Source organism: Odocoileus virginianus, chromosome 5 (genome assembly GCF_023699985.2).
Source record: "Odocoileus virginianus isolate 20LAN1187 ecotype Illinois chromosome 5, Ovbor_1.2, whole genome shotgun sequence".
Classification (NCBI taxonomy): domain Eukaryota; kingdom Metazoa; phylum Chordata; class Mammalia; order Artiodactyla; family Cervidae; genus Odocoileus; species Odocoileus virginianus.
Genome location: NC_069678.1, coordinates 42,510,981 through 42,571,928, shown reverse-complemented (window position 1 = coordinate 42,571,928; position 60,948 = coordinate 42,510,981). Strand labels below are relative to the sequence as shown.

The 60,948-nt window shown below is 40.7% G+C and overlaps 1 protein-coding gene across 4 annotated transcripts; it reads left to right on the top strand.

Annotated features, from left to right (window-relative positions):
• The first annotated feature begins 505 nt into the window (after positions 1 to 505).
• On the top strand, positions 506 to 51,302 carry SAMD13 (sterile alpha motif domain containing 13). Of its 4 annotated transcripts, none has more exons than XM_020891281.2 (4): positions 506 to 586; positions 5,261 to 5,345; positions 32,849 to 32,960; positions 50,146 to 51,302. In XM_020891281.2, exons 1-4 carry the CDS (start codon positions 577 to 579, stop codon positions 50,287 to 50,289), a joined length of 351 nt encoding a protein of 116 aa, XP_020746940.1. In that variant the 5' UTR covers positions 506 to 576; the 3' UTR covers positions 50,290 to 51,302. The 4 variants fall into 4 exon arrangements, with proteins under 4 accessions (XP_020746940.1, XP_020746941.1, XP_020746942.1 ...); XM_020891282.2 differs by lacking the exon at positions 50,146 to 51,302 and adding an exon at positions 36,379 to 38,778; XM_020891283.2 differs by lacking the exon at positions 506 to 586 and adding an exon at positions 3,655 to 3,859.
• Positions 51,303 to 60,948: the final 9,646 nt, after the last annotated feature.

Genomic DNA, 60,948 nt, shown 5'->3' with positions numbered 1-60,948 from the left:
TCTAATAAAATGAACTAAGTCAGTAAAAAGTGCTTTGTAAACTGTAAAGTGCTGTTCAAACGGAATGGGCAATTATTCACTCTCCCTTTGCATGCCCAGGGCTTCAACTGAGTGAGCCACACAATAGGTGTTCCAAGCAGTGGATGCCACTGTGTGTTCGGGTGAAAGGAGTAACGCTTTAATACGGACTTGGCCCGAGGAAATCTCTGCTTGTCATAACTGCCAAAACCCAGCTCAAAACTTCATCAGAGTTGCCACGTGCGAATAAGACAGGAAGAAAAAGCTATTAGCCTGAAAACTCCCTGTTTAAAAGCCTCTCTCGGAGTGTTTCACACCTCCAGCTCCCAGGAAGTTTTAAGTTCTTGCAAACGACCTCCCTTTACCTTCCTAGCGTCCCGGCCCCAACCCTTCCCTCCCGGGCCTCTCGGCTTCCTCGCCGACCCAGCCCTCGGACCCTCGCCCCGAGGGCGGAGACTACAAGTCCCGGCGTGCCCCGCGCGCCCGGCCGGGTGCACTGGGGCTGGGCGCGTGGCGGCCGGCGAGCTCTGCACCGGGGAAAGCCTCCCGGCGCTGGCCATGCGGGGAGGTAAGTGATCGCTCGTGCTCCGAGGGCACTGGGAACGCGCTCGTCCTACCCACCCCCTGTCCAGGATGGAAGGAAACGAAGAAAGCCACGAGAAAAACTGCCCTGCCCTCCCTCGTCTCTGCTGTGCGTCCGGTGCTCCTGAGATTGTTGTGCCCCCGAGTGTGTTATCTGTCACCCCGGAGTGGAAGTGGGGGCAGAAGCGTGCCCGGCCCCGTGGAGCGCTGCGGCTCCCCGGGGGTTACAGGGCGGAGCTAGCAGGAGGGGACCAGGAGATGGCAAGGCTCGGCTGGGCGCTTACCGAGCGCCACACCTCCCTACTCCCCTTCCAAAGATGAGTTCCCCGGGGGAGCCCCCAGTTCCTAAGACAAACGATTTCTTCTTGAAAATCTTAGCCAGAAACTTTCCCCTCTATCACCAGTGCCACAAGCGAGTCGTTTGGCTATCGGACTTGACCGCTGATTAAAGAGTCTCTCTGGCATCCCCTCTCCTGCCCTACGTTCTGCCCCCAGCGCCCCCTCTCCAGGCCCTCCTCAGTTTTCCCTAGAGACCCTCTAGGGCCCTGCTGAGCTCGGCCCTGCCCTTCGGCGACTTCTTGAGATGACTTCTGCAGCGCTGTGTACCCAGGTCTGCGCTTGGAGATTCTGTCTGGAGCCGCCTGCGGGCGGATACCTGGAGGCAAGGCAGGGCGGACGGTTCCCCGGGAGGGTGCTTGCTCACTGGGGGATGAGAGATCAATAAAAGAAGCCTATTGAGGCACCAGTTTCCCATCCTTCCTGACCCATCTCCTTTCCTATCTGAGCCCATTTCCAAGTGTCCCCTAAAGTACTGCTCCAGAATCTCAGCTCGAGGACCTCTGAAGTTACTTTAGCACATCCCATGATAGCCTGGATCAGAGGGTCTTGTTGGTTTGTATCTCTCTCTCACTTCTCTTACAGACACAAACACAATGCATACTGCACATTGTGCAAACACACGAATACCACGACACTACGCACAAACACACACATATACCACAGGTACAACACCCACACATATTACACAGCATACACTCATCACACATACTACGTTTATGCTATGCCCTACACACATACCAGGAACCACACTACACACAAATACACTTAATGTTTATTAGCAGAGAAGAGGGTTAATATCATTTTGTTGGAGGGAGTGAGGAGGAAGTGGTTGAGTACTAGTATAGATGCTTATACCCACAAATGTCAGTTTACTCCAAAATTAGAAATTAGCTGATGAATGAAACCTCCTGTAGTCAGGATATGTGGCTCATTTTTTATAAAATGGGATTGATTTTTCACAACACCTTCTGAAACCCACACCCTTGTCTAACAGCAAATTTTGATCACAACAGGCAAGACAGTAAGGGATGCCCTCTTCTATACATAGGAAGAAATTCTTGGAGAAACAGAATCCTTTCTCCTGTGAGGGTGTCTGAGAGTCAGTGTAACTACACTTTGCCTCCCTTCTTTCAAGAGTGGTGGGCTGAACCTAATATTGATCTAAGCAGTGCCATGACAGTGCTGTCAGGGTAGTCTCTTCTCTATCCCTTGCCCCCAGGACTCACAGCCCAGACCCCTTCCATTTGAATTTAGTTGGAAAACAGTTTAGACACCTCAGATCAAGTTCAAAAGCATTATGGAATCTGTTGGTGAAAGAGTCCTCTGTCTACAGAAGAGTTCATCATTTTGATCATTGGTGATAAAACAAACCAAGAAGAAAACCACTTGTTTGAGCTGTACTCAAAAAATAGTACTCAAAAATAAAAGAATATTTAGAAGTCTTCCCTAAGTTATTATCATTTGCTCTTTCAAGGGGGCAATGGCAAAGATGGGCAGAGAGAACATTTGAAATTTTTCTCAGTGATAATCTTTCAAGAAGTTGAAAATTTCTAATACCATTCCTGCAATAAGTAAAGGGAAGAAAATTGACTTTGAAATTCAGATTGCAAATTTAGATCATAGTTGCTGATTTTCTAGTACCCTTAAAAATTGCTAAAGAAAAGAGAGACCAGTAGCTTTCTCCTCAATTCTGCCCAGTCTATACAGTATTACAGCAGGAGATGACTTTTTCTAGGATCCTTCTGCCCTACCTTGAGAGGTTTTGTTGACATCTTGACCTAAAAGTGTGCAAGTATTGATTGTTTAATCAATGACAATCATTTATGTTGCTAGTTATATACAGTATGTTTGTGGAATGGGAATGTTTCCCTTGAGCAGTAGTTCCTAGTCAAGCAAGAGAGCTGTGAGATTGATCAGGGTAACTTAATCAAAAGATCATGCCTGGCCTTTATTCTACCTTCCCCTTTCCCGAACTGGGACTTAGGAAGGTGGAAGATACTATGAATTTGAGGGTTGGCACAAATCTTCTTTTTCATATGTAATTAATATAGTAGCAGGTGCTCATAGAAAAGAAATGTTGAATTTGTTGAATTACACTTTTTACGCAACTGGGGAGATCTGGTAAAATGAAACCTCCCAGACTAATTGTTTTTGTTTCATAGAATAAAGTTTGTTTTATTTTGAGTTTTTGGCTGACTTCATCTGGTAGGATGAATGCCAAAATTAAAGAATGTGGGCGTTCTCAGGCGATCTGGTCATCTCCTTTGCATCCTCTCTGAAATATGTTACTTCCTGCATAATGAAGTAAAAGGATTTTCTGCTGGGCAGTGCTTTCCTTATTTTCACAAAGAGCTTGAAAGCCAGCCCTGGGAACTTTGTCAGCCAAAGAGTAACACAGGACTGCAGCTTCTGGGTGTTCACTGAATATAGCCCCTGAGCACTGGACTTTCTCTTATTTTTTTCTCCCATAGGGAAGAAAAAACAAATAGTTTGATACATGGCATTCCTGCTCAGAACAGTAAAGACATAGGATGCAGAAACAAGGAAGGGGAGGGAGAAAATAATAGCCTCTTGATACCGTTTGTTTTCCTTTGATCAAGACAGGTGCAGGGAGAATTCTGCTGCTTGGGGACGCGTGGTTCATTCACTTCCACTAATTGTGCTGAAGGTAGTTAGCAAAAGTGAAGAGGCACACTGTAGCTTTAAAAAGTCAGCCATGAACCAGAAGGCAGTTGGTGCAGCTTGTGTGTGATTCCTAACGTCATGTTGGCTGAGAGCCAGCCTGGTTTTATTTCACTGTGTCAAATTGTACCTCCTTATTGAATGCCTTTGCCAGCCTACTTTGTGAAAGAAAACATTGGGGTTTCTTTGGCTGTTCTTGATAAGCCTATAAAAAATGATATGTTTTAGTTGCTTCTAGGTAGGTTTTCTTTTTACTCTTCCACAAGAAAAGAAAATAATAATAATAAGACAATGTAGTGTGGTGTTGCAGAGTATCATTGTGAGTGTTGTGTTTTGTTTTGTTTCTGAGATGCTTAGAAAATGGTGAATGTGTAACAGTTTCCAACTGAAGTGAAATCATTCTTTTGGCATGGAGCAAGCAGCACTATCTTCTGTCTACTCTGTAACGGTGTGTGGATGTATGTTAATATCTAGATGTATATTAAATGTTGGATTTCTCTATGAATGATCTAAGTGGTGTAGTGACTGGAAGTTTGTGTGTGTGCGTATGTGTGTGTGTGTATCAGCAGTGAAGATTATCCCACACTTACAGTATTATTTGTTAATCATCTACTTCTGTAACAGTGATAAAATCTTGTGAATATACTAAATGATGCACTTGTCATGTCAGAATAATCCCTAGGGAAGAAGTGCCGAAGTATAAAGTGATTTGAGAGGAAATGTATTTAATTTATGGCTTCAGCTGTAGAAGAACAAGCACGTTTCAGAACTAGTTTTTTTTTTTTTTCCAGCAGTTTTGTTCGTAGCTTTTTTCATCTTGCTAATTGCATATTAATTGTAGAGGGATTTTATTTTTTCTGTGTTCTTCCTACTAAACAAAAAGACAAAGTGATAGATGCTACTATATCTCCTTGAATGTTTTGATGATTTTTACATAAATCTAATGAGCTGCCTACCCTCTCTTACACACACACGCACACACACACACACACGCACCCCAGCAGCACCTTTCTGTGTGAAGGACTATCTGACATTTTCATGAGCTTCCAGCTTTACCAGACCATGGCCATCTCACAGACAGGTTTTTAAGATTTTCATTGAGAATATATGAGGTAGGGGAATACTTGCTGACAAAAGCTTTAAGTGATCTTTTACATCGCAGTGAAAAAATAGAGGAGAAGTGGGAGTGGACAGAAAAAAAAACCAACAACAACACACAAATATAGTAAGAAAAAAAGAAATCACAGCCCCCGAGGTGGAAAGGGGAGGAAAAGGGGGATTGTTTTTGTCGACTTTGACTCATTTATGAGTTTCAGTGTCTTAAGTGAGAGCTTGGCACTGGGAGAAGCTGTGCCAGTTCACACAGCACTTGTTTTGAACAAGGATTCAATTTCATTTGCAAATGCTTATTGTCGAAGCAGGGAGTGCCAGCACAGATGAAAGCACCCCAGTCTGTCTCCTCCAATTCTTTAGGTTTAATCACATCTCTCCAATCGCTGAGGGAACTGGAGATTTAAGCAAACATATACGTGAATTGGTGTGAGGCTGTAAAAGGGACCATTATGTTTCCGATTCAGAATATATATTCTTCTCTCACTTTCAAAGAATTAAACACGAGCTTTTCTCCCTTATTGATTAGTTGCTGAAGTAAAGGAACCCTGCAGCCTCCCCATGCTATCTGTTGACATGGAAAACAAGGAAAATGGCTCTGTCGGTGTAAAAAAGTAAGTGAAACTGGCTTGTGAGTTCTGCTTCTGCAAACAACAGAGGGACTTGGGTTCTATTTTTGTACTTCTTGCTTATCTACTACAATACACTGTTGGGGGTTGTCTTGGGTGATTGGTCTACACTGGTGATCAGCTTCCCCTCTACCCCCAGCCCCAATTGCCTTTTTCTGTATTCCATTTCTAAGAGATGACTCAGACATCAAAGTGCATAAAGGGTTAGTGTATCAGGCTTTAAAACAGGGAAGGTTGCAGATTCCAGCCCTGAATTCTGTATATTGAACAAAAACACAGAACAAACAGAGACTCTGCCTCCCAAGTCCATAGTGAGGAGGGTGTGGGGAGGGGTGCAGGGTGTGTGTGTGAGGGGGAAAAGAAAAGAGAGATTGAATCTTTTTTCAATAAAACCACCCATCTCAAAAATGAAAGCTATAGGAAGGGAAGGAAAAAACTGTCAGTAAGAATACTAAGTTTAACAGTTTCTCTGTCCTCACTTTATGAACTGTTCCTTGAATGTGAAACATTTCTGCATATACCAAAGTCTCTTTTTCCCTCTGTTCTTACAGTTGAAACTTCTGATTATATTTATTATGAGTTATATGCTTGATACTTTTAAATAGGAAAATTTAGTTGCATTATGTAGTGTATTCTGAAACATGCTATGTATTTCAGGAATAAAATATCTGTAAGTATATGAAAAAAATGTTTATTCTAGGAGTTATATTTTGGCTCTAAACACATTGCTTACAAGGAAGAAGTATGCTCCAAGACAGTGTTGTCTGTTTCATTTTTCCCCTGTCATTTTAGCTTAAAATCTCCTTCAACTTGAGCTTTGCAAGAAGCTAATGTAATCTGTAGAAGCTGTGATAACTAAATGAAAAAATAGTATGCTATATATGTTTATGAATAGAAGGTGCTTTTTATATTAAAGTTACATTAAACTTAATAAAAATCTGCTTTAAAAAATTCTCCTATAATTTATATATCAATGCCATGCTTCCATGCTTGTTCCCATGTTTGAAGCTTGGGGAAGTTAGATGGAGAAGGAATGAAAGAAATAGATGCTTTTTTTAATGTGTCAGTTAGACCAACTGCTTCCAATAGTACCCTGAGCAGTGATGAAAATGTCCTACACAGGTACTATCCACCATGGTAGCCACGAGCTGCATGTGGCAATTAAAAACTTGAAATGTGACTAATGTAACTGATGAACTGAACTTTTAATTTTATTCAATTTAAATCAATTTTAAAAGTTAACAGCTTCATTGAAATATGATTGCCATATAATAAACTGCATGTGTTTAAGTATAAAATCTGATAAGCTCTGACATTTGTATACACCCATGAAACCATTACCAAAATTAAGATAACAAACATATCCATCATCCCCACAGGTTCCTCATAAACCTTTATAATCTCTCCTTCCTGCCCTTCTCTGCCCTCATATTCCCCAGGCAACACTGATAGGTTCTCACCGAAGATTAGTTTATTTTTCCTAGATTTTTATATAAATGGAATTATTCAAAATGTACTTTTTTAGGGGGAGGGAAGGGGTCTGGTTTCTTTCTCCCAGAATAATTAATTTAGGATTCATTTGTGTTATAATATATATCAATAGTTCATTGATTTTTATTACTAAGCAATGTTTTACTGTATGGATATACAATACTTTGTTCATTGTTTGTCCACCCAGTTGTTCATAGGCATTTAGGTTGTTCCCATTTATTAGGGATTACAACTAAACTGCCTTGGTCACTTGTGTACAGGTGTGTGTGTGTGTGAACATGTACATTTTTCTTGGATAAGTATCTAGGAGTGAAGTGACTGGGCCATGTGGTAGGTGTATGCTAAGCTCTGTAAGAAATTGCCAAACTATTTTCCGAACTAGTTGTGCCATTTTACATTCCCACCAGCGGTGCGTGAGCACTCCAATTGTTCTGTGTCCTCAGGAATTTGGTGTGATCAGTCTTCTTCATTCCATTAGGTGTGTTTTGCTTTGCTTTTTAATCTGAAGATTGCTTTGTATAGTACGACCATTTTAACAACATTAATTCTTCTAATCCAAGAGCATGGTATATCTTTCCATTACTTTGAATCGTTTTCAATTTCCTTTATCAATGTTTTACAGCTCTCTTCTTGGTTATTAGGTATGGTTTTAATTTTCATTTCTGTAATGACCAAGGATGTTGAGTTTTTTTTTTTTGTGCTTGTTTTATCTATAGATCTTCTTAAGTATTGTTCAGATCTTTTGCCCATCTTTTTATTGGGCTCGTTTTTTAATATGTTATTGTGTAGAACTTTTACATATTCAGGATACAAGTCCTTTGTTATATACATGATTTGAAAATATTTTCTTGTTGTATGTAATTTGTTTTTTCATTCTCTCTACAGTGCTTTTCAAAGTGCAGAAGTTTTAAATTTTGATGAAGTCCAGTTTATAAATTTTTTATTTTATGGATAGTGCTTTTAGTGTCACTTATCTAAGGAATATTTGCCTTGCTCAAGGTCACAAAGATTTTCTCTTATGTTTTCTTAGATTTGGGACTATAATTTTTGAGTTAATTTTTGTATATGGTGTGGAATAAGGATTAAAATCTTACTGTTGATAGTGGTTTCAGTGGTTGGTTTTTTTGCCTTTGGATATCCAATTGTTCCAGCACCATTTATTGAACTATCTCTGCAACTTTGTTGAAAAAATAACTGATCCTATATCAATAGATCTAGTTCTGGACTCTATTGTATTCTGTTGATATTTTGTATATATTTATGCCAATACAGCACTGTTTGGATACCTTTATGATAAATCTTGAAGTCAGGTAGTATTATCCATTCAACTTTGATCTTTTTGGAACTTGTTTTGGCACTCTTAGGTCCTTTGCTTTTCCATATAAATCAGCTTGTAAATTTATACCCAAAAAATGCCTGCTGGTCATTTGACTGGCATTGCATAGAATTATAGATCAATTTAAGGAGAATCGACATCTTAACAGTATTGTGTCTTCCAACTCATTAACACAGCATTTCGATCCATTACTTCAGTTCAGTTCAGTTCAGTTGCTCAGTCGTGTCCGACTCTTTGCGACCCCATGAATCGCAGCACGCCAGGCCTCCCTGTCCATCACCAACTCCCAGAGTTTACTCAAACTCATGCCCATCGAGTCGGTGATGCCATCCAGCCATCTCATCCTCTGTCGTCCCCTTCTCCTCCTGCCCCCAATCCCTCCCAGCATCAGGGTCTTTTCCAATGAGTCAACTCTTCGCATGAGGTGGCCAAAGTATTGGAGTTTCAGCTTCAGCGTCAATCCTTCCAGTGAACACCCAGGACTGATCTCCTTCAGGATGGACTGGTTGGATCTCCTTGCAGTCCAAGAGACTCTCAAGAGTCTTCTCCAACACCACAGTTCAAAAGCATCAATTTTTCGGAACTCAGCTTTCTTCACAGTCCAACTCTCACATCCATACATAACCACTGGAAAAACCATACCCTTGACCAGATGGACCTTTGTTGGCAAAGTAATGTCTCTGCTCTTTAATATGCTATCTAGGTCGGTCATAACTTTCCTTCCAAGAAGTAAGCGTCTTTTAATTTCATGGCTGCAGTCACCATCTGCAATGATTTTGGAGCCCAAGAAAATAAAGTCTGACACTGTTTCCACTGTCTCCCCATCTATTTCCCATGAGGTGATCGGAGCAGATGCCATGATCTTAGTTTTCGGAATGTTGAGCTTTAAGCCAACTTTTTCACTCTCCTCTTTCACTTTCATCAAGAGGCTCTTTAGTAGTTCGTCTTCACTTTCTGCCATAAGGGTGGTGTCATCTGCATATCTGAGGTTATTGATATTTCTCCCTGAAATCTTGATTCCAGCTTATGCTTCTTCCAGCCCAGCGTTTCTCATGATGTACTCTGCATATAAGTTAAATAAGCAGGGTGACAATATACAGGCTTGATGTACTCCTTTTCCTATTTGAAAACAGTCTGTTGTTCCATGTCCAGTTCTAACTGTTGCTTCCTGACCTGCATAAAAGTTTCTCAAGAGGCAGTTCAGGCGGTCTGGTATTCCCATCTCTTTCAGAATTTTCCACAGTTTATTGTGATCCACACAGTCGAAGGCTTTGGCATAGTCAATAAAGCAGAAATAGATGTTTTTCTGGAACTCTCTTGCTTTCTCGATGATCCAGCAGATGTTGACAATTTGATCTCTGGTTCCTCTGCCTTTTCTAAAACCAGCTTGAACATCTAGAAGTTCACGGTTCACGTATTGCTGAAGCCTGGCTCGGAGAATTTTGAGCAATGCTTCACTAGCATGGGAGATGAGTGCAATTGTGCGGTAGTTTGAGCATTCTTTGGGATTGCCTTTCTTAGGGATTGGAGTGAAAACTGACCCTTTCCAGGCCTGTGGCCACTGCTGAGTTTTCCAAATTTGCTGGCATATTGAGTGCAGCACTTTCACAGCATCATCTTTTAGGATTTGAAATAGCTCAACTGGAATTCCATCACATCCACTAGCTTTGTTCGTATTGATGCTTTCTAAGGCCCACTTGACTTCACATTCCAGGATGTCTGGCTCTAGGTGAGTGATCACACCATTGTGATTATCTGAGTCATGAAGATCTTTTTTGTACAGTTCTTCTGTGTATTCTTGCCACCTCTTCTTAGTATCTTCTGCTTCTGTTAGGTCCGTAACATTTCTGTCCTTTATCAAACCCATCTTAGCATGAAATGTTCCCTTGGTATCTCTAATTTTCTTGAAGAGATCTCTAGTCTTTCCCATTCTGTTGTTTTCCTCTATTTCTTTGCATTGATCGCTGAGGAGTGCTTTCTTATCTCTCCTTGCTATTCTTTGGGACTCTGCATTCAAATGGGAATATCTTTCCTTTTCTTCCTTGCTTTTCACTTCCCTTCTTTTCACAGCTATTTGTAAGGCCTCCTCAGACAACCATTTTGCCTTTTTGCATTTCTTTTCCAGCGGAATCAAACCAGCGATCTAAGGATGATGGAAGCTTAATCACCGCTGCAGTCCTCTGCTCTGCCAGCTGAGCTGATCCATTACTTAGGTCCTCTTTAATTTCTCTCAGCAATATTTCATAGTTTTCTGTGTGCAGGTCTTGCACATATTTTATCAGATATAACCCTCCGTATTTCATATTTTTATACTGTTATTAATGGTTGTTTTTGTTTAGTTGCTAGGTCATATCTGACTCTTCTGTGATCCCATGGACTGTGGCCCACCAGGCTCCTCTGTCCATGGGATTTCCCAGGCAAGAATACTGGAGGAGGTTGCCGTCCTTCTCTATGAGATCTCTCCAACCCAGGGATTGAACTTGCATCTCCTGCATTCACAGCAGATTCTTTAACACTGAGTCACCAGAGAAGCCCCATTGTTGATAATGCTTTTTAAATTTAAATTTCTAATTGTTTATTGTTAGTATAAAGAAATATGGTAGGTTTTTTCGTATCAATCTTGTATCCTACAACCTTGCTAAACTTACTTATTACTTCTAATGGCTTTTTCATAGATTCTATCAGATATTTAACATAGACAGCTATGTCTTGTGAATAAAAACAGTTTTACTTTTTCTTTCCCACTGTGGATACCTTTCATTTCTTTTTCTTTATTGTGCTGAATAAGACCTCCAGTAAAAAGTTGAATAACAGTGGTGAGATTAGACATCCTAATTTTGTTTCCAATCTTAAGACAAGAAAAACATTTTTACTTTTTTTCTTGTCTTTCTTTTCAGCCTGCTTTAAAAATTTTCTGTGTCATTGATTTTTGAGCAATTTGATTATGAGACTCAGTGTAGTTTTATTCATCTTTCTTGTGTTTACAGTTTGTTTTAGGGAGGGGGAATCTATGGGCTTAGTTTTCATCAAGTTTGGAAATTTCTTTTTTTTCTTAATTTTTTTCTTTTTATTTTAATTGGAGGCTAATTACTTTACGATATTGTGGTGGTTTTGCCATACATTGGCATGAATCAGCCATGGGTGTACATGTGTTCCCCATCCTGAACCCCCATCCTACCTCCCTCCCCATCCCATCCCTCTGGGTCATCCCAGTGCACCAGCCTTGAACACCATGCCTCATGCATCGAACCTGGACTGGTGATCTATTTCACATATGATAATATACATGTTTCAATGCTATTCTCTCAAATCATCCCACCCTCGGCTTCTCCCACAGAGTTCAACAGTCTGTTCTTTATATCTGTGTCTCTTTTGCTATCTCGCATATAGGGTCATCATTACCATCCTCCTAAATTCCATATATATGTGTTAATATACAATATTGGTGTTTTGCTTTCTGACTTCCTTCGCTCTGTATAATAGGCTCCAGTTTCATACACCTCATTAGAACTGATTCAAATGCATTCTTTTTAATAGCTGAGTAGTATTCCATGGTGTATATGTACCATAGCTTCCTTATCCATTCATCTGCTGATGGGCATCTAGGTTGCTTCCATGTCCTGGCTATTGTAAACAGTGTTGTGATGAACATTGGGGTACACATGTCTCTTTCAATTCTGATTTCCTCGGTGTGTATGCCCAGCAGTGGGATTGCTGGGGAAATTTTTCAACTGTTATTTTTTAAACTTTCTTTGGTCCCCTCCACTTCTCCTTTGGGGACTCCAGTTATAGGTTTATTTGATCACTTGATACTGCCCCACAATTCACTGATACCCTGTTGATTTTTTTCCAGTCTTTTTTCTGTGTTTCATTTTTGGATAGTTTCTATTGCTTTTCCTTCAAGTTCACTAATATTTTCTTCTGAAATGTATAATCTCTTGTTAATCCTACCCAGTGCATTTTTCATTTCAAACAAGTTTTCATCTCTAGAAGTTCAGCTTGGTCTTTTTAAATCTTTCATGTCTTCACTTTACATATCCTTCCCTCTAGCTTCTGAACATATGAAATATAGTCATACAATTGTTTCAATGTCCTTGTCTACTAATTCTATCACTTCTCAGTCAGTTTCAGTTGATTGGTTTTTCTTTTCACTATGGGTTATATTTTTCTGCTTCTTTGCATTCTTGGTAATTCTTTATTGAAAGTTAGGTGTTTTGAATTTTGCCTTGGTGAATGTTGGATAATTTTGTATTCCCGTAGATTTTCCAGATCTTTGTCCTGGGATGTGCTTAAATTAGTTGGAAACAAGCAACTGATCCTTTTAAGCGTTATTTTATTAATAACTATTGTTAGTCTGGACTAGAGCTGTCTTTAATCTAAGGGTATTTTCCCCCTCTTATTGAAATAAGAGCCACATTTCTACTCTAACCAATACTCCTGAATGATGAGGTATTCCTCTCTGGAAGATAGAAACAGGCACTCTTCCCAACTCTGTGTGATCTCTAGAGATTTTTGTCTCTAATTCTTTTTCATGATTTTTTCCCCAGCCCATTTCCTCATGTGTATGTGATAATCAGTACTCCGCTGAGCACTTGAAGGGAACCTTCTACACATCTCCAGAGTTCTCTCTCTCTAGCTCTCTCCTCTCTGGAACTCTGCACCCGGGCACAGCCTAAAATCTCTCTTCAGGCAGTAAGTGGCTACGGCTACCATGCTTGTTTCCCATTCTTCAGGGATCATTATTCTTTATTGCCCGTGTCCAGTGCCTTGAGTGCCAGTTTCATAAATCTTGTCTATTTTTTAGCTGTTTTAGGCAGAAGGGTAGTTCTGGGCTACATTACTCAACCTTGATCAGAAACAGCAGTCTCAGTTTATACAGCAAGTGGCTATTGGCTAACCTGTTGGCCAAGATAGAGTTAGATTATAATACTGAATCCCTAAAACATAGAGTCTTAAGGCTCTCTCTGAGATCTGCTCAAATTGGGGTCACAGTTGCTTCCATTTTGTTTTCCAGGCATGGAAAATATAGTTGCTTTATTAGACAATGTACTTCACAAAGGATCATTTCCAAAGAAGCCTAGGATAATGACCTTATTCACTGGCCATGTGCTACTGCTCAGAGCTTTAGTTTTACAAGGCTTTTATTTATGGAGTCCTTTCTCTGTGTCTAGCACTTTGTGTGAGCCTTGTTAATCCTCACAACCATACTTTGAGGTATGTGCTATAATTCCCGTTTTATAGTGGAGAAAACCAAAGCTCCAGGAGGTAAAAGACCTTCTAAGAGTTCACTGCTTCTAAGTCCTGATGTTGGCATTCAGGTTTAAAGTCTGGCTTTGAAGCCTGAGCCCTTCCTTCTGCACTGGCGTGACTAGGTTGTCAAAGGTAGCTTTCAGTCTCTTTTACCAGAGGCACAGCTCTCACTCCCAGGGGGCTATAGAAGCCTAAGTACCCAAGATTTGTAAATGATGGAAACATTCAATACTATGACCATAACTTAACAAAGACAGGACTTCCCTTTTCAAAATGGCACATTTCTTCGAAGTATAAAATATATTATAAGTCTCTTCTAAGTTCTGCTATGCAGTGTTTCTCAAGGTGAATTTGTATTACTTGGAGGGCATGTTAAAACACAGGCAGCTGGGCCACACCTCTAGAGTTTCTGTTCAGTACATCCCAGGGGCCTGGGGACTTGTGTTTTAACATGTTCTCTGGTGAGGTTGATGCTGATGTCCAGTGGCTTTGGAAAACAATTTGGCATTATTTTCCAGTGTTGAACCATAAAATATTTTATAACTCAACAATTCCATTTCTGGATATATGCTAGTGCCAGATATATACTAGAAATGACAAATGAGCCATAGATGTAATTTAAAATTTTCTGGTGGTCATATTTAAACAGATGAAATTAATTTTAATATAGTCTATATTTGAGTGAAAATACCCAGGATGTTGTCATTTTTAAATGTAATCAATATAGCACATTATTAATGAGATAGTTTATATTTTTGTGCTAAATTTTATCAGTCCACTATGTATTTTACACTTAGAGTATATCTCAATTTGGATGCAAAAATTTTATTATAAATATTTGATCTCTATTAGATTTCATAAAATTTGTGATTAAAAAAGTAGAATCACATACCCAAATAATTCTTTAAAGTCTCAATAAATGAATCAAGTACCAAAAATTATTTTCCTTTAATACATTTGCATACATTGACACAACTGGTTCTTCTTCTTTTTTATATATTTATTTTTTGTTCATTTATTTGGCTGCACCAGGTCTTAGTTGTGGCATGTGGGATCTAGTTCCCTGACCAGGGATTGAACCTGGGACCCCTGCAATCAGAGCGGGGAGTCTTAGCCACTGGACCACCAGGGAAGTTCCTGGTTCTTCTCTTTTAGATCTGATATGACTTGGAAGCAATAGCATATCAGTTTCAAAACTGTCTAAGTTAAATAAATTTGCTGATACTCAAAAAAATCATATTGTTAACATTAAATTCAAAAGTGTATTACATAAATTTATAAGAAATAGAAATTTATCCAATAAATCATTTTTCAAATTTCTCTTAAAATTGATTTGTGTTAGAAAGATGTGTAAAATTATTTTTATTGTACTTTGAAAAGTTTCAATTTCAACACAAAATTTTGTGCCTCTTTACCTACGTTACAAATCAGCATTTCCTTTTTTTTTTTCAGGAGCTTCAAATTAATCTCATTTACATGTAGTCTGGTATGTTAATGAGAAAACAAATTTCTCTGCCATTTTTTGTCTTTAATTATTGAATATTTGGAAAGCATTTTTTGTTTTAATGAAATCTTGAATTGGACTTAACAATACAATAAGTCTTTGTATTTTTCTTCTATGACTTAACAAGTATTGGCAAAGAACACAGATCTTTAAATGTGCTCTATTTCTTTTAAGAGTTCCATTATTTGACATTGATCTGTGGCATTTACAAATATTTATGGAATGATTTAACAATGGCATTGTTGACACTTTTCAGGAGTCTGCTTCAGAAAACTGAACGTGTGTATCATATAGTAGAATGAAGCAATGAAATATGTCTCCTGTTTTAAAAGTATATTAAAACCAAATTTTTAAAAAATCTTTGTGTGGCTGAAGTACCATCTACCAGGATAGGATTTAATTTTTTCAACTCTAGCTAAAGTTATTCTTCAACAAATATAAACCATTTTAAGATATTTAAATAGGAATTCAGTTTTTCAGGCTATAAATTGATAACATTTCTTCTTAAATTTGGAAGTCTTCTGAGACAAAGCAGACTCCAAGTATGAACTTGGCAGTGTCTTTGATGTTGTGGGCTTCCCTTGTGACTCAGATGGTAGAGTCTGCCTGCAATGCAGGAAACCTGAATTTGATCCCTGGGTCAGGAAGATCCCCTGGAGAAGTGAAAGGCTACCACTCCAGTATTCTTGCCTGGAGAAGTCTATGGACAGAGGAGCCTGGCATGTTACAGTCTGTGGGGTCACAAATAGTCAGACCTGACTGACTAACACTTTTCACTTCCGATGTTACACTACTCATCTAAAGCTAAAGAAAAGTAGTTGTGTTTTTCCAGATTTGAACCAATTGATCTTAGATGCTGTTAAAAAGATCTTAACATTCTTTGGGCAATAGTTTAATGGCTTGATTGAAAAATGTCTCACTTTTGATGAACTGCCTTTTCAGTATTTTTTCATAATATTTTAAAAACTGAATATAACAACATAGCTATTAAAAAAACTGTTCTCTTTTTTTGTGCTAGAATCCAAGTTGTTTATAGCTGGACAAATTTATGAGCTCAGATTCTGTTTAAAATCACTTCAAAATGTTTTGTTGGATGTTGAATTTTGATTACAGGTTACTTATGTTATTAGTTCTTTTTGACTGTTGAGGTTACCAAAATTTTCTATGTCTTTGCTAAAAATGTCTCTTAATATTATCCATTTTTCAAACAGCTTTTTTCCTTTTGCTCTAATCCAACAAATTGCAATTGCTGTTCCTCATGAAATTTCCAACATACTTTGAGTCAGGCTCCTTTTTTCTTCACTGTTCTGACTCTGATGCCAGTTTCTGCATCTCCTTTTGATTCTGCATCAGTGGTATGCCTCCTTTTTACATTTTAAAATGTATCCATACTTATTTTTAACTAAAAAATATTTTATTACAATTAAACTAGTAAGATTATTAATTACCAATTACAACATACAAAGAGAATCTTATAACCTGTGCTGTCTGCATCAAACACATTACAATATCACATGGGTGCATAGAAAAGATCATTTATCCTGAATCAATGTATAGATGCCAACTAGATTGCCATGTGTTTATGTGTAAAACTAGAGAAAGAGAGCTGCATCTGATGAACTGCAAAGTAGTATCTAGGCAATGCAGTGGTTAAAGGGAAATGTTATCACACCAAAACAATGAAGTTGTGTTGATCAGAAACATAATTTACATTAATTAGAGTTTTTAAATTTAAACTAGTTAAAATGAAAAACCCTATTTCTTAGTTGGATTTTCAATGCTCAACAGCCTCCTGTGTTCAGAGGCTACAGTATTGCACAGGTTATAGCCAAAACAAGCTCTTGCTCACATGCATGGGGAGAAAGGTTAAATGAATATGAGGTTGGGGAGGATGATTCTGTCAGGTCAGAGATGCAGGGGCGGGATGGATATGAGCATTGTCAAGATTACAGTTTTTTTTAAGACAGATTATAGCTTTTATTTTGCATGGTGGATTCATGGTGGTTATTAAGTTTTAAAGCAAATAACTAAGAGGGAGCATCTTCATAGTTTAGAGTATGTTCTTCTAGACAGTTCCTGTAGAGAGCTCTCTGTACCCATACATATGAGTGCTGTGCTGTCAGATCCGACGCTTTGCGACCCCGTGGACTGCGGCCCGCCAGGCTCCTCTGTCCATGAGGATTCTCCAGGACACCACTCCAAGAATACTGGAGTGGGCAGCCTTCGCTTCTCCAGGGGATCCTCCTGATCCAGGCAGGGATCGAACTCAGGTCTCTTGCATTGCAGGCACATTCTTTACTGTCTGAGCCAGCAGGGAAGGCCAATGTATATGAAGGAGACGTAAACTTTTATTGAACAAATGGGATCATAATGTTCTCTTTTTTATGGATTTCAGAATCACAGATTTTGAATTAATCAAAACTTTGGTACATGACACTCTTACTATTGATCTATGTTTAATCATGTAGAATTTTCAATAAATTATAAAAAAGTCTAGGTGTTTCACATATATGTGCATATCTATACAACTTACAAGTATACAATGTGATTTCTTTTCCCCATTCATTTAGTCTTATTACTCCATTTTTCATCAGTTGGTCTTTTTTCCCTTTTCTCCTAGGAGGGAGGAGGAATTAATATTCCCACACACAATAGATGCTTTTAGTAAGTTAGCAGCTTTTCAAGTGTTTTATCTCCCCACCACCACCAAGCCCCTCACCCCACAGTGGAGAAGCTCTACTGCAATAGAATGCTCACAGCAACAAAGTTTAGCAACCTTCGAAAGAAGCTGTTTCTTATTAAAATCATGCCTTTTCTTGCTCATATATCTCACCATCTTTTTCTGCCTTTGTGTTCAGTTGGTTCTTTTATTATGAAGCAAAGACTAAATTTTGGAACTAACATTTCTTTTGTAATTAGTAAAGTGATACTTTTCTTAGTAATGAATGTTGGAAAGTTTTAAACTCACTTTAATATTGAAATACTAACTTTTAAACATTGAGATATCATTTTCATATAACATATTAGTTTCAGATATACCACATAATAATTCATTATTTCTATACACCATGAAATGTTCATCACAATAACTGTACTTAACATGAATCACATACAGTGTTAAATTTTTTTCTTCTGATAAGAATTTTTAAGATCTACTATCTTTAACAACTTTCAAATATACAGTACAGTATTATTAGTTATAGTCACCATGCTGAATGTTACATCCCCATGAATTGCTTATTTTATAACTGGAAGTTTGTACATTTTGACCACTTTCACCCACTTTGGGCTCTGCAACCCCACCCCCACCACCCCACCTCTGGCAACCACCAATCTGTTCTCTGTATCTATGGTTTTGGACTTACATTTTTTAATATTTTATTTTTAGATTCCACATATAAGTGAGATTATGTATTTGTTTTTGTCTGACTAATTTTACTTGCAGAGGGCATTTAAAATGCTCTCACGTTCAATTTGTGTTGTCAAAAATGACAAGACTTCCTTTTAATGGCTGAATACTATTCCATTATATATATACACCACATTTTCTTTATTTTCCCACACTTAGATTGCTTTCAGGTCTTGGCTATTGTAAATAGTGATGTAATGAATGTGGGGGAGCTGTATCTTTTTGATTCAGTGTTTTTCTTTCTTTTAGTTATATACCCAGAAGCAAAATTGCTGAATTGTATGGTAGTTCTGTTGTTAATTTTTTTCAGGAACCTGCGTACTATTTCCCATACTACATTTCTACCAACGGTGCACAGGGTTCCCTTTTCCACATCTTTGCCAACATTTGTTATCTCTTGTTTTTTTTTTTCAATAATAGCCATTCTAAAGGGCATGAGATATTTCCTTATTGTTTTGGTTTGCATTTCCCTGACGATTAATGGTGTAGAACATCTTTTCATATACCTGTTGGCCATCTGTGTATCTTCTTTGGAAAAAAAAAAGTCTATTCAAATCCTCTGCCCATTTTTAAATTTGATTGTTTATTAATATTTGTTTTTGCTGTGGAGTTATATGTATTCTTTATGTATTTTGGATTTGCAAATATTTCCTCCTGTTCAGTAGGTTGCCTTTTCACTTTGTTGGTTCTGTTTGCTCTGCAGATTTTTAATCTAATATAGTCCCACTTGTTTATTTTTGCTTTTGTTGCCTCTGTTTTTGGAGTCAGATCCAAAAAAAAAAAAAAAAATCATCGCCAAGACTGATGTCAAAGAGCTTACCACTTATGTTTTCTTCTACAGGCTTTATGGTTTCAGGCCTTACGTTCAAATCTTTGATCCACTTTAAATGAATTTTTCTATGTGGTATAAGGTAGTGTTCCAGTTTCATTCTTTTGCACATTGTTCTCTTGTTTTTCCAGCACCATTTATTGAAGAGACTATCTTTTCTCCTTTGTATATTCTTGGCTCATTTGTCATTAATTAATTGGCCATATGTGTATTAATACTAACTTTTGAAATAGCCCTCTCTGAGGACTGTTAACTATTAAATATTAAGCTAATTATTAAATTTTAAAAAGTTGTCATTCTTAATGTGAATTAGAAGGTTAGGAACTGAATGATAGAAGTAAGATATTAGGATAAAGTTAGAAATTATTATTGGTATTGCTAGAATTTTTAAGTAGGGCTTCCCTGGTAGCTCAGGTGGTAAAGAATCTGTCTGCAATGCAGGAGACCTGGGTTCAATACCTGGGTTGGGAAGATCCCCTGGAGAAGGGCATGGCAACCCACTCCAGCATTCTTGCCTGAGGAATTCCACGGACAGAGGAATTCAGGTGGGCTACAGTTCATGTGGTTGCAAAGAGTTGGACACAACTGAGTGACTAACATGCCAAATTTCAAAACTCTGACTTCATTGTAGAATTATTCAAGAGACCTTTCATATAACAAAAATAACAATAGCTACCATTACTTAACCTCATAAAAAAAAAAATCCAGCAATGTTTATGTGTATAGCAACCCACACATCAGTCAGGCATCTAATTCTAAGGGAATCAGTCACATCTAGGGCTAAATAAATAACTTCACAGGATGTTTATTTATTTGCTTGGAAGTCCTGCCAGGTTCCTTAGGGAAGGAGGAAGAGGAAGCTGTTAGAAGTAATTGTGCATCTGATCACTGGCTTCAGCTTTTGTTCATTTACTTGGATTCCTGTCCTTTTGTGTTGTCAAGTAAATAATCAGCAGTCCTTAGATGTATGTTCTTTGAAAGCAAGGAGGAGATTGCAACCAGCTTGCTAGGTAGTTCTGGATGTTCTGTTTCATCCACCTTTCCCAGACCCCACAGCCATACTGCTTGAGTCTACCTGAAAACACTGAGTGAGGGTTCCTGGCATGCTGTTCTTTCCAGCGAACAGCAGTCTGGACCAGGGAGTGATCATAATGTAAGATTCCACTCTACTAAACACATGGGAGAATAAAATAAAGCTCCCAAGACATTTAAGTGGCTAAATACTAAATACTTCTTAACAGATAGTTTGTTAGAAAGAAAGGAAGAAAGGGAGGGAGGGAGAGAGGGCAGGAGGAAGAAAAAAGGAAAGAAGGAAGAAGAAAAGAGAAAGAGAAATGAGAGGGGGGCAGTGCAGAGGAGGGGGGAACTGAGCCACTAATTCAGGCATGCGAAATGACCTTTCTAATCAGAATCTGATGGTGTAACCCTTCTGTGGATATATTTGGTAGGCTAAGTCAGAGTGCTATATGTATGGATTCTTGAATCAGCGAATATATGGTAGTTGATAGTGATACTTGTAACTGGTAGTATTAATTGTAATTCCTTAGTATTTTATGGCTGTCTGCTCATTCTGATGTATGATTATCCATCCACTCAGTACCCTAACAAAATACCATAGACTGGGTAATTTAAACATCAGAAACGTACTTCTCACAGTTCTGGAGGCTTTGAAGCCCAAGTTCAGGATGCTGGCTGATTCAGTCCTGGAGAGAGTCCTCTTCCTGGCTTGTAGGTGGTGCCCTTCACAGTATGTCCTCAGGTGGACTTTCCTCACAGCATGCGTGCAGATCTTACAAGGCCACCAATCCTATTGGATTAGGCCCCCACCCTCATGACCATATTTAACCTTAATTGCCCTGTCTCCTAAAAGCCCTAGCCCACACTGAGGGTTAGGACTTCAGCATAGGAATTTTTGGGGTCAGGGGGACACAATTCAGTCTTAACATATTGTCTTATAATAAAAGTTTGGTTATGTTTGGTTATTCCCTTAAATTAAATGACAACTTGGGTTAAGGATTGAGTCTGTTCAGTTATACCATTTGTCCACTGTAAATAGCTACCTTAAGGAAGTATCCATTTCAAAAGAGTAAGATGAGCAAAACTACGGAGTCAGCTAATCATCATATTTTAAGTGTGATAACAACAAGGAATTGCTATCAAAGTTGGAGAATTCACAAACATGCATTATATATCTTCTATACATCAGCAGCTCGAAGGGATGCTGTTTTCTACATAGATTCTGGTGTGCTACTGATATTCCTATGAAGGAAGACCGAGTTTGTTAAAGCCTTAAAGCCACATTCAGTCCTTTGGAATAGTGACCACTGTACCTGGCTCAGAGCAGGGAGGGGGAGTTCTGCAGGCAGTCTGTATGCAGTTGTCTTTAATATTATTTACCAGGGTATAAAACATTCCTATGTTAATGTGTAGTGTGAATGTGGGTGTGAATTGCATCTGATAGTAAATAAAATACAAAAATGCATAGTGTCCTCTTGAGAGGAATGTCTTTATTTCCACCAGGTCAGAGGTCTTTATTTGTACTAGGAAGTTGAGAACAGGTGGGGGAAAAGGCAGATTTGTTTTCAGAAAAATGGAGTGGGGTGTTTGGGAGACATTCCTAGCAGAGGAATGCCAAGGACAGGGTGCCATGTGATTTCAGAGGAAATGCATCAGCCTGAGGGAGGATGCCTAGTAGGAAAGAAATGATGCAGGAAGACTGACCTCTTTGTTCCTGGGACCTGATCCTGGTGTTGCCCTGGATTCAGGGCCCCACACACCTAACACAGCCTGACTGACACTGCGCTCCTCCCTCCATGGAGCCACTCCTCTCCTTCCTCAACTGCTCTTTGTAATAAGGCAGGGAACATGTTAAAACCATTCTTCATCCTGCAGCTGACTTGAGATTTTCCTTTTCACTAGACTGCAAGTTCCCAAGCCTTATTAAGTGCCAGACTCGTCATGAGCAGGTGAAAATTAATTAATGATGGGAATGAAAGATTGATTGGGTTTATTAGGAAGGAGACATTTAACCAGTATCTATTTTAAATAAGTCGAGTTCTAACCCTTAAAAGCTGAACAAACAGGGCTTTGAGTAGCATAACCAAAGCTGTGGATATGGGGAGGTCCAGGATGTTGACTGGTTGGATTTCAGTACAAACTTGGAATGGGAAAGAAGCCTGGAAAGTTGTGTTTGAATTAAATCCCTGAGTGCCAAGCTAAAGAATTTGAAATATACAGAAGAGCTATTTGCTCTTTCAGTACTTTTGTTGCTTGGGTATGTGGCAGTTAAATGCAGTCAACTCTTATGTAGCTGGATATTAAAAAATGAAAACTGTCCTGTCAGAAAACTTTGAATCATCCTTTCTCTTTTTCTGGCTGTCTTTAAGCCAGATCCCTACTTGTTAGGATGAAGGGAGAGGGAGGAAAAAAAAAATGGAGATAAAATGAAAGCTCATTTGGTTGCTTAATCCTTAGCTATGTCCATAGGCCAAGAGATCAATGTTGACTTATTATGATCAAAATTATATTACTTTTAGCCAAAGGCTGTTTTAAGATATGAGCAAAGAATGGGTTAATTTAATTTGGAAAGTAAGTTATAAAGATCAAAATAGTACAAAGTTCAAGTGTATTTCTGAGTGGAAACACAAGTAACATTGAGAATTAGTTTTATAAAAGGAGTAGTATGAGAAATAAATGTCACCGTAATATATTAACTAGTAGAAAGTAACTTTTGCTCTGAACTTTAAAGTTGAAATGCAATTAGTAAGTATAATGGGGTTTTGAAATCCCATATGGGCTGTATTTATCCAGAGTTTCCTTCTGGTCTTATCAACCTTCAGAATCTATAAAAGCATAACTACCGTAAAATATACACACACTAAATTCCAAGAAAGAGTTTCAAATATTTTTCACCTGTTTCCGCTAATAAAATTAAAGGGAAATGGACACTTTTGCTGCTAGCACTTCAAATTATCATGTGCCAACATGAAAACATTCACCATAAGGTCATAATCTGCATGTATCTGCCAAATTTGTTATTTATTGCATTTCTGTCCTCATGGTTGTGTCTCTTTAGCTCTAAGAGTGAGGTGATTGTTTAATTAAGGGATAATCAGCTCCCAGTGTGAAGTATTCATACGTGATATAATTTTTATCCATACATGATATTCCCAGTCATATGCAGGGACTGAAAGGTAACAGTGTTAAATGGGAACTTTGATTTGAATAAGTGATGGGACTGGAGACAAATTCTGCTGTTCATTTCTTGCCAGTCTTTTTTATAATAAGGCAAAAATGCATATATGATTTTTCAGTCTCCATGCCTGGAAAAATATTCATGAATTTATCATCTTTATATTTACATTATATTCTAGGAAATATTTTGCTGTGACAATAATAATAAATACCAAATGATAGAGGAACTTTTATATCTGCCATCTCATTTCATTAGTGCAAAATTAGCAGCCACAAAGGGAACCACCATCTGGGAGGTGTTTTAAACAGCACCATTTAAATTCCTCCTGGAGTTTGACATGGACATGTTATAAGAAAAGATTTGAAGAGAATGGCCCATTTAAAAGGGAACAAAGCATCTCAGTTTGGCCACAAATAACAGTCCTTGAGGAAACATATGGCTTTCCCAGTGGGGAAAGGTGATGCTTAAATCCATCCTCTGAAATGTTCTCATCGTTTTATCTGGCCTTGGCACCCTGGCCTCCTGAGCCCCCACCATCATGTGGCCTTGGACCACCTCCAGGTTTCTTCTTAATACCGTTGCTGAAACCACTGGACAGGTCCAGCAAAACCATTTATCATTATTTAACGTAAACAACCTAGAAGTGACAATGCGTGCCTGCATATTTCTGCTTCTGCAGACAATTTTCCTCTCAGAGAGGAGCTGAGTGTGTGTTTGAAGCAAGTGATGCCTTTCAGAATTGCATTAAAAATTTTCAAGTGTCCTAGTCAAGCAGCGTTATCCAGGCCCTCCGGTGCATGCAGCCTCAGAAGCACCAGTTCCTTCCAGCTCTAACACTTAGAGTACGCTGTTTACATTCCTGCTTCCCCTCCCCGGAGTGCCAGCTCCTTGGAGGATATGCACGCCCAGCTTGTAACCTGTCTCTAAGCACAGCACCAAGAGGACAGTCGGCTTTTAGTAACATTTATTGTATCAGTAAGTATGGGGTGGAAAAAGAATAGATGTGGAGACAAACGTGTATGGAATTCAATCCTGGTTTTATATACCATGTGATTTGGGGTGAGTTCTTAACCTTTCTGAGCCTTAGTTTCCTAAAAATCAGGTCGCGGTAGCCAATTTACAAGGAGCTAGAAGATTGACAATAGGTAATAAGTGAAAAGCATATCGTAGACTGTAAGTACCCTCTGGTTGTTAGTCTGTTAATGTAACAGATCTTTGCTGTGTATCAACTGTACAGTCCAGTCCAACCAGTTCTGGGTGCTGGAGAGATGCAGAGATGGAGACAGTTTCTCCTTTCAGGATGTGTGTGATCTAACATTGTGATTTTTACGTTACTTTGTCTTTTGAGCTAATCAGCTGTAACTTGGGTGGCTCAGACGTTAAATACATCGATTGATTTCTCTCCCCCAGATTCTCTGTGTGGATCCCCTCGCCCTAAGTAGGAGACGTTCCTCATTACTCTTGCTCTTCATGGTACACTGCCAGCACTTCTGCAAAGTCTTTGTTCTCTGCTGTGATGCTAGTACTTAAGAATATTTCAGAACTGAGGAAGTGATGATGTCATATCCCAGCAGAATAAGAATCAGGAAAGATTCTCATCCTAAAATTGCAATGTAGCATACTTTGCATGTATATATAGATGTAGAAGCTCTATACAGTCAGCAAAAACAAAACCAGGAGCTGACCGTAGCTCTGATCATGAACTCCTTATTGCCAAATTCAGAATTAAATTGAAGAAAGTAGGGAAAACCACTAGACCATTCAGATATGACCTAAATCAAATCCCTTACGATGATACAGTGGAAGTGACAGATAGATTCTAGGCATTAGATCTGATAGACAGAATGCCTTAAGAACTATGGATGGAGGTTCATGACATTGTATAGGAGACAGTGATCAATACCATCCCCAAGAAAGAGAACTGCAAAAAGACAAAATGGTTGTCTGAGGAGGCCTTACAAATAGCTGAGAAAAGAAGAGAAGGTAAAGGCAAAGGAGAAAAGGCAAGATATACCCATTTGAATGCAGAGTTCCAAAGACTAGCAAGGAGAGATAACAAAGCTTCCTCAGTGATCATTGAAAAGAAATAGAGGAAAACAATAGAATGGGAAAGACTAGAGATCTCTTCAAGAAAATTAGAGATACCAAGGGAACATTTCATGCAAAGATGAGCACACTAAAGGACAAAAATGGCATGGACCTAAAAGAAGCAGATGATATTAAGAATAAGTGGCAAGAATACACAGAAGACCTATGCAAGAAAAGTCTTCATGACCCAGATAACTACAATGGTGTGATCACTCACCTAGAGCCAACATCCTGGAATGCGAAATCAAATGGGCCTTAGGATGCATCACTACACACAAAACTAGGAAAAGTGATGGAATTCCAGTTGAGCTATTTCAAATCCTAAAAGATGATGCTGTGAAAGTGCTGCACTCAATATGCCAGCAAATCTGGAAAACTCATCAGTGGCCACAGAACTGGAAAAGATCAGTTTTCATTCCAGTCCCAAAGAAAGGCAATGCCAAAGAATGTTCAAACTACCACACAATTGAACTCATCTCACACACTAGGAGAGTAATGCTCAAATTTCTCCAAGCCAGGCTTCAACAGTCGGTGAACCGTGAACTTGCAGATATTCAAACTAGACTTAGAAAAGGCAGAGGAACCAGAGATCAAATTGGCAACATCCTTTGGATCATTGCAAAAGCAGAGTTCCAGAAAAACATCTACTTCTGCTTTTATTAACTATGCCAAAGCCTTTGATTGTGTGGATCACAAAAAACTGTGGAAAATTCTTTAAGAAATGGGAATATCAGACCACCTAACCTGCCTCCTGAGAAATCTGTATGCAGGTCAAGAAGCAACAGTTAGAACTGGACATGGAACAACAGACTGGTTCCAAATCGGGAAAGGAGTACATCAAGGCTGTATATTGTCACCCTGCTTATTTAACTTATATGCAGAGTACATCATGTGAAATGCCGGGCTGGATGAAGCACAAGCTGGCATCAAGATTTCCAGGAGAAATATCAATAACCTCGATATGTAGATGACACCACCCTTACGGCAGAAAGTGAGGAAGAATTAAAGGGCCTCTTGATGAAAGTGAAAGAAGAGAGTGAAAAAGTTGGCTTAAAACTCAACATTCAGAAAACTAAGATCATGACATCCAGTCCCAACACTTCATGACAAATAGATGGGGAAACAATGGAAACAGTGACAGACTATTTTCTTGGGCTCCAAAATCACTGCAGATGGTGACTACAGCCATGAAATTAAAAGACACTTACTCCTTGAAAGAAAAACTATGACCTACCTAGACAGCATATTAAAAAGCAGAGACATTACTTCACCAACAAAGGTCCATCTAGTCAAAGCTGTGGTTTTTCCAGTAGTCATGTATGGATGTGAGAGTTGGACTGTAAAGAAAGCTGAGCACTGAAGGATTGATGCTTTTGAATTGTGGTGTTGGAGAAGACTCTTGAGAATCCCTTGGACTGCAAGGAGATCCACCAGTCAGTTAAAGGAAATCAACCCTGAATATTCTTTGGAAGGACTGATGCTGAAGCTGAAACTCCAGTATTTTGGCTACCTGATGCATAGAACCGACTCATTGAAAAAGACCCTGAGGCTGGGAAAGATTGAAGGCAGGAGGAGAAAGGGATGACAGAGGATGAGATGGTTGCATAGCATCACCAAAGCAATGGACATAAGTTTGAGTAGGCTCCGGGAGTTGGTGATGGACAGGGAAGCCTGTCGTGTTGTAATCCATGGGGTCGCAAAGAATGGGACACAACTCAGTGGCTGAACTGAACTGATATTTTGTTGTCACAATTTGGTAGCTCTTCTTTATGAAGAAAGGCAGCTAATTGAAGTCAGCCACAGGGAGAGTAGTTCAGATGTCTTCTGGGGCACTTAAAAGTGTATCAGATGGGTCACTGTGCTCGCTGCTAGAAGTGAGCTGATTAGAAAACCTAAACAATGTGTTAGAACAATGAACTCCTTTCCAAACATTTTTCAAGCCTGACTTAAGCAAGAGAGGGAAGGTAAATGGTACCTAGAAAAGAGTTCTCAATGTCACCTCATGACTGCTTATGCTGATAGGATGATGGAAAATCCTATCATGATATTTTTTTAAAAGCCCATTTAGCCTTGATTGGAAAATACATGTTAACACCCTAACATGTTAAAAATGTTAGGATGAAAAATAGGTTTTCCCCATGTGTTTTGCCTAAATGATAGGAAAGCATTGTAGGGGTGGGGGCGGGAAATCAGGGTGAAGTGGGGGACATGTGGCATCTGTGAGTGAGCAAGTACACAAGTGTGTGTACACAAGGGCAGTATTGACAGATTTACAATCTCTATGCCCAAAAGGGAATGTACCTCTAATTAATAAGCATTGACTCTGTTTTTAAATTAAGTGTTTTGTTAATAAGTAATTGATCATATGTGCCATTGATTAGTGACTCCTTTTTCTTCAAGAGAGAAATTTGTTGTTGTTTTTTTAATTACTTTTTACTGGAGTATACTTGCTTTACAATGTGTTAATTTCTACTGTACAGCAAAGTGAATCAGCCGTACATATACATGTATCCCCGTTTTTGGATTCCCTTCCCATTTAGATCACCACAGAGCAATAAGTAGCATTTGATGAGCTATACAGTAGGTTCTCATTAGTTATCTACTTTTTACATAGTATCAATAGTGTATACATGTCAGTCTTGATCTCCCAAATCATCCCACCCCCCACTCACAGCCTTGGTGTCCATATGTTTGTTTTATATGTGTGTCTCTACTTCTGCTTTGCAAATAAGATCATTGACACCATGTATCTAGATTTTTTTTTAATCAAATATTTTCACTTCCTACTATGAGCAAGACATTATTCTGAGGGTGAGGCAGAGGTACAGCTCAACCCTTGACTTCTAGATATTCGAGACTTTCAGAAATGCACCAACTCTGGGCAATTTCATTTCCATTGAAAGTAACATGAATCTTTTCAACTTGCACTGAATGTTGAGCGTTCCCAAGCTTAGTTCGTGGACCCAGTTCTCTCTTTGTCCCCTCCCAAGGTTTCAAATGCCGTCTGAACACTTCTGGCTCCTCACTGTGTACTTCTAGCACACTTGTCTGCTTTGAGCTCCAGACCCATATTCCGCATTAAATCTCAACTTGGATGTAGATGGCACGCCGCACAGTGTGTCCAGCTAAACCTGGGGGTGTGGTCCAAGTGAAGTTACCACCATCCATCCAGTTCCAGGACACTTTCATCTCCTTAGTTCTCCTGTCTAGTCCACCACGGGGCTTCTCAGGTGGTGCTCGTAGTAAAGAACCCGCCTGCCAGTGCAGGTAGACGTAACAGACATGGGTACATTCCCTATGTTGGGAAGATCCCCTGGAGGAGGGCACGGCAACTCACTCCAGTATTCTTGCCTGGAGAATCCCATGGACACAGGAGCCTGGCGGTTGCAAAGAGTCGGATGCAACTGAAGCAACTCAACATGCACGACTTTGTTGTTCACTTGCTCAGTCGTGTCTGACTCTTGGCGACCTCATGGTCTGCAGCATGCCAGGCTTCCCTGTCCTTCACCATCTCCTGGAGTCTGCTCAACTCATGTCCATTGAGTCGATGATGCATCCAACCATCTTGTCCTCTATTGTCCCCTTCTCCTCCTGCCTTCTCTCTTTCCCTGCAGTGGGATCTTTTCCAGTGAGTCAGCTTTTCAAATCAGGTGGCCAAAGGATTGGAGCTTCAGCTTCAGCATCAGTCCTTCCAGTGAATATTCAGGGTTGATTTCCTTCAGGATTGACTGGTTTGATCTTGCTGTCCAAGGGACTCTCAAAAGGTTTCTCCAACACCATAGTTTGAAGGCATCAATTTTTCAGCTCTCAGCTTTCTTTATGGTCCAACACTCACATCCATATTTGACTAATGGAAAAACCAGAGCTTTGACTAGACAGAACTTTGTAGGCAAAGTAATATGTCTGCTTTTTAACATGTCTAGGCTTGTCAACTTCCCTGGTGGTTCAGACGGTAAAGTGTCTGCCTACAATGCGGGAGACCCGGGTTTGATCCGAGGGTCGGGAAGATCCTCTGGAGAAGGAAATGGCAACCCACTCCAGTATTCTTGCCTGGAGAATCCAATGGATGGAGGAGCCTGGCGGGCTACAGTCCACAGGGTCACAAAGAGTCGGACACGACTGAGCGATTTACTTCACTTCACTTCACGTCTAGGTTTGTCATAGTTTTTCTTACAAGGAGCAAGTGTCTTTTAATTTCATGGCTTCAGTCACCATCTGCAGTGATTTTGGAGCCCAAGAAAATAAAGTTTGTCACTGTTTCCATTGTTTGCCCACCTTTTTGCCATGAAGTAACAGGACCAGATACTATGAACTTAAGTTTTTTGAATGTTGAATTTTAAGCCAGCTTTTTCACTCTCCTCTTTTACCTTCATCTAGAGGTTCTTTAGTTCCTGTTTGCTTTCTGTCATAAGGGTTATATCATCTACATATCTAAGGTTATTGATATTTCTCCCAGCAATCTTGATTCCAGCTTGTGCTTTATCCAGCCCAGCGTTTCTCATGATGTACTCTGCATATAAGTTAAATAAGCAGGGTGACAATATGCAGACTTGACGTACTCCTTTCCCAGTTTAGAACCAGTTGGTTGTTCCATATTCAGTTATAGCTATTGCTTCTTGACCTGCATACAGGTTTCACAGGAGATAGGTAAGGTAGTCTGGTATTCCCATCTCTTTAAGGATTTTCCAGTTTGTTGTGATCCACACAGTCAAAGGCTTTAACATAGTCAGTGAAGGAAAAGTAGATGCTTTCTAGAACTCTCTTGCTTTTTCTATAACGCAGCATATGTTGGCAATTTGATCTCTGATTCCTCCGCCTTTTCTAAATCCACCTTGAACAACTGGATGTTCTCAGTTCGGGTACTGTTAAAGCCTAGCTTGGAGGATTTTGAGCATGACCTTGCTAGCATGTGAAATGCATGCAATTGTGTGGTAGTTTGAACATTCTTTGCCTTGCCTTTCTTTGGTATTGGAATGTAAACTAACTTTTTCCAGTCCTGTGGCCACTGCTGAGTTTTCCAAATTTGCTGGCATTTTGAGTGTAGTACCTTAACAGCATCATCTTTTAGGATTTGAAATAGCACAGCTGGAAATCCATCACCTCCACTAGCTTTGTTCATAGTGATGCTTCCTAAGGCCAACTTGACCTTGCCCTACAGGATGTCTGACTCTAAGTGAGTAATCACACCATTGTGGTTATCTGGGTCATTAAGTTCTTTTTTGTATAGTTCTGTGTATTCTTGCCACCTCTTCTTAATATCATCTGCTTCTGTTAGGTCCATACTGTTCCTGTCCTTTATTGTGCCCATCTTTGCATGAAATATTCCCTTGCTATTTCTAATTTTCTTGAAGAAATCTCTAGTCTTTCCCATTCAATTGTTTTCCTCTATTTCTTTGCATTGTTAATTGAAGAAGGCCTTCTTATCTCTCCTGCCTTTCTCTGGAACTCTGCATTTGTTGTGTATATCTTTCACTTTCTCCCTTGCTTTTTGCTTCTCTTCTTTTCTCAGCTCTTTGTAAGGCCTCCTCAGACATCCATTTTGCCTTTTTGCATTTCTTTTTCTTGGGGATGGTTTTGATCACTGCATCCTGTACAGTGTTATGAACCTCTGTCCATAGTTCTTGAGGCACTCTGTCTATCATATCTAATCCCTTGAATCTATGCATGTACTAGTCCACCACTAAGTCTTGCTGATTCTGTTGGTTAAATACTTTTTAAATCACATGTTTCTCTCCTTTTCTACCATAGTCTCAGTTACCACGAGCTCTTGCTTGGTCTGTCTTCTCCTCTGGCTCCTCTCCAATACTCTTTTTTCCAGAAATATGAGTCAGATCAGGTCACGCCCACTACTTCAGACCATTTAACAAATCCCATTGCTCCTAGACAAAAATTCAGAATCCTCAATGTGGCATCCAAGACCAGCATGGCTCTCTGTATGTATTCCTGTCAGAGAGCCTGAAATAATCTTTACCTGACTTCTTTATATGGTTAACTTTCTGGCTGCTCTCTAGACCTTACCTGAAAAGAAACTTCCACAGGAAAGCTTCTCATAGGCCCTCCCACTGCCATAGTACAGAGTACCCATCCTTAGCTACATTACATGGCTATGCATTTAGTTGTATGATTGTGAGTCAGTGTCTACTCCCCCTGTGCTGTGTGCAACCAAAGTAAGGACGATTCTGCTTTACTCACCAAATGTATTCCCAGCTGGAGGACTGGGGGCGGGGCGGGGGGGGGGGGGGCTGGCTTGGTCATGAAGGACCTCCTGAGCCAGGTGAAGCTATTTGGGATTTATCCAAAGAGCAGTGGGAAGCCTTTGAAAGTTTGGAAGCAGGGAACAATGTGATGGGATGTATACTCTAGAAGAATCACCGTGGACAAGACATAGAGAAATCCAAACAGGTACGCTTGAAACGCGGAAATAAGCAGAGACACAGTAACTGCAGGTCCACTCTTTCTCTATTCCACCTTTCCTCCTCTCCTCTCTAAATCCAGTGAGGTTACTCAGAAACCCTCTCAAACAAATGCTTGATCCACATCTAGTTGCCTGAACATTGATTGAATTCCTAACAACTTTGTTGATGCAAGGAATAATAAAGTGAGAACTGGTCCAGACCCAAATGTACATCTTCAGCCCACATCTCCCACTTTAGTAGAAAGTCTAGAGACTATCTAATAAGCAGAGTATAATAAATGTACATCTTCAGCCCACATCTCCCACTTTAGTAGAAAGTCTAGAGACTATCTAATAAACAGAGTATAATACAATGTGGAAAGTGCTCTGATAAGAGTTAGAATGGAGGTCTGGAACTCAGAGGCGGTTATAACTAATACACTTTCACGTGGAGCAGAAAATGCCTCACAGGGACCATGGCATTTGATCCAGCAGGAAGGATAGGAATTTTTCAGAGACAGCTGAGGGTGGCCTTCAGTGGCTAGAAGAGCATGTGAAGGGCCTGGCTGTTGGGGCATGGCTTTGGCCCTGGATGTGTGGGGATGGGGGTGGGGAAAGTGGTGATGTGTTGGGGCCTTATTGTAAAAGGTCTGGTATTCTTAGTTCAGGAGTGTGAATATCATATTGTGGTCTGCCAGAAGTCACTGGACCACTGCAAATATCTCTAAATTAAGAAACAATACATGAGAGAATACTTTATATTAAAGGTTTATTGAGAAAGCAGTGACTGGGCCAGTGAAAGCAATGATCTTCTGAACCTAAGAAACACAAGAATGATTCTGGTCCTGAAGCATGTACAGTGGGGTCTGGGCCCCCGGTTGCAATGAGCTGACCCAGGCCTGCCCCCGGGAGACAGAGTGGGGACCTGGCCACACACGATTGTGAGCACGCTCTGCCCTGATAGCCGTCCTGATTGATATTTTATTTTGCAGTTCCATGGAGAATGGGAGGCCACCCGATCCTGCAGACTGGGCCGTGATGGATGTCGTCAATTACTTCCGAATGGCAGGATTTGAGGAGCAAGCTAGTGCATTTCAGGAACAGGTAACTCAGTCTAGAGAAATACACAATGAACATGATTGCCTCCCTTCCCCACAATGAGCAGCAGGGACTGAGAAAGAAAGGCATAGAGAGCGGTGAGGGATCAGTGAGGCTCCAGGTCACCCCAGCCCCTGGGAAAGTAAGAGGGTGGGGAAGGGGAGTACGGAAGTGACAAGCTAACGATTCCCTCCTGCAAGAGGAAAACCCAAGCGCTAAGACAGAAACATGGGCGCAGCTGCAGGGAGGAGGGCCAAGTCTCATCTACATTTGCATCTTCTGAAAGACGGCCCAGCCCTGCCTTCAACACAAGCACACGAGGAAGCAGAACACAGAAAAAGAGGAAAAGCAGGGGCGAATCTGGCAGAGAGACACGCTCCTGTCTGCTGCTGGCCTCTGCGCCACCTGAGCTGTTAATTAAGCCTCCTCCAATGTGCTTGCTGGGTGCTGAGCAAAGTCAAATGGAAAGAGCACAGCGTTTGGACTTCAATCCTGGTTCTTGTGATTCTGTGTGATCCCAGGCAAATGCTATGACTCTCTGAGTCACTTTTTCTCATCTGTAATACCAGGCTCTCAGTGCCTAACTTTGTAGGGTGGTATGAGAATTAAAGGGCAGTGATGAAGGCACGTTGCCTCGGGTAGGTGCTGGCCCAACCTTGATGCCCCCCAAATGCGAATTCCCTCACTCAGGTCCAGTGGTGGTACTGGAGAGATGGAGGGAAGAGCAGGGGATCCCTCCCAATTGTCTGGGCGATTCCTGATTCCATTTTCCAGGCTGGGTCAGCACTGTAGGGATAGTTTTCAAAGGGTTTTGACCATGAGGAAGCAAATCAGGATACATGCGATCCACACCAGACCAGTTCTGTAGGGAAGCACAGAGTTCCCATTTCCCTACCAATGAAATCTGCAGTATTCTAAGCATTAAGTTCACTTTTCTAATTTTATAATGTAATTGAGAGAATTATAAACTGAGCAATGCATTTCGCTGCTTCTTGCACATCCCCTTAGCCATTTCTTACTCTCTCAAGCTGGGTTTGGATAAGTGCAATTTTCTAATATCATGTTTTCTGATGAAATATATATCTTGTATTCTAATAAATATCTAATACCGTATATAGAAAAGTGCACTTCTCTAATATCATAAATAAATCTAATCTCTAGATTTCCTTCAGCCAGTATTTTCTTCAACTTTATCCCTGCATATGTGTTTTTTGTTAACTTGGAAAATTTGCCAGAATAACAGCTTAAATCACTTCACACCCACCAGGACAGCTAAAATTAGAAAGACTGATAGCAAATGTTCGTGAGGATATAGAGCAACCACACTCGTCTACATTGTTAGTGGGAGTGTAAAAAAAAAACACTCAAGTATCTACCCCATGATCTAGCAGCTTCATTCCAGAGTGTTTGCCCAAGGGAAATGAAAGCATATGTCCACCAAAGATTTGCTCAACACTGTTCAAGTAGCTTTATTCCTAATAGTCCAAAACTGGGAGCTCAAGTGTCCATCAATAGGAGAGTGAATAGACAAACTGTGGTCTAGTCTTACAGTGGAATAAAGAAAAATGAACTACTGATACACACAACAGTTTGGATGAGTCTTAAAACATTATGCTAAATGAGAGAAGCTTTACATAAAAGAGATTTTTCTGAATGGTTTTTGTCTTATTCCATGTGGGTTGCTATAACAAAAATACCATGAACTGTGTGACTTATAAGCAACACTTATTTCTCATATTTTGCAGGTAGGAAGTCTAAGATGAAGGCATTAGTAGACTGGGTGTCTGGTGAGGGCCCAATTCCTAGGCAGCCATCATTTTGCTGTGTCCTCACAGAGGAAGGGATGAGCAAGCTCTCTGGGCCCACTTTTATAAAGGCACAGATACACATGGGGGCTCTGTTCTCATCATCTATTAATAATTGCCTCCCAAAGGGCCCAGCTCTTAATATCATTACTAATACTCTCAAGATCCATTGGGGGGTTGGTTTCAACATACAAATCTGAGGGAGAACACATTCAGACCATAGCAGTTCTGTTTAGATACAGGATGAAAACAGGAAAATACACTGATGATAGAAAAAAAAAATCAGACAGTGCTTGCCTCTGGGTAGGTAGGAGAGGGGGATGACTGGGAAGGAGCATGAGGGAACTTTCTGAGGGATGGTAGAATTTTGCATCTTGATAAAGCTTTGGGTTATGAATATATGCATTGGTCACTGCTTATGCACAAAATATGCAAATGATCCAGAATTGTGTATTACACAGCCAGTAAATTTTTTCCTCAGAAGTAAAAGACCTATGAAAGTGACGTTGCTCAGTTGTGTCCAACTCTTTGGGACCCCATGGACTCTAGCCTACTGGGCTCCTCCGTCCATGGGATTTTCCAGGCAAGAGTACTGGAGTGAGCTGCTATTGCCTTCTCCAGGGAATCTTCCCGACCCAAGAATCGAACCCGGGTCTCCTGCATTGCAGACAGATGCTTTACCGTCTGAGCCACTAGGGAATCCCACCAGGGAATAGGAAAAGACATATAAAAAATAATTAATGGTGCACAAACTGAAGTATTTAGGGGAGAAGTATGCTGATTATGCAACTTATTTTGAAATGCATCAGAATACAGATTCACAGTTGCATAGAAGGATGAGTAGATGGAGAGACATATGATACAGTAAGCATGAAATATATTCATTGTAGAATCTAGGTGGTGGGAATACAGGTACTCCCTAAAATATTCTTACAACTTTATGTTTGAAATTTTTTATAATAAAATCGTGGGGGGAAATAACTGCGGTTGGAGAGTGGAAGGCTGATCAGCTGAAACATATTTTATTTTGGTCTAATGTTATAATGTCCATTTGTGTCATTGCAGTTGAATAACTCACTTCTAAAATTAAATTTAAATAATATTATGAAAGGTTAACAAAAAAAAAGAACTTAGCTAAAAGGTCTCTTGGCCAGATTCCCGGCTGCCCAAAAGCAATTTTCAGAAGGAGCTTTTGCTCAGACTCCTCTGATGCAGATGGCCCAGACTAGGGGTGGAGGGTATTCTTTGGGCCTTTCAGACTCTGAAATGGAACTGGCCAGCTCTGAGCTCGGCCCAGGAGCAGGCCCTTTCTCCCAGGGATGACATCAGTCTAGCACCAGTGACGTGGGAGTCAAAAGGGGACAGAGTTCCCCAAAGCATCTCATTCAGAAGTCCTTCAAGGGAGGAAAGGAACACCATCTTGTTTATTCAACTCTGGAGCCTGAGAAATGAATTCCTGAGGGAGAGAAATTTTGCAAGCATGGTCTAGATGCTCAAGTTACTTCATTCTTATGGAAAGATAATTGGAAAGGGAAATAATCTGCCTTGAATTATTCTCTGGAAGTGATTTGAATCTTCCTCCTACTTTGAATCTCATGTCTTTCCTCTTCTCATTAAAGGAGGTAAACTTTGCAAGGAAGCAACCACTGGCCAGACTCAGGCTGACAAGACAAGCAGCTGCTGTGCTTTTCAGGAGGACTGAGGATCAGGATCCTCTGCTATGTTAACCTGCCTCTTCCATCATCATGCTTCAGAGGCCTTCAGTGTTTCACCTCCCGTGATCTTCCTGGAAATGAACCCCAAGCAGTCAGCAGTCACTCACCACATTCATCCCCAATGGCAAGACTACAGGCTACCCCCAGCCCAAACACAGGATGCTTTTAGGCACTTCTAGGTCACAGCAGCTGAGAGAGAAGAAGAATGGCCACATCCCTAAATCTCCATAGGGTAGGCTCTGCCCTTCCATGTGATAGAAGCAGGCTAGAAAAGTGAGCATCCCCTAAACCACCTTAGAAAACGGCAGGTTCAGAAAGGGTAGTACAGTTGCCAAATGCAGCACGTCTTACTTGATGTGAGAGCTTAGTTTCTTGGCTGTTATGGATGGAATGTTTGTCCCCCTCAAATTCATTTTAAAACCCTAACTCCCAGGGTGATGGTGTTTGGAAGTAGGGCCTTCAGGAGATAGATTTAGATGAGGTTTTGTGGCTGGAGCCCTCGTGATGGGGTAAAGGCCCTGGAAAGGGAGCTTGCTCTTTCTCTCTGTGTTATATGTGAGGATGTAGCATGAAGGCAGCCATCTGCAAGGGGTGAAGAAGGCCCTCACCAAGAGCCACATGTTGGCTCTGTGATCTTGGACTTCCCGCCTCCAGACTGAGTAATAAAGCTCTGTTGTTTAGGCCACCTGATCTTTGGTGTCTTGTTACAGCAGCCTAAGCTGACTAAGACACGGACACTGATGCCAGACATGTCCACCGTGACATGTGCTGACTTTCAGGGGAATGTCCATCTTCTTGGTATGGTCTCACAATACATTACTGGATATCCTGTTGTTGTAACAACTAGACTCAGAGGTCGATTTCTAGCAGCGTGTTCCTTTGGAAGAGGTCAGGCCATTGATTTGTCCAAAGTGCAGGAATGTCCCATGTTCCTGTGGTATGGAGGGGCAGCTGGATTAGCCGAGGGATCTTTGTGTAACCTTTTCTCTATGCAAGCACACTGACACCTAATAATTATCTCCCTTGAATAAAAAGAAATAAAAATAATAAGAATTATCTCCCTTAAGTTTCCCACTGGTGCAGTTATCACCATCAGGTTTTCCTCTGACCAACTTCTTTTGAGCTTCTGTGTGAGCCACAGTACAGACCAAAAGAATTATCAAGAGGGAAGGCCTAGGCACCTCCCAGCCCCCTCCACACCCCTGCACCAAGGATCCACTGTCAACAGTGTGTGTGTTTGGGGTCGTTTCCTGCTCTGGCCATCCTGTCATGACCAGTGACATGGCTCTCTGTCGGCCCACTGGCCTCATTAACATTGCCCCCCAGAGGACGAGACACCGGGATCCCTTCCTAGAAGAGGCAGTGATTACAGCTATTGTAACACTGTCTCTCATTCCCACCAACATGGTGGTATGGTCGCTCTTTTCCTAAGTATCTTCCAGCATTCAAACCTCTTCGGCTGTGATGTGAAGGGTATGAGTGAGGGTCATGACTCCTGGTTTCTTTCCTTCTGATCAACTCATGGTCATTAGAAGACCCTGCAAGGTTGGCCTTTCTGGGGCTCAGATTTCTATGATGAATGTTGAGTTAAACAAGCCAAATATTGCTCAAGTTCCTGCTTTAAGAGTCAAGTGTTACCTTTCAACTGGCCTTCATGAAGTAAGCTTTCAATGCACAACACAAGGCGCAACTAGATGATAAAAAGCTCGCGCTTGCCCAGGGATGTGAGGCACCTGCTTTTCAAGAGTCAAAGGTAACTTAGGAATTTTACTTTCCTAAGAGTTTAGTTTTTAAGAAAGAACTTCTTGACTAATTCATTCAGAGGCACCTCCACCTTCCTTACATAGAACATTTAGGATAAAGTTTATTTTGTTAAACTCTGAAGGCTAACTGAGAAGCTACTGACGGTGCTTTCAGTTGCAAATTAAGTCCTTCACAGCAAGTTCATCACTCCAACTGGACCCTACCTGCCTGTTGTAGGACAGTCACTTCGTATCTTCTTTATCTGACTCACACACTCAGCATGTATGTGGAGAAAATGGAAACGGAGTGCTGCCATTCAGTCACTGTCACATAACTCACATCATTCAGATCCTCAAACTCATGAGCGACATCAGTGAATCTGTTTCTGGAATAATATGTATCACTAAGATCATTTTTTTCTCAGAGTATCATGACAAAATAACATGCAACTCATGGTGACTAATTTTACTCCATTATCTTCTCACATCCTCCAAACCATGTAACTGAAACAATATTTTACTGTAAAATGTCCAACTGATTGTTAAAGCTGTTCATCTGAAATGCCAAGACTGATAATTCTTTTCAGATGGCTTATTACTAACTTTTGATGATGTTTCTGAGGCCACTGACTTACTAACTATAAATAAAATAATTTATAGCTACAAATTGCCAAGTAACACTAACTTCCTCAGATGGAGCAGTAAAAATGGACAGGCCAATCAGAGCAACTCTGAGCCCTACTCTGTGTCCTAAGTTGTGGTCAGATGGACTTCAACTGTAGTGATTGTAGACAGACACTTCTAATCAGATCCAAGACAAATCCAGGTTTGTGGAGGCGGGGGGAGAAAGTGATTAAGACTATACAATTATAAAAGCCTTCTTTTGTAATAAAAGTACAAAACTATGATACAAATTTGCTAAGACAAAATTTAAGCTTCATTAGCTTCACGGTAAATCCAGCTCTGAATTAGGCCAGTTAAAATCCCACAAATTGGAAATAACTTTTATTACCTTGTCAGCATATTATAATACCAAGTACTAGAAATATTCAAGGTGCTTTGACACATGATATTTCTCAACAGTTGAAGGCTTTTGAAATGCTTAGACTATTTTGTAGCATAATGAACAGGGGAAATGGCAGCTCAAACTCTGCTTATATGTCCTTTAAGCCCACAAAAATTTTGAAAAGAAAGAGTTAAAAAAACAAATGGGTAATGTTAGCAATAAGAAAACATCCAAGAGAATGGAAAGCGAAACTGATAAGAAACTTCTGAATTTTTTGATTGAATGAAATAGAATAGATTTCTATAAATCAAAACCCCAAATGATTTTTAAATCATTTGTTTGAAATGAGAAGTTATAAGATAGCCAGGTACATGGTGCTTCTTTGGCTCATTCACTTGTTCAGTTGTTTCTATAGTAGTTATAGCTTTTTCTAAAATTTATGAAAGTAAATATAAAACTATTAAAGTAAAATAATGGTCATTATTACAAGTATTATTTTACTTTAATTAAGCCACCCGAAAGCCTTGTAGGTATAAGAATCATTTGAAGGAGCACAGAAGATTCTGGGCAGAAGGGGGACTGGATACAAAGGTATGGGGACATGAAAAAATATAATTTATCTTGAAAACTCCTAGTATCTTAAAGTAAGACATGTGGAGCAGGGAATCCCTGAGGATAAAACTGAAAGATAAATAGGGGTCCAGATAACAGACAATCTGTTTGCCTGAGAGGGACTAGGAACCACTGGAGGATATTGAGTGGGGAGTACCATGATTAAGTTTGTGTTTTTCAAAGACCAGTCTATTGTCAACATTGGAAAAAAGGAGACAAAACACTGGAAAGCTGTAATTGTTCCACTGGGGATGGAAAGGAAGAAACAGATTAGAAAGTCTAGGGAAGATGGTCAAAAGAATTTAGTGTATCATTGGCAATGAAGGGTGAAGATTTGTCCTGTCTCAGTTCTGTGGCTTAGCACCAGGATTGAGCTCACTACTCAAGATGGGACAGGGAAGAGGCTTGGGTGATGACTGCTGGATTTCTAGATTGGTTAGTTGCAAAATCGTCCCATTAACCAGGACATCTATGAGAGGTCAGTTATTTTTTTTTAACTTTTTATTTTGTATTGGGGTAGAGCCGATTAACAATGAATGTTGTGATAGTTTCAGGTGAATAGCAAAGGGGCTCAGCCATACATATGCATGTATTCATTCTCCCCAAACTCCCCTCCCATCCAAGCTGCCTCATTACATTAAGCAGAGTTCTATATGCTACACAGTAGGTCCTTGTTGGTATAGCAGTGTATACATCCATCCCAAACACCCTAACTATCCCTTCTTCCTAGCCTTCCCTCTGGGCAATCATAAGTTCATCTCTAAGTCTGTGAGTTTCTTTCTGTCTTGTATGGGTCATATATATTATTTCTTTTTATATTCCACATATAAAGGATATCATATGATATTTCTCCTTCTCTGCCTGACTTCTTCTCTCAGTAGGACAATCTCAAGGTCCATCCGTGGTGCTGCCAATGGCATTATTTCATTCCTTTTTATGGCTGAGTAATATTCCATTGTGTATATGTACCACATCTTCCTTACCCATTCAAGAGGTCAGTTTTAAGAGTTTTAAGAGGAATAAATGGATGGATCTAGAGACTGACCCAGCAGGTCAGCTGATGACAGTAGGGTTTCACTGGAGCTGAGGGGAGGCCTGGGAGATGGAGGACACTTTGCTCCAAGTAGAGGAGTGAATGGGAGGCAAGTGGAGGGAGAACCAGCAGTGGGAGGGTTGTATAGACATGAGGGCTCTTTTCTAAGAGAGAATACTTATTTAGATGCAGTGAAGTAGCCAAGAAAAATGGATAGTTAAAAATAGATTGAAATTTAGAACAGTTCAAGGAAGCAAAATCCCTGAGGATAAGGAAAGGGGTGAGATCAAAGAGGATGGAGGGACAAGGATATGGAGAAATTTGAACCCTCATGCATCACTGGTTGGAATATAAAATAGTGCGGCTGCTACAGAAAACAGTTCTGGCAGTTCTTCAAAAGGTTAGGCATATAATCACCATGTACCTAGTCCTGTCCAACTCTTTGTGACCTTGTAAACTGTAGCCCGCCTGGCTCCTCTGTCCATGGGATTATTTCCAGGCAAGAATACTGCAGTGGATTGCCATTTCCTCTTCCATGGGATCTTCCTGACCCAGGGATTGAACCCATGTCTCCTGCATTGTAGGTGGATTCTTTACCACTGAGCTATCAAGAAAGCCTTGAAGAAAAAGAAATCACCATATGACCCAGCAATTCCACACAAAAGAACTGAAAAGAGGGACTCAGATAGATAATTGTACAAAAATGTTCATTGCAGCATTACTCACAATAACCAAAAGGTAGAAATAACCCAAGAGTCCATGCCCAGATGAATGGATAAATAAAATGTGGTCTAGAACATACAAGACTTCCCTGGTGGTTTTAGCAGTAAAGCAGTGCAGGAGACATGGGTTGGATCCCTGGGTTGGGAAGTTCCTCTGAAACAGGAAATGGCAACCCCCACTCCCCCCAGTATTCTTGCCTAGGAAATCCCATGAACAGAGGAACCTGACAGGCTACAGTCCATGGGGGAGCAAAAGAGTCAGACATGACTCAGCAACTAAACTACCACCATCATGGAACATACAAAGGAATGTTATTCATTCATAAGAAAGAATGAAGTTCTGATACAAGTTGCAAGGTTAATGAACTTTGAAAATATTATGCTCAGTGAAATAGGCCAGTCAAATAATGTATGATTCCATTTATGTGAGATATCTTAAATAGGCAAATTCATAGACACACAGGCAGGTTAGGGATTATCAAGGGCTAGTAGGGAAGGAAGGGGTTACTGATTCATAGGTTTCTCTTTGGTGATGGAGGAGCTTAAAAATTAGTGGCAATAACTGCATAACATTGTGAATATAACTAATGCCACCACTAAATTGTACACCTAAAAATAGTTAAAATTGTCTCTTTTGTGTTATATATATTTTACTGGGCTTCCCCGGTGGCTCAGACAGGTAATCTGCCTGCAATGCAGGAAACTCGGGTTTGATCCCTGGGTTGGGAAGATCCCCTGAAGAAGGGAATAGTGACCCACTCCAGTATTCTTGCCTGGAGAATTCCATGGGCAAAGGAGCCTGGTGGGCTACAGTCTATGGGGTCACAAAGAGTCGGACACAACTGAGTGACTAACTTTCACTTCCTTTCATATTTTACTACAGTAGAATGTAATGTCAAGTAATATACATGAAGATTCAACTTGGTTGATAAAATATTCAACTATTATATTTTTAAAAAGAACATGAAGGGATTAATTCTGATCAAGCCTGGTACATCTTCCTCTGTCCTTCCTGTGCTCTGGGAGCAAGGAAAGCATGTGTAGAGAAACAGCTGAGATGTTCCTTTCCCTCGGGGACATTCAGGGAGTTCCTGACAGTTTCTGTTTTTTTTGCTAACCAAGAGGCAAGCTTCTTTGCTTAGAGTGGATAGGATGGGTAGAGGTTTAAAAAGGAGCTAGAGGAGAGAATAGTGAAGTTAAGAATGGCCACCCAGAGGAAAAGGAGAGGGAGCTGAGCAAGGATAAATAAAAGAACTGTTGAGATATTCTCCTGACCCAGTCAAAACTGGTATACTGCACATGTTTAGTGTTCATCTTCATGGTTTCTTGATTCCCACCCCTACCTCCATCCCCCTGCACCAGGTATAGGAATCAGAGAACCTGGATTGATTGCTAAACTGTTCCTGATGGAGTGTTCATTCATGGGCGCAGTGGAGGACTCAACCAAAGAGGGTGATTCGAGAGAGCATGTAAAAAGAATGGTTCCCAGGGCCACCCAATGGGTGCAGACTTGATACAAAAGAGGAGTCAGCAGGTGACACATTACCCTGGAGAAAGAGAAACTGAGATGAAAAAGTGGGTTTAATGGGAGAGAGGAGTGAGAGATAGATTAAGATATTGAACTTTCAGTGTTACAGAGGTGGGGCTCTTCTGGCTGATGACATAGGAGTAGGTAAAGTGATCGAAATGGTTGGTGTACTAAGAGCAGATGTCGTGAAAATGGGTATAATAGCTTAACTACGGTAGAGGGTTTTTACTTTATAAATAGTCTAAGGAGATTGGTTGGGGGTGTTCTGCTTCACTGTAATTCAAGGTCCTAGGCTGATGGGAGCTCTGTCATCTTCAGCTGGACGCCTTCAAGATCACCTGGGAACTGACATCCAGTTGGTGTAAGGATAAAGAGCAAGAAGGAGCACACGTGGGTTGTTCTATGGGTCATGCTGAAGAGAGGTCATCCTTTCACTTGTCATTGGCCAGAATGTGGTCACATGGCCACACCCAACTACAAGAAAGTCTGGGAAATATGTAGTTGTGTGCCCTGGGGAAACGAGCAGTCTTTCTACACTTGAGCTTTAAAGCCATTCTTTAAAGCATTGGGGGTTGCAACACTGATACTCAGTTCTATCTTTTAAGTCCAGAGAGGCTAACTTTAAGAGAACAGCTGAAGTGAAGAAGCCATATCTGACTGCACGTGGAAGGCTTCACTTCTAATGCTGTTCCTTTAATCTGTTCTTTCTTACCTGGGCAGAAATCTCTGTAACCTAGTTTCCTCATTTGATGACATGAGTTTCATTCCTTTCCTTCATCAGAAACGTGTACATGATTTTTTTGTGTAATAGAGCCCCTTTATCACCCACTTTATACCAGAAGCAGATATCCACAAGGAGATATCCATTACATTACTGAAGGCATTAGCCTGCAGAATGAGCCAGCATGGATTTTGTGTTTGATATAAATGATAGAGGGCTTCCCTGGTAGCTCAGCTGGTAAAGAATCTGCCTTCAATTCAGGAGACCCCGGTTCGGTTCCTGGGTCAGGAAGATCACCTAGAGAAGGGACAGGCTACCCACTCCAGTATTCTTGGGCTTCCCTGGTGGCTCAGGTGATAAAGAATCTGCCTGTGATGCGGGAGACCTGGGTTCAATCCCTGGGTTGGGAAGATTAGGGCATGGCAAACCACTCCAATATTCTTGCCTGGAGAATCCCCTTGGACAGAGAAGTCTGGCAGGCTACAGTCCACGTGGTCACAAACAGTCAGACATGACTGAGTGACTAAGCACAGCACAGCACACAAATAATATAAATGCAAGACCTCATTTGTTAAAGTAACAGCTTCCGACTGTTACTTTAATGAATGAGATAGATTTCTTTTTGAGCTACACATTTTCTGTTAACAAGCTGCTCAGTGTTTTTTAACTAGATGAAGTCCCTCCAATATGTATACTGTCCACCCCAAATTTTCCAGCAGTAGGATTGCAAGACAAGCACAGCATCAGCTGACAGTCACTGGCTGATAGTGTTGAGCTCATAACCAACGCCACCCACGCTGAGGCAGACAGCAGGGCGGCGGCAGGGGCAGTGTAGAGGATATCAGCCCCAAAGAGGAATTCCTCCCCAAGAAGGTTCTTCTCCCAAGAACCATGTAATAAGACTCAAAAGGCCTTAGTGTAGACTTCCATAGCTCACCATCTTCCTTTCTGAAGTTATATGGAAATTCTTCAGATAATAAACTCTGTCTTGGTGGGGAAGAGTCCTTTAAAGAAACATGGTGAATTACTACAAAGTCCTCGGGGTGCCTCACAATGCCTCCTCCTCTGATATTAAGAAGGCCTATCACCAGTTAGCTCTTCGGGTCCACCCAGACAAGAACTCAGAAAACCGGGAGGCAGCTGAGGAGAAGTTCAAACAAATAGCAGAGGCCTATGCAGTCTTGTCAGATGCCGAGAAAAGGGACAGCTATGACAACACCAGACGGCACTGCATCAAAAGGGAAAAGAGAAGAGATGGCAGGGACAAGGATTATTTGAAGGAGGAACTGCGCTTTGCAAGGCCACGCTGTGACTTTCAAGGCATCTTTGAAGATCAAGACTTCTTCTCAGGAGACTGTTTTCCCACTGACAGTGTGGGAGGGGCCAGGAGATTCCACTCCTCCTTCTTTGATGTGACCCCCATCCTGGACACAGGATTTTCTACTTTTGGATCCCTGGGCTCTGGGCCGAATTCCCCTTCCTCCAAGACATTTGTTCCCTTCATAAGCGGTGGAATGGGAAACTTCAAACTGGTCACCACTTACAGCCAGGTAGTGAATGGCAAGAAAGTAGTTATAAAGAAAGTTCTAGAAAATGTGAGCCAGAAGACCGAAATGGGAAAAGAACACCTATTTCATTAGATTCCTCCACGCCATGGGTAAGGAGTTGTTGCCGTGTTCTTTCATAGGAAGACTTTGCTGTGAGGCTGGTGTGTCTGGTGCTGATCCCAGACAGAACTGGAATCTGAGAATGTGTTGAAATGGAATGGACAGGGTCTGAGTGAGTGAGTAAAAGTCACTCAGTTGTGTCTGACTTTTTGAGACCCCATAGACTATACTCCATGGAATTCTCCAGGCCAGAATACTGGAGTGAGTAGCCTTTCCCTTCTCCAGCAGATCTTCCTGACCTAGGAATCGAACTAGGGTCTCCTGCATTGCAGGGCAGGGTCTGCTTGGTCCAGATTTCTCATTTCACAGAAGAAAGGACTGATGGGCCAAATGCTCCACAAGGAGGAACTAGGAAGCCACAGTTTGACTTCCAGCCCAAGTCTTCTGCTTCTAAACTGAACCTCTTTCCCCCTGTACTCCATCTGGGACAGTAGAGACCACCACAAATATGGCCTTCTGAGAGGTGTACAGAATCCTACCATCACAAATCACCCTAACTTCTCTTCCTGAATTCTTTTTTTCTATCCTACCTTCCTGTTAGCCGTTGCCTCTGTCTTGATGGCCCTCTTCTCTTCTGAGCTCATCTCCTTTCTCTCCATACATTTCCAATGGACTGTATCACAATTAGGCTTAGTTGAAAGAGTCACCTATATATAGATTTAATGTTGCTAGAGTGAAAAGTAAATGGGTAAAGACTGCTTAAATATATTTTTTAAAATAGCCAGCATTTTATCAAATGCTCAGTAGAAGTCAGGAATTCCACTTCACATGTGTTATCTCAATAATCTTTTCAGCAGTGAAGTACTGCTTTCCCCCATCATACAAATAAGGAAATGAGGCTTAGAGAGATTAAGTAACTTGCCCCAGGCCCCACCTAATAAGCAATAAGATAGTGTCTTACTCTAAAATACAGGCTTATCTACTGAGTTGTAACATATATGGATTCTACTCATTTATTTTTAGATCTAGGTTCTTGCCCTCATTGGAAATTACACCTGTCATCTCTAAATCTTACTTCCATGCATGGGTATTTCAGGAATTTAAGTAGACAAGCATTTTGAGTCTTATTGCCCAGCAGGCACTTGGTTATTCTAACAAGAAAACAGAAGCAATGTAAAAAGTTTCACTGAAACTAACAAAGGATTACCACTTAACACAGAAACAAAAACAAAAATCCCAAGGTGTGAATTATATTTTTGTTTTGGATTAAGACAAAATCATGGGATGTTTTTGTTTGTCTAACTGGATCTGGTCACACTCCAACTCCTTCATTTATATACAACTACACTCCAGAGGAGCGTTTCCTTGTGGAAAGTTACTGATGGAGTCTGCATTAGAAACTTCTGTCTTCTGATTTCCAGTCTCATGCCATCCTAGTATACTGTGCTGACTGGCAAAATTTGGGCTTCATTTGCCTTGCAAGCTTTTATAGAAGTTATATAACAAATGATTAGCTTTCTTAATCTAATCTAAAATAGGGAACTTTCCTATGTTTGTGATTTTTATAAGACACATTTTTATATAGTGTTTGAACTTTTTTAATCTCTGGATTTTCTGAACTTGAACAAGAATATGCCTGCATCCCATTGGCAAAGGGTAGCTTTCAGGCAGGGAGAACACTTCCAGAAAGGAAGCAGAAGATGGGTTTGGAATGGGAACACATCCCATTTCTTTCAAAGCTTATACTTTTCCACTTAGTAATCATTGAGAACATCCTGTATGTCAGACACTGTGCTAGGTGCCTTATATGAATCATTTTTTAACCTCCCAAATCCTTCAGGAGTTTATTTCCATTTTACAAGCTTGGAAACTGAGGCTCAGGGAAGTTAAGTCCCTTACCCAGAGCCACACAATAAGCTGTGGAGACAGAGTTCAGACTGCAGTTTGTTTGACCTGAAAGATCCCACTTCCATTATGCCATCTCCACTCCCTTTCAGTTGAGCTGCAATAGTTATGGTTTAAGTTTTGTTATACACATGAATTCTATTCATTTCAAAAATTTTTAAATGAGAAATTCCAGATGGAGTTTTCTTTTACAAACCCTCATCCGAGGTGAACTGCAGTGTGGCTACCAAACAAAGGAAAATCAAATTGGAGCGTGAAACATAATTTTCCATTTTGTCTTAAATAAAATCCAAATTTCAGCATTTTTCACAGACGTACTTGGCTTTTGACAGAAATGCTGAGTTGTAGAAGGACTTTTTGCCAACAAAGATATAAAAAATTTCTTTTTCAGTTAGTCAAGGAAGTTTTCTTGTATAGAAATGAAAGCAGTGTCATCTCTTCCTGGTGCCTGTTTAAAATATGTGGTAAGTTGCTGCTGCTGCTGCTAAGTAGCTTCAGTCGTGTCCGACTCTGTGCGACTCCATAGACGGCAGCCCACCAGGCTCCCCCTTCCCTGGGATTCTCCAGGAAAGAACACTGGAGTGGGTTGCCATTCCCTTCTCCAATGCATGAAAGTGAAAAGTGAAAGTGAAGTCGATCAGTCGTGTCCGACTCTTAGCGACCCCATGGACTGCAGCCCACCAGGCTCCTCCGTCCATGGGATTTTCCAGGCGAGAGTACTGGAGTGGGGTGCCATTGCCTGGTGGTGAGTTAAGTACAGGCAAACAGCAGTAAAGGAAAAATGGAGAGCAGAGAAGCCATCCCCAGCGAATCCCTACTCATCTCAGGGCATGAGGGAGAGCATGAGCTTTGCTGTAACCTGTGGTTCAGATTCCTGTGACCTCACAATGCCCAGAGCTGCTGCTGCAGTTTCCAGGGGCCAGGGGTCATTTACCAACTCTCAGGCTTGTAGGTTTTGCTGATGGACAGTCTTTGGGATTGCTAGCTGCCTAAACAGAAAATAATTAAGATTGGAAAGTCAGTTCCTATGTCCTTAAATAATCGTAAAATGAGGGCCCTGATCTGTCCAGGAATACTGACAAGTGATGATGTAACTCATAGCTCAGGGAGCATTTGCAAGAATGGTATCTCATGAAATCCTCCTCTCAAAACTCAGTATTCCATATTATCAGCTGAGGAGATAGCAGAGGAAAAGACTTGCCTAAGGTCACAAAGTGGGTGTTTCTTCAATGCTGTTTCTCCCGCACAGTCACACATTCAGAGCACATCTTCCTCACAGCCTGGCGATATGCATGAGAGGCTTTGGAGGAATGGTCCTCTTGGGGACAGTGTGGGAGGGAGTCGCAGTTTTACGGAGCTGCAGGTGCGCACGGTGTCTCCTTGTCTGCCCGTTGGTGGTGGGGAGGGGGGCGGGTAAAATCACGTACAGCTGGGCGGAGTTTACTGAGCATGCGCAGCTGGTCCAGCCATGAACCCAGGTTTCCTTAGAACTAGCTTAGCGTCGGAGAAGCCAACGGCACCCCACTCCAGTACTCTCGCCTGGAAAATCCCATGGACGGAGGAGCCTGGTGGGCTGCAGTCCATGGGGTCGCGAAGAGTCGGACACGACTGAGCGACTTCACTTTCACTTTTCACTTTCATACATTGGAGAAGGAAATGGCAACCCACTCCAGAGTTCTTGCCTGGAGAATCCCAGGGACAGAGGAGCCTGGTGGGCTGCCGTCTATGGGGTCGCACAGAGTCAGACACGACTGAAGCGACTTAGCAGCAGCAGCTTAGCGTCGCCTCACAGTGACAAAGATAAGGTTGTATTCAGCACTCTTCTCAGTGCTTTTTTTTCCAAAGGTTTCAAACTACTTTCTATATTTGGGGTCCTCATCTCTTTCACAAGAAGCTTGTTTTTATGTCATTTCAGTTTTGTAGTCTCCATAGTAGAAGTCTGCGGGGTTGGGTACCTGAGAGGAGGGGGGCCGTGGACTGTAAGGAGAATCCGGAAGGGAATTTCCGGTGGGCACAGCCCTGCCCCTCGCTGCCTTATCTGGATTCTTGAGGCACCACTAAGACGAAGTAGGTAGCATGAGAATTGATATTCGGATTGAAGCAGGATGGTTCTCCTTTTAAAGGGCAGGAAAGTTCTCGGAAAGTCGTTTTTCCAATGCCCACTGTTCTGATTGAAAAGGTTTCAGAAAACCTGCCTCTGGTCCCCATTGGTCCATCTAGACAACACATATTTACTTCTGAGTGTCAAGAGAAACAAGTGAGTTATGAGAAGAACATGGGCTTTGGCTGTAGGCAGATGGGAATTCAAATTCTGTGCCATTCTTTCGTAGCTTCTGGGCAAGCTAACTTTTTGCCTTTATCCTTGGTTTGCCTATAAAATTAAGTTGATAATTCCTGCCTGTCCTAATTTATGGAGTGATTTTTGGAATTAAATAGGCAAAAATTCTTCTTAAACTTCAATAATATTTTATAAATGCAAAGTGTCATTCTTCCTTTCAGAAGCTTCGTCTCTGATCCTTCAGGGTACATACTCCAGGCTTGCTGTCAGTTTTTTAAGATGTGACATTTGTGATGTGATCTTGAAAACAAGATCAGCTATAGATTATATTTAACTCCAAAATAAATGGTGAATGGAAGATAAAAATAGAAGATTACATTTGGGGCACTAGTTTAAAAAGAAATAGTAATATTTTTAGTGTGGAGACAAAAACGTCTTCCTTTGACCTTCCGTTTTTCTTCATTATCCTTGAACTTTTGGACTTACATGTTGGCTTTACCTTCTGCTTCCATTATAGGAAATTGACGGAAAATCCCTGCTACTGATGACAAGAAATGATGTGTTGACAGGACTTCAGTTAAAACTGGGGCCTGCTCTGAAAATCTACGAGTATCATGTAAAACCTCTGCAGACAAAGCATTTAAAGCACAACTCTTCCTAGTAGTCAAATTGGGGTCTTGGACCTCAAAAAATACATAATGACAGAATTTGGTTTCATGTGATGAAACTTTGTAAACAGAATACATACATGTGTATATGTAAAGAATTTCAATCAAATGAAACGTTATCCTATGGGATAGACTAGGCAATCCATCAGCTAACCTGAACTCAGCCAGGAGTGAGGACATGTGAACAGGATGGCTTACCTTGTTGACCTAGTCAAATAGAGTGGTCTTTGATGAGATTAGATACACTTCCCCACAAGGAGGGTTTTCTTCATAGATTACTTTCCCAAATTCCTTGAAAAAAGAACTGAATGGAATGAGCATCTTCCAGTTACAGGTGTAACTGACTGTAACAGGGAAGATCAAAAGCAAGAAAACTTGGGGAGGGGGATAAAAGAGAAAGGGATTGCATCTCCCTTGAAGTCCTCTGCTCCTTAGAGCTTGTGTTATTTGGATGGAATTGCCAACACCCTTTTTTATAGAGGGTCCTCCACTTGACCTTATTAAGGTTTCACTGGGATATGCTGCCATGTTGGAAATGGACGTACATCATGGCCCCTTTAGGAGCAGAACTGTAGCTCTGGAAAGAGAAACCCTGTTGTGTTTTGGGGATATCCATCTATCTTCAGTTAGCTTTCATTGGGGTTAATGGTATTTTCTGCATAGATCTGCTTTTAAATTGGTTCTCTGTTTCTGAAGAAGACTTTTTTTTCATATTATGGTTTGTATTTATAATTGTTTCTGAAGAAATTTGCCAAGAGTTATAGATCAAAAAGCCTTGTTACCAGTACAGAATATTTTTCTATATATATATTCCTTCATGATGGTGTAATATTTTTTTAATTGCTCCAATGCTTTGTTTGATTTCTGATTTGAGTACTTGTTTTTAAGAACTTGAAAAAGTGGGCTTGCTCCATCTCTGTTCAAAGAGACATTTGTTCAGTCTCTGTGTGTCAACGCCATATTGAACTGGTGCTTTGTGGTCACAATAAAGCATTGCTTAAGTTTATTCTCAGTGTATTTATTTTTTGTCTTTTCAGTTTGGTGCCTCTTTGGTTGGGCTTCAAGTTCACTCCTTGAAACCATGGAGAGAAAGTTAAGCCTGCTTTAAAAAATTAGTTATATATATAGAAAATGTATAGATCTATATGTAGATTTATCTTCTTTATAAACTGAATTGTCTAAGTCAGCCTTATTCCTTACCTGTATCCTACAACTAATTTTATTATCATTTAGGGTATCATTTTAGCCAATGCTTGTCTGCCTTTTTCTTTTTTTGCTATAAGCCAGTGGGGGAAGGGGTGTCATGAATTTTTTGAAATTTCGATGAAAACTTTGGACCTTCCCTCCAGATGAAAGCTCATATTCCCATATACAAAGCATTGCAGAGTTGATGGATTCCCCAAAATTCCCTCTTCCCCTTCCTCAAGTTAAAGAGTCCTTATTTCAGAAAGTGTTATAATTCAATCTCCTATGGAGATGTTTTCTCTAAAGAAGAGAATGTCTAAATGAGTGGGGTTCAAAATTGTTTTCCAAATTAGTTCAATTATAGAGCTTATGGCGTGTTGTTTTTGTTTTTTTTCATGGCTGCACCATGTGGCTTGGCTTGTAAAATCTTTGTTCCCCAACCAGGACTTAAACCTGGGCCCTTGGAAATGAAAGCTCAGAGTCCTAACCACTGGACATCTAATGAATTCCATGAAATGTGATGCTTTGTTTTGCATAAGTGGGAAAAGTGTTTAGGAAAGAGACATTCTCCATCCTGAAGTTTTCACAGTCTACAGTCTGTGAAAAGTCTACCACAGTCTACCAAAAGGCAAAATATAGTTAGGTACTGTGAAGTGTGATGATGTTCAAAAATGAGGACTACACCTGCTGGAAACCTGCGTTGGAAAGAAGTTACAGGAAATCAAATAGAAGTAAGATGGAAGGAAGAACTTAACCTCTCTGAAGGAGTTTTCCACAAGTGAAATAGTGATTGTGCTTAAACTCTTTCTACTTCAAAAGGATAGCATGAGGATATGAAGCCCTCTTCTGTGCATCTATCTAATTCCTTCTGTATTAGTTTGGAAAGGATTTTACTGTGAATGATAAAAAATATTGCCTCCCTCAATCCCACCCTTCTTCTAATTCATGTAAACAAACAGAAGCTTGCTTCTCTTTATGTGAATGTCCAGGTAGAGGGACTAAGGGTGGTAAGGTCCTCCATGATTGTTAGGGACATAAGTCTCTCTTTTTGCTCTATCACACACCTATTCATTCCCAGAATCATTTTACAGCCCAAGATGGCTGCTTCAGTTGTCACCATCACCACTTGAATTCCAACTAGTGGGGAGAAGAAAAAAGGAACATACATCCTCTTTTAAGAACACTTCTAAGAAATTTAGTAGTATTACTTCCTCATATTTTTCTGTCCAAAATTCAGTCATACCTAAGCTACAACCAAGGCTTGAAATATCTCTTTTTCTTAGAGCCAATGGGCCCAATTAAAAGTTCCATTATTCTGTAGACAAGGGGAAAGGGATATTAGGGGACAACTTCCTGTTACCACACTGTCAGCAAGCCATTGAACACTAGGAACAAATGACACTGAAAGTGTGTGTTTTTCTCTATGTATTTTCTCTATATTGTATTTTTCTCTAGATTTGAACTTGGACTCACACTTCCTTCAGTCTCTGGGTATTTTTATCACAGCCCCCTTTCACAACTATTGGAAACCTTGTTCATTACCCCCAAATCTAACTCAACTAAGCTTTAGACCTGACTACGCTATAAACGCTTGTCAGGGAAAAAAATAAGAAGAAGAAGAAAAATATCTTAATTGAAAAGCAAACTTAAAAAAATAAAATTATTTCTCTGTCTCTGTTGATAGCTTTCAGGCAAAATTAGCAAATTAAAGATAGTCTCCCTTTCTTATACCCAGAATAAAGGCCTATGACAGGCTGGCCTGAGAGCCTTAGCACTGTTAGGTGCTTTCATCCCTCCTCCTTCCCCCACCCCATCTAGGGAAAAAACAGTGTGACCAAAATAAGTCATAGACACAATCTGGAAGTACTTGAAATTCAGCAGGTAGACAGCCTTTGTCTCCAGACAGCTGTAAAACCAGAGATGTCTGATTCCTTTTCGGATCACACTGGATTTCTATTAATGTGATCTGGGTCTGCAACTAACAGCAAATACACATGCTATGTAAGGAAGCACTTCACGAGTATAAGTGGGGATGAGTTTGCCTTGATGTCAATACATTTTGTGTGAGAACTGTTTAATGTTGAATTCTCAGTCAGAGGGACAGACAAGATATAAGAATCATGGGAGATTTTAAAAAGTAATTGCCACTCCACCTCCCCTCCCCACATTTGAACCTTGGATTCAGACTCTATGAAGGAAATTTAATGAATTGATTTAAAGACAAGGTCACAAACTGGTTGCTTTTCAGTAGAGTCTAAGCCGACATGTTTTCCTTCGATTATTGCAGTATGTGTATATTTTTACAACCACATTTATGTTCTTATGTGAAGTGAAGTTGCTCAGTCGTGTCCAACTCTTTGCGACCCCATGGACAGTAGCCTACCAGCTCCTCCATCCATGGGATTTTCCAGGCAAGATCCCGCATTGCAGGTAGACACTTTACCATCTGAGCCACCAGGGAAGTTCCCCTATGTTCTTATAGGTGAGGCTGAAAACTCCAATTTATTACAAGCCCTTTGATTCCCTGATATCTCGCAACCAACAGCTGCACACCTTTACATTAACTGTTTAGAACTTGATCTAAAGCAAAGAACACATAGAGAGAGCCTGCTTAGAGTAAGTTACCTCAGGAACTAGAAACTGCATGTAGATTTAGTTTAAAAGAAAACAAGCCAGCATATTACAATGTGAAGCAGGTTTAAGCATCATTCTTTGATGCTTAGTGGACAGGATGACAATGAAAAAGAAACCAATTGGCAGCTGTCTGTTCATTTTGTCCTTGACAAATATCCCACGTGAGCACGAATTTTGTCCCTCTGAGCCTGGCGTACACTGTCAGGGGCATACTGCTCTTCCACTGCATTAGTGAAATATGTCTTCGAAGGAATTTAATTTGGAAAAGTCTAATGACCCCGAGGTGCCCAACCACTCTCATATTTAGAAGCTGAATGAAAAAAGTACTTGCTTATGGTGATCCATCTGTCTTTGACGGTCATTACAAATGGGATCTGCAGGGGTCAGGTCTGGGCGCAGAGCCATTAAGTGTTTTCTGTAATGATTTGGAAGATGAAGTTAAATGTTCAAAGAGCTGACTGCTATAGGACTGATATGCCTCTTAGAAAAATATTTGTTAACTCTGCTTCTAAACCAGGAACAGAATCTACAGGAAGGAGAGAACTCAATGGGTGCATTAATGAGCAGCTTGTTAGCTTCATGCTGTAGCTCTGTAGGCAATTAAGTATTTTGTGTATCATTCCTGGCCAGTAGTGGCAGTTCTATAAAGAGAGAAAGAGATTAAAATGATCACATCCAGACTCATTTGGTGACTGTGGCTGTCGTGTCTTTGGGAACCTCAAAAAAATATTTGTATCTGTTCTGAAAAGGAGGCAGAATAATGGAAGCCCTCTGAAGCAAGGGCAGTCTTTGGGTCCCCACAGTAGGTAGCTAGATTGATGTCTCTTTACTGTAGTTGGGCTGGGTGTTCCCGTCTACAGTTGTCTTTAGGGAGAAATCAAAGCAGCTGGGAATGCCTGGCAATCTCCAAATAAAATATATGTCCCTCCTCCATAAAATAAGTACATGGGAAGGCCTACCACTTTTATCATAGTAGAGGTGGGCAAGAGGTCAGTGAGAAAAGATGTAAATAATACTGAACTTGCTGGGCCATGTCCTGGGCAGCCAGATCTGCAGACAGCCAAGATAAGGGCACATGTGCCATATTCAGCACATGCTATCACCTAGGCTCCAATCCACAGGGCACCTTGGGTCACAGAGCTTAGAGACCTTAAGCTTCCAGAAATGTCAAGGAAAAGATCTGCCACGGGGGTCTCCAGCCTTGTCATGTGTGGAGCATATTTATGATCAAGTTGTCAAGTTAACTGTCTTCTTTCTGAATTAAAGATAGCAGAATCATTCAGTAAATTGTGTTTCAGTAACTTTTTCAGTGAATTTTACTCTGTTTTTATATACTGGAAAATAAAAAATTTGAAATAAGACTATGAAATTTATCAGATTATAAATGTATTTTGAGGAAAACTCAGTAAAACTCTTCAAGCAGCCAGCAGTTCCTGCCTTTAAAAGTGAATGTCTGGGACAGTACCCTCTCTCCTGTGCCAGAACCCAGTGACACCAGTTGAGAAGCACTGTGGTGTCGTGGTGGAAGCCCTGGGGCTGCTCGAGGTGTTTCTAGGCTTGAATCCAGCCCTGCCATTGACTTGACCTGGGAACTTGGGCAAGATGAATGACTCGTCTTAGCCTCAGGTGTCTCATCTTTTCTTCAGTGCAAATACAAAGACAGAGCAAAGCAGTACTATCCAAATATAAATGTGAGCCACACATGTAGTTTAAAGTTTTCTAGTAGTCACATTTTTGAAAGTGGAAGGAAACAATATATTTAGTATATCCAAAATATTGGGCTTCCCAGGTGGCGCTAGTGGTAAAGAGCCTACCTACTAATGCAATAGACATAAAAGACTCAGGTTCGATCCCTCAGTTAGGAAGATCCCCTGGAGAATGGCATGGCAACCCACTCCTGTATCCTTGCCTGGAGAATCCCATTGACAGAGGAGCCTGGCAGGCCACAGTCCAGAAGTTCTCACAGAGTCGGACATGACTGAAGTGACTTAGCACAGCATGGCATCCAAAATATTACCATTTTCCATATGTAATCAGTATAAAATTATTAATTATGCACTTTACAATCTTTTATTCATGTCTTCAAAATCCACAGCACCCATATCAGGACAGACAGTTCAAGTGTATCCGTTAGAATTAGCCTTAGTTGAAAATCAAAATAACAATGACTTAGACAAGACAGAATTTCTCTACAGTATATGTGGGAAACCCCCAGTTTCAATCCCTGGGTTAGGAAGATCCCCTGTAGAAGGGTATGGCAACCTGCTCCAGTTTTTTGCCTGGAGAATTCCATGGACAGAGGAGACTGGTAGGCTACAGTCCATGGGGTTGAAAAGAGTCAGACATGACTGAGTGACTAACACATATGTGAAGTCTCAGAGTAAAATCAGAGTTGGTACGCCACTGCATAATCATTGGGTCCCAGTCTTCTCCTAGCATTTTGCTGCACCATCCTCAACACACAGCTTCCTGTACAGTCCAAGGTAGCTGCTTAGGCTTCAGTATCACATTTGTATTCTAGCCAAGGAGGAGGAAGAGGAGAGAAGGGTACCTGTTATGAGAAGTTATATACAGCATTTCCACTTACATCTCTTTAACTGAAACTTAGTCATTTGGCTGTACCTATATGCAAGGAATCTAGGCATCTAGACTTAATGGACATGAGTTTGAGCAAGCTCTGGGAGTTGGTGATGGACAGGGAAGCCTGGTGTGCTGCAGTCCATAGGGTCACAAAGAGTCAGACATGACTGAGCGACTAAACTGAACTGAGGTGCAAAGAAAGCTGGGAACTCTAGTCTTTCTTTCCAGCAGCAAAGTATTCAGCTGAACAAGGACAGGGGATAATGGGGGAAAGGACAAGGATAATGGGGGAAAGCTAGCAATCCTTCCATAATACCAGTCTCATAAGGTTGATGGAGGATTGAATGAGAGTACATTGTACAATCATTAGTATTACATGACAAGTGCATTAAAATATTGTTTTATTACTATGATCTCACTCCATTTCAAGCCTAGCCCAGCCCCAGAATTAAAAACACGTGTGTGTATGTGTGGGTGTGTGAGTGCATATGTGCTCAGTCATGTCTGACTCTCTGTGACCCTGTGCACTGTAGCCTGCCAGGCTCCTCTGTCCATGAAATGTTCCAGGCAAGAATACTGGAGTGGGTTGCCATTTCCTACTCCAGGGGATCTTCCTGACATAGGAAGGTTGAACCCGCATGTCTTGCATTTCCTGCACTGGCAGACAAATTCTTTACCACTAGCTCCACCTGGGAACAAACATATGCTAAACTCAAATACTGCTCATTTGATGCACCCTAATATTGCTGAAAGGTAAAATGATTTATTTCTTGGGTCCTTGGATATTGGGTGGTTCCAGATGCTTTATCTTCATAAGGGCATGTAAAGGGAGAAAGCTTGCATTATTTAAGCTCCATGAAAAAATTGTTATGCTGAGTTAAGGGAAATGTGCAGAGCAAAATGTATATAAGCTTTTATTGGTCCCCAAAGACCTAGAGTAGTTAGACTGAGGCATTTGGTGCATTCTAAATATTAATGCATCCAGTTCCTAATCCAAACTGAACAGTCAATGACATTCAAAACAGTTTTGTGAGACCAATGAAAGGGAGACCTCTGATACTTTTGTCATTTTTAATGAAGACAAGTGTGGGTCAATAACAAACAGCAGAACAATTCTTTAAATAATAAAGTTTAAAAAATAGATCTGCATTCATTAATTTGAGCCAATTAGGTTGACATCAGTCTATTTAATTGTCTATTTTGGCTGATTTTATAATGAATTTTTAATACTAAGGTGACTTCTCCCAGCCACTAGAATGTCTGTAGGTTACTAACAGTCTTTTGTGTTGTGTGCAGGTAGAATGCAGAGTAAGTTCGTATTAGCCAAATCCACACACAGTTATAAAAACGAAAACTGGAGCTGTGAGTCCTCAGTGGAGGGTGGAGGGATCACTGGACTGAGGGTCAGGATCTGCTATTGACTTACCTGCAAGACTTATGTACCAGTCTCATAAACTCTCTTGCTTCAGCTGCCTCCCATGTAAAATAAACATGTCTAACTAGAACTTTATATCAGCATTCAATGTCTTTAATTTCCTAAGAATCCAATTATTTGATTTATATGTGTCACTGCTTCTCTCCACCATTCAATTAAACTCACAGTATTGCCACATTGTACAGTGTCACTTCCCCTTCATGAATGTCCTGTGGTTTCAGTCTGATTATGGTTCCCTCTCGGTTGTGTAGTGGGCTGGGAACAGCTGCTTTTCTTGAGAATTGTCGAGTCTGCTTATTGTACAACCCTGTAGCTTTCAGTTTAAATTACTTTCACTTTAAACCCCTGGTGGAAGCATCTCCTCTCTATGAATAGAACTGCTACATAACCAGAGGGTAGGGTTGAGGGGATGGGAAAGCATGAACTACCCAAGTGGGTCTCTAGGAATGATGGTAAGTGGGGCCATTTCCACTTTTCCTTTGCTTACCAGATCCACGTGCTCTACTTTGGGGGGAAATAGTATCAAAGAAGAATCAAGTATTTGGGGACTGTACTATGTCCTAGAGGAAGATACCCCATCATCACATAGTATTGTCTCCAACCTGGAGCCCCAGTTGTGCCTTCAAAAACCACTCCATCCTTCTGTCAGGCCAGCAGCTTCTGGACGGTACACTATGTGTAGGACAAGTGGATCATATGGTCATTTACCAACTGCCTCTTCTCCTTTAAAGTAGGTGTTTTGGTCCCGAGGTCTGAGTAATGTTATTCGAGATTGTATAAGCTCTTGGACAGTGTTGCTGGCTGAGTCCCCATTGGCACGGAAGGGAAAAATCATATCAATTCTAGTTAAGATGAGTCATTGCTCTTTCAGAGTAAAAGGGGTTCATGTATTCAGTTTGCTGCCAAGCAGCTGATTAGTCTTCTCAAGCATTTGAGCCATAAATGTCTCACTTGATATTGGTCTCTACTACTAGAAAGTTGGATATTTGTTAGCAACAGTTATGACCAGTAATGGAGAGCAGGATGCCATGCTTTGGGACTCATGCAGAGCCTCCAGCCCTGCCACCATGACTACCCTATTCATGAGCTCACTGTGCCAGCACTGGGACTGCCAATGACAGAGGCAGGCTGATATCAACTGGCCAAGTCATTCTGTCTACTTGGTTGGCCAGTGACTCTTTCATGCTTGATACCCTTTGGTAGATATTATATGTAATACAAAAATATTCACATTTAATGACCATTCCCACAGAGACTTGTGTCCGGGTTTTAACTTATACAGATGACCGAGTCACAACATGGAGAGGTGAATGCCATTGAAAGAAGGATATCAGTACCCACATTTCCTGAGGAAAGGGGGCATGCCATGCAGGGCCACAATGGAAACATCGTAAGTTTCAGTCAGGAGGCAGAAGCAGAAGGTTGAGAAAAGCCTAGGTGTCGTTGGGGTAAACACTGGAGGTGATGGAATTCCAGCTAAGCTCTTTTAAATCCTAAAAGATGATGCTGTGAAAGTGCTGCCCTCTATATGGCAGCAAATCTGGAAAACTCAGCAGTGGTCACAGGACTGGAAAAGATCAGTTTTCATTCCAATCCCAAAGAAAGGCAATGCCAAAGAATATTTCAAACTACTGCACAGTTGCACTCTTCTCACATGCTAGCAAAGTAATGTTCAAAATTCTCCAAGCTAGGCTTCAATTGTAAGTGAACTAAGAACTTTCAGATGTACAAGTTGAATTTAGAAAAGGCAGAGGAACAGAGATCAAATTACCAACATCTGTTGGATCATAGAAAAAGCAAGAGAGTTCCAGAGAAACATCTACTGCTTTATTGACTAAGCCAAAGCCTTTGACTGTGTGGATCAAAATAAACTGTGAATAATTCTGAAAGAGATGGGAATACCAGACCACCTTATCTGCCTCCTGAGAAATCTGTATTAGGTCAAGAAACAACAGTTAGAACTTAATATGGAACAATAGCTGCTGCTGCTGCTAAGTCGTGTCTGATTCTGTGTGACCCCATAGACGGCAGCCCAACAGGTTCCTCTGTCCACGGGATTCTCCAGGCAAGAATAGTGGAATAGGTTGCCATTTCCTTCTCCAATGGAACAATGGACTGGTTCCAAATTGGGAAAGGAGCACATCAAGGCTGTATATGGTCACCCTGCTTATTTAGCTTCTATGCAGAGTACATCATGAGAAATGCCAGGCTGGATGAAGCACGGACGGAGAAACCTGGCATGTTGCAGTCCATGAGGTCTCAAATAGTTGGACACAACTGAGCAACTGAATTGAACTGAAACACTGGAAAGGCAGGGCAGAGTAAGTAGTTAAGGTTGGCTGGTTTGAATAATCCCAGCAGGCTTTGGGTCACAGGAGCTGTCTCTAGATCTCTGGTTCCTGGCCTTCAATTGATATATAGCAGGGGAAATATGGGCTGGGTGTTTCAGAGTTCAGTAAGGAGATGATTGACTTGCATATGAGAGGCGTGCTGTCAGGTAAGTTTTTGTTTTGTTTCCCCTACTGAATGCCTTATTTTTATTCTATCAGTAGGGAAAGTGAAAAGAAGTTGGCCCTTTTTCTATCTTCAGGTACTAGCTTTCTATAGGAGGAGCAATATTTCTCTGGGTGTTTTAGGCCCCCAAGATGTCACAACATAAAATACAGAAAATTTATAACACGATTAATATGCATAGATTCATTCATAAGCCTCTTTTTTCTCCCCAGCCTTCCAGCCTTCCTCTTTCCAGAATCCTTACCAAGCAATCCAGCCATTCGCCAGTGAGGGGCTTCTAAGGAGACACAGGAGACTTGGGTTC

Coding starts and splice junctions, on each gene's coding strand:
- SAMD13 (XM_020891280.2), top strand. CDS start 44,855: ATGGTGAATTACTACAAAGTCCTCGGGGTGCCTCACAATGCCTCCTCC.